The sequence below is a fragment of the Zingiber officinale genome, unplaced genomic scaffold (genome assembly GCF_018446385.1).
Source record: "Zingiber officinale cultivar Zhangliang unplaced genomic scaffold, Zo_v1.1 ctg246, whole genome shotgun sequence".
In the NCBI taxonomy this organism is placed as follows: domain Eukaryota; kingdom Viridiplantae; phylum Streptophyta; class Magnoliopsida; order Zingiberales; family Zingiberaceae; genus Zingiber; species Zingiber officinale.
The window spans coordinates 477,293-549,381 of NW_024589918.1; the positions used below are offsets into that span (position 1 = coordinate 477,293).

The 72,089-nt window shown below is 38.1% G+C and overlaps 1 protein-coding gene and 1 long non-coding RNA gene across 4 annotated transcripts; one reads left to right on the plus strand and one right to left on the minus strand.

Moving 5' to 3' along the window:
* The first annotated feature begins 25,015 nt into the window (after positions 1 to 25,015).
* Positions 25,016 to 43,534, plus strand: LOC122037231. Of its 3 annotated transcripts, XR_006127584.1 has the most exons (6): positions 25,016 to 25,515; positions 28,073 to 28,138; positions 41,424 to 41,547; positions 41,653 to 41,692; positions 42,166 to 42,319; positions 43,156 to 43,534. It is a non-coding gene; the product is annotated as an uncharacterized LOC122037231 (long non-coding RNA). The 3 variants fall into 3 exon arrangements; XR_006127585.1 differs by lacking the exon at positions 41,653 to 41,692 and having other exon boundaries at positions 25,017 to 25,515; XR_006127586.1 differs by lacking the exons at positions 41,653 to 41,692; positions 42,166 to 42,319; positions 43,156 to 43,534 and adding an exon at positions 41,887 to 42,132 and having other exon boundaries at positions 25,019 to 25,515.
* A 5,708-nt stretch (positions 43,535 to 49,242) lies between these two features.
* LOC122037221 (basic leucine zipper and W2 domain-containing protein 1-like) lies at positions 49,243 to 56,999 on the minus strand. Its single transcript, XM_042596667.1, has 6 exons — positions 56,851 to 56,999; positions 56,573 to 56,596; positions 54,575 to 54,680; positions 52,030 to 52,098; positions 49,936 to 50,429; positions 49,243 to 49,555 (listed from the first exon to the last, which is right to left on the minus strand). The coding sequence occupies exons 1-6, from the start codon at positions 56,853 to 56,855 to the stop codon at positions 49,258 to 49,260; spliced, it is 996 nt and encodes a 331-aa protein (XP_042452601.1). The 5' UTR covers positions 56,856 to 56,999; the 3' UTR covers positions 49,243 to 49,257.
* Positions 57,000 to 72,089: the final 15,090 nt, after the last annotated feature.

Genomic DNA, 72,089 nt, shown 5'->3' on the forward strand with positions numbered 1-72,089 from the left:
GTAAGTGTTGGAACACCAAAATTGGACTTTGGAAGGCTTCTAGAGTGTTGCGGAGATCGGTTTTGATGCATTTAGGCTCACGTCTTTGTGACTGCTAGAGCGACAGCGCTTGCCGGGGTTAGCTTCTTAGTTGAGAGAAAAATATTCTCTTTTGACCTCTTAAGTGTTGTTTCTAGGACAGTGAGTGGTCACCTTTTGAGAAGTTTTAGGAGTGTCGCACTTCCAAATTGCTTAGATCGGTAGATCAGTTCATTGATTCATGTAGTGTTGGCTTAGGAGGTGAGCATGTTGTATTATTGTGCACCGTTCTTTGTTGTGCTTCCATATTGACTGAGGCTATTTAGTGATGGCAGGTTTACTCCAACTTTAAGAACATCAGGTTTGCTTGGGTTATTTGTGGAGAACTTCTTTCCCACCCCCTAACACCCTCCCGTCCCGGCCCCACATTTATTGTTTTACCTTTATACCCTTCTGCTTATTCTCTCATCCATGTTGTGTGTTTTTTTGTTTTTTTAAGTTTTGCGTTTTTTTATTGTTTTATTTTTTTTATTAATTTTTTTTATCAGTTTTATTCTTTTTAATAATTTTTTATTATATATTTGTAATCGTTTATTTAAGGATAGGTAATTTAAGGGGAAGGGAGGTTCTGACATGTGTCAAGAGTTAGAAGAAATAATTTAAAGGGATGTAGTTGTTGACATGCGTTAATTGGAGGGTGAATAATTTAAATAGAGTGAGAGGTTGTGACATATGTCAAGGGTTGGAAGGAAGGTAATTTAAAGGGAGGAGAGGTTCTGATATGTGTCAAGGGTTGGAAGGGAAGTAATTTAAAGGAAGAGGGGTATTTTGACATATGTCAAAGGTTGGAGGATGAATAATTTAAAGGGAGGGGATGTTTTGACATATGTCAAGAGTTGAACAAAGGTAGTTTAAAGGGAAGGGGTATTTTGACAGATGCCAAGGATTGGATGATGAATAATTTAAGGAGAAAGAAGTTCTGACATGTGTCATGTGTCAAAATTCTGACATATATTAAAAATTATATAAAATAAAAAAATTTGATAAAAAAATAATACATAAAATTGATTTTAAAAATAAAACTAAATAAAAATTAAATAAAATTAAAAAAATACAAGTATAAAATAAAAAAAATTGATGAAAAAATTATTAAAAATTATTAAAAATAAAATTAAATAAAATTGAAATAATATAAGTATAAAATAAAAAATTGATGAAAAAATAATTAAAAAAATTAATAAAAAAAATAAAATTAAATAAAAAATATAAATAAAGGAGTTAGGGGGTATAAAAGTCATTTATATAGGGGACAAAAACTTAAAAAGGGGGGAAAAGGGGGGTGTCAGGGATTGTGGTGGTGACTCACAGTGAAATTATTGAAGATGACCTGAAATTGGAAATGGTTGTGGGAACATGTTGCAGCAGCAAAGCTGTTAGTTAGAGCCCTAGAGCCAATCATATAATGATTGTTGTATGGACTCGATGTATCATATTCCTATATATTAATAAAGGCATTTCTTTATGGTTATTATACTTACTTGTATTGGTGCCAAATAACTAAGTATAATAATGTCCCTGAGTAGAAGGTTCATATCTATATCAATCGATTGGTTGAATCGAAAGTGAGATGATATAGAGAACACTACTCTTAACCATTCCTAGTCAAGTATTAACATTCAGGGATAATGTTAATGCGCTGAGACTAGCATGTAGGTCAACTCGATGACTTGATCTCACAAGTCATGGATATAGAGATATCAAGTTGACACATGAGTATGCATTGGAGATACTGAATGACCCGCCATGAAAAAGTATCATGGATCGTTATATAAGTGTCATATACTTTCTCATGTGACTATTAGTATGACTATCAGTCCTTGGACCTGAAGTCACCATGGTTCCCTACATAAGGAGTTATGTACTTTGGCTTCGTCAAACGTCACCCGTAATTGGGTGGACTATAAAGGTGATTACTGGGTATGTAACAAATTATGTGGAGAGATGTGAGTGATGTAGATGGGATCTATCCCTCCTATATGACGGGAGTGACATCATCATTCTTGATAGAGTGAGACCACTAAGTGCATGGTCATGCCCAAATGAGTCAATATGAGATATTGAGCTCATTTGTTTAGAGTGAGTCTACTTGGAGTTCAAGATATAGATTGATTAGAGGATGACACGGTCTATGCCTCAATTTAATCAATCTAGATGTCAAGGATAGAAGGGCATTATCATATATTGTGAAGGGTCGCAATTAGTAGTCACAAGGTGATATTGGATCTCAACATTCTTGTAACTTGGGTAGTAATGATGTGTTGCTAGATATCGTTCATTACTTATGCTTCTAAATAGGTTTAGGAGCATTGCCAACGATACAAGAACCTATAGGGTCACACACAAAGGGCAATTAGATGGAGAATGGGTTCATATGATGAACCAAGAGGATTAGGTTCATATGATGAACCAAATTGGATTAAGAGTAATCCAAATTAGACTAATTGAATTGGAGTCAATTTGATTCATGTATTGAATGAGTCTAATTTAGATTATGACTCATTGAATCAATTTAATTTAATGGATAGAGATTCATTAAATCAAATTAGCTTGAATCAATTGTTAGATTTGATCAACTATGGGAGAATTTAAGTTAAGTTTGACTTGACTTGAGAGAGAAGATGAAGAGCCAAGTTTGACTTGACCTTGACTTGACCAAATGCCATGTCATTGTGACTTGGCATAGGGCCGGCCAATGATGGTGTTCCACATCATCAAGGCTTCTTTACTTGGTCAAGATTGACTTGACCAAGTGCCCCCTCATGAGTGAGACCAAGAGCCATGACTCTTGGTATCCCATGGAGGTTTAAAACCCTCTAATGTGGCCGGCCACATGATGGTGCTTGAATAGCATTGTGTGCTTATTCAATCTATCTTCTTCCTCCTCTCTTCTTTCTTGCTCTCCCTCATCATTGCCGAGACTCCTTGGGGTGCTAGCACACTCTGAGGTTTCCTCTCCATCTCTTGTTCATGTGGATACTTCTAGAGGTGTGTACACTTGAATACACTTGAGATCCGACGGACCTTGGACAAGCAGGATTTGCGAAGGGCTTCACTTCAAAGGTATATTCACTTTCTTGTAGTTCTAATGTAGATTTAGGATAGGAAACATGTACATGTAAATTTTTATATCTTCGCACGGATCCGTGGCGAGACTTCGGGGTTTCCACAACGCAAAAAGCGGTTTTTGCGGCCTGAAAGTCCCAACAGTGGTATCAGAGCCACGTGCGAAGCATGTACTTGTTTCATTTTGTATTTTTATGAAAAATATCAGATCTGTAAGTTTCTATAAATTTGCTATTTTTATGTATTTTATGTGTATTTTTCTCGTAGAGGCGAAGCAACAAGTGTTTGGACACTTGTAGGTTTCGACTACCGAGAAAAACCTTCCGAATCGGCAAGGTCTCGCCCAAATTGTTTTGGGACAGCGGCTCAAGACGCTGTAAGATTATAAATGGACATTCTTGTGACTCATTTCGCGAGAAGGGGCGCTGCCCCTAACCCCGCAAGGGGCATTGTCTAGCGTTCGCGCCCGAAAATCGCTAAATGAGACCGCCGGGAAGTTGCGACTCATAAAATCAAAAAATTAGTAGTAAAATTATAGAAATTTATGAAAATTACATAATTTAGAATTATGTATAATTTTTGTGATGGTCATGGACCAAGAACCCATTTTGATTGGACAAATGTGTTGTAATTCATAATATGGCCTCGTGACATTTTTGGATTGTACGTGTTGTATATATTATGCGACCTGCGTGTCATACCTCCCTCATTTTTATATTCATGTTGTAAAATAGTTTTAGACTCGAATGTAACTCGAGTTTCATATTTGTAATGTACAAAAATTAGAGCGGTGGAAGGTCCACTCGAGAAGGAACGACGAGGAGGGTGCGAGCAACACATGATGGTCAAAGGGAGGAGCTTGGAGAAGCTGTTGACCCTAGGTTGACCGTCCGATCTTCTCATTGGCTTGAAAAGATCGTAGTAGGGTCATAACCTATCAAAATTTAATTAATTGTTTGTGTATGTGATGCATGATAATGTAGAGTAATTAATTAGTGCCTTGATGCGTATAAGATAGGAATCCACGATTAGATTAGATCTAAATCAACTCAACTCGAAATGCCTACCAAGTTTTGATACCCATCACTACCTCGATCACATATTGTTGTTGAATCTGTCAAAGCAGAGCAACGCATATTATCTTGGTAGGGTGTGGAGGGACAATCTTGGTCCCGCCTTTCAAAGCTTGGGTGAGTACAAACTTAATTGGATTAAGTATAACTAGTTAACTCAATTGGATCGAGTATAACTATAGACATTTTTCCAACGGTTGGAAAATATGACAAAATCACATTTATATTAAATTTTGGGCGATTTAGCCAAAGTTAACTCAAGTTCTAATATAAATGAGGATCTTGATCCTATAAACAAGAGTTGCATAGAGATGTAATTGATAATTAGTTATCTACCGATCATACTAAGTCTTGGGCGATTTAGCCAAAGCTAACTCAAGGCGTAGTATAATGTGGATCGTGTCCCGCAAGAATTATAGCTAATCGGATAGAATCTAGTAAGTGTGGTTTGACCACATACATTACTTGATTCTACAAAAATTCTATAATTTAGTGGGAGCATCATTTAATTAAAGGTCTAATTAAATTATGAGTGGAATATGATATTTATTTTCTGCATTATTTTTGTTGTAGATTGCCATGTTGACAAACACGAACATCTTCTCTCTGCGTTCTGTCCTTGATAAGGACAAGCTCAATGGAGCTAATTTCCTGGACTGGTACAGGAATATGAGAATCGTTCTCACACAAGAACGAAAACTGTACGTCCTGGAGCAGCCCATTCCCGAGGCACCTCCTGCCACTGCCACACGAGCTGACCGAGATGCTTATAAGAAGCATCAAGACGACGCATTAGATGTGTCATGCCTCATGCTCACAACCATGAACTCTGAGCTTCATAAGCAACACGAGTTGATGGGTGCTTATGATATGGTTCGTCAAATATATCAAGGACAAGCGAGGCACGAGAGATTCGAGATCTCCAAGGCACTGTTTCAGTGCAAGATGTAAGATTGGACTCCCGTATGACCCTATGTGCTCAAGATGATTGGGTACATAGAAAACCTACAGAGGTTGGGATTCCCACTTGACCAAGAGCTGGCCACTGACTTGGTCTTGCAATCCTTGCCAAAGAGCTACAGTCAATTCGTCATGAACTACAACATGAACGAAATTGATAAACTCCTGCCCGAGCTACTGAGCATGTTAAGAACTACTGATCTCAACCTTAAGAAGGTAAAGCCCAACTCCATTTTGATGGTACAAAAGGGCAAAGGCAAGGGCAAGCCTAAAGGTAACGAAAAGTATCAAGCCAAGGGAAAAAGCAAGGCACTGAAACCCAAAGGAGGGGTTGCCAAGGATGCTACCTGCTTCCACTACGGTCAGACCGGGCACTGGAAGAGAAACTGCAAAGTATATCTGGAAGATCTTAAGAAGAAAAGAAGTGAGACTTCTACTTTAGGTATATATGTTATAGAAGTCAATCTATCTATTTCTACATCATGGGTATTGGATACCGGATGTGCTTCTCACATTTGTACTAATGTGCAGGCACTGAGAAATAGCAGAGCATTGACGAAGGGTGAGGTGGACCTACGAGTAGGCAATGGAGCACGGGTTGTTGCTGTTGCTGTAGGGACTTACTATCTATCTCTGCCCTCTGGGCTTGTACTAGAATTAGATGAATGTTGTTATGTGTCTGCTCTTACTAAGAACATTATATCAGTTTCTTGTTTGGACAAGAAAGGTTTTTCATTTATCATAAAGAACAAATGTTGTACCGTCTATTTAAACGATATGTTCTATTGTAGTGCACCTCTGATGAACGGACTCTATATTCTAGACTTAGAAACCTCATCTATAACATAAGTACCAAAAGGTTCAAATCAAATGAAATGAACCAAACCTATCTCTGTATTGTCGCTTAGGTCATATAAATGACAAATGCTTATCCCAGCTCCATAAAGATAGTTTGCTGGACTCATTTGATTTTGAATCATATGAGACATGCGAGTCATGCCTACTAGGCAAGATGACCAAGACTCCCTTTAGTGGACACAGCGAGAGAGCGACTGACTTGCTAGGACTTATACATAGTAATGTATGTGGCCCTTTCAATGTTGCTGCTAGAGGTGGTTATAGGTACTTCATTACCTTTACTGATGACTTCAGTAGATATGGTTATATGTATTTGATGACACATAAGTCAGAATCCTTTGAAAAGTTCAAAGCATTCAAGAATGAAGTACAAAACCAGCTTGGCAAGAGTATTAAGGTACTTCGATCAGATCGAGATGAAAAATACCTTAGCCATGAGTTTCGTGACTCTCTAGCTGAGTGTGGGATTCTATCCCAACTTACTCCTCTTAGAACACCACAATGGAATAGTGTATCTGAAAGGAGGAATCGTACCCTATTAGATATAGTGCGATCTATGATGAGTCACACAGATCTTCCTATATCTCTTTAGGGCTATGCGCTAGACACAGCAGCGTTCATACTTAACCGTGTTCCATCCAAGGCTGTGATAAAGACACCATATAGGATATGGACTGGGAGAGATGCCCAGGTATCTTTTATGAGGATTTGGGGTTATGAGGCTTACGTTCGATGACAAGTCTTGGATAAATTGGGACCCAAATCTGATAAGTATTATTTTATAGGATATCCCAAGGAAACGAAGGGATATTACTTCTACATTCCCAGTCAACACAAAGTAGTTGTGGCTAAGATTGGGGTATTTCTAGAAATGGACTTTGTTTTTAGAAAAACTAGTGGGAGTACGTTCAATCTTTAAAAAGTTCAGGATATAGACCATAGCACTGAAGCCTTGATGGAAATTGAACTGGAACCACAAAGTGTTGTGGATGATAAGATTGTTTCACAAGGAGTTGAGGAACAATACCCAGTTCAAGTAGACATATCTCTTCGCAGGTCTGATAGGGTATGTCGTCAGCCTGAGAGATACTCATTTCTCTTGTCTGACCATAATGACATTATGCTCGTTGAGAATGAGCCTACCTCCTATCAGGAAGCTGTGATGAGCCCAGATTCTGAGAAATGGCTAAAGGCCATGAGATCTGAGATGGAATTCATGTACACCAACCAAGTATGGACTTTGGTTGATCCACCTGAAGGGGTCGAACCCATTGGGTGTAAGTGGGTCTTTAAAAGAAAGAATGACATGGATGGACTTATATATAAAGGTCGTCTGGTAGCTAAAGGTTTCAAACAAATTCATGGTATTGACTATGATGAAACTTTTACTCCAGTAGCGATGTTTAAGTCCATTTGGATCATGCTTGCTATTGCAGCATACCACCATTATGAGATCTAGCAGATGGATGTCAAAACCACGTTTCTGAATGGAAACTTGCTCGAGGATGTGTACATGACACAACCTGAGGGTTTTGTAGATCCACAGCATACTGGTAGAGTATGCAAGCTGCATAAGTCCATTTATGGACTAAAGCAAGCTTCTCGGAGCTGGAATCTTCAATTCGATGATGTAATCAAACAGTTTGATTTCATCAAGAATGAAGATGAACCCTGTGTCTACAAGAAGGTTGTTGGGAGCACAGTTGTCTTCCTTGTATTGTATATGGATGACATACTACTCATTGGGAATAACATCCCTTTGTTGTAGTCTTTAAAGACTTGACTGGGGAATTGTTTCTCAATGAAGGGTTTAGGTGAAGCAGCCTGTATTCTAGACATAAAGATCTATAGAGATAGATCTAAGAGATTGCTTGGCCTAAGTCAGAGTACATACATTGACAAGGTATTACTACGGTTTGCCATGCAGAATTCTAAGAAAGGATTTCTGTCGATGCCACATGGTATGAGTCTTTCGAAGACTCAAAGTCCCTCTTCTAGAGAGGAGAGAGATCGCATGGATACGATCCCTTATGCTTCAGCCATAGGATCTATTATGTACGCATGTTATGTACTCGTCCTGATGTTTCGTATGCTTTAAGCATGACGAGCAAATACCAGTTAGATCCAGGTGAGCGTCACTTGATAGCGATCAAAAATATTCTTAAGTACTTAAGAAGGACTAAAAAATATTTCTTGATATATGGAGGCGATCACGAGCTGGCTGTAAAGGGTTACAGTGATTCTAGCTTCTAAACTGACCAGGATGATTATAGATCGCAGTATGGGTTCATGTTTTGCTTGAATGATGGTGCTGTGAGCTGGAAAAGTTCGAAGCAGGACACAGTTGTTGATTCTACAACAGAGACCGAGTGTATTGCTGCATCAGAAGCAGCAAAGGAGGCAGTTTGGATCCGCAAGTTCATTACTGAGCTTAGGGTGGTTCCTAGCATAGCAGATCCTATAGAGCTCTATTGTGACAATAATGGAGCAATTGCGCAGGCTAAGGAACCTCACTCACACCAGCGGACCAAACACATACTACGACGCTTCCATCTCATTCGAGAGATTATCGATAGAGGAAATGTGAAGATTTGCAGAGTACCCACAGAAGCTAACGTCGCTGATCCCTTGACCAAGGCTTTGGCACAGAGAAAGCATGATGGTCACACTAAGTTATTGGGCCTTAGAGCCTACATTGATTGGCACTAGTGTTAGAGCCAATCATATGATGATTGTTGTATGGACTCGATGTATCATATTCCTATATATTAATAAAGGTATTTCTTTATGGTTATTATACTTGTATTTGTGTCAAATAACTGTTGGATTTTTCGGGCCGCAAAAACCACTTTTTGCATTGCGGAAACCCCGAAACCCCCATGCCACGGATCCGTGCGAAGAAATAAAATTACGAAAAACTTTCACGTACGAGTTTTCTATGCCTAGATCTACTTTAGATCTACAAGATTAAGAGGTTACCCTTGATGCGAAGCCCTTCGCGTAATCCCGCTCGTCCAAGGTTCACCGGATCTCGAAAGTATCAAAGTATATACTTCTCTATGTGTATCCACACGAACGGAAGATGGAGAAAATAACTAAAAGGTGTGCTAGCACCCTTAGATGGTTCGGCCAAGGAGGTGGAGGAGAGGGAGAAGAAAGAGGCTTAGGAAGAAGAAGATGGAGTTACCACACAAAAATGAAACTCCTCACACTAAAGTGGCCGACCACACTTAAGAAGGGGTTTTTAAACCCCATGGGATATCAAGAGTCACAACTCTTGATCTCCCTCATGATGTGGCACACACATGTGCTAATCTTGATGATGTGGCACATCATCATTAGCCCACTTAATGCCAACTCACCAATGAGGTGGCAAATGGTCAAGTCAAACTTGACCCTTCATCTTCCTCTCAAGTCAAGTCAAACTTGACCACTTCTCTCCCTTGGTTGATCTAATCTAACCATTGCTTCAAGTCAATTTTAATTTAATAAATCCCTATTCATTAAATTAAATTGATTCAATGAGTCTAAGTCCAAATTAGTCTCATTTAATACATGAACGAAATTGAGTCCAACTCAATTAGCCTAATTTGGATTACTCTTAATCCAATTTGGTTCATCACATGAATCTAATCCTTTTGGTTCATCAAATGAACCTAATCTCCATCTAATTGTCCTTTGTGTGTGACCTTATAGGTTCTTGTAACGTTGGCAATGCTCCTAAACCTATTTAGAAGCATAAGTAATAAGCGGTATCTAGCAACACATCATTACTACCCAAGTTACAAGAATGTTAAGATCCAACATCACCTTGTGACTACTAATTGTGACTCTTCACAATATATGACAAGTGCCCTTCTATCCTTGACATCTAGATTGATCAATGTGAGGCATAAACCGTGTCATCCTCTTCTAATCAATCTAAATCTTGAGCTCCAAGTAGACTCACTCAATCAAATGAGCTCAACATCTCATATTGACTCATTTGGGCATGACCATGCACTTAGTGGTCTCACTCTATCAAGAATATCGATGTTTCTCCCGTCATATAGGAGGGATAGATCCCATCTACATCACTCACATCCCTCCACATAATTTGTTACATACCCAGTAATCGCCTTTATAATCCACCCAATTACGGGTGACGTTTGACGAAGCCAAAGTATGTAACTCCTTATGTAGGGAACCATGGTGACTTCAAGGCCAAGGACTAGTAGTCATACTAATAACCACATGAGAAAGTATATGACACTCATATAACGATCCATGATACTTTCTCATGGCGGGTCATTCAGTATACATTCTCCAATGCATACCCATGTGTCAACTTGATATCTCCATATCCATGACTTGTGAGATCAAGTCATCGAGTTGACCTACATGCTTGTCTCGTCGCATTAACATTGTCCCTGAATGTTAATACTCGACTATGAATGATTAAGAGTAGTGTTCCCTATATCATCTCACTATCGGTTCAACTAACCGATTGATATAGGTAAGAACCCTCTACTCAAGGACACTATTATACTTAGTTATTTGGCACCAATACAAGTAAGTATAATAACCAACACAAATGTCTTTATTTATATACAAGAATATGATACAATAAGTCCATACAACAATCATCAAATGATTGGCTCTAGGGCTCTAACTAACAATCTCCCACTAGCACTAGTGCTAATCAGTGTAGGCTCTAAGGCCTAATGACCTAGTGTGATCATCATATTTTCTCTGTGTCAAAGCCTTGGTCAAGGGATCTGCAATGTTTGCCTCAGTGGGTACTATGCAAATCTTCACATCTCCTCTATCGATGATCTCTCGAATGAGATGGAAGCAATGTAGTATGTGTTTGGTTCGCTGGTGTGAGCGAGGTTCCTTAGCATGCGCAATTGCTCCATTGTTGTCACAATAGAGCTCAATAGGGTCAGCGATGCTAGGAACCACCCCAAGTTCAGTGATGAACTTGCAGATCCAAACTGCCTCCTTTGTTGCTTTTGATGCAGCAATATACTCGGCCTCTGTCGTAGAATCAGCTACTGTGTCCTGCTTCGAACTCTTCCAGCTCACAGCACCACCATTTACACAAAACACGAATCCTGACTGCGATCGATAATCATCCTGGTTGGTCTGGAAGCTAGCATCACTGTAACTCTTTACAGCTAGCTCATCATCATCTTCATATATCAAGAAATATTCTTTAGTCATTCTCAAGTACTTAAGAATATTCTTGACCGCTATCCAGTGACTTTAACCTAGATCTGACTAGTATCTACTCGTCATGCTCAAAGCATACGAGACATCAGGACGAATACATAACATGACATACATGATAGATCCTATGGCTCAGGCATAAGGGATCTGATCCATGTGATCTCTCTCCTCTCTAGAAGAGGGACTTTGAGTCTTCGAAAGACTCACGCCATGTGACATTGGCTGAAATCCCTTCTTGGAGTTCTGCATGGCAAACCGTAGGAGTACCTTGTCAATATATGTACTCTGACTTAGGCCAAGCAATTTTTTAGATCTATCTCTATAGATCTGTATGCCTAGAATGTGGGATGCTTCACCTAAGTCCAAAATTGAGAAACAAGTCCCTAGCCAAGTCTTGACAGACTGTAGCTAAAGGATGTCTTTCCCAATGAGTAGTATGTCATCCACATACAATATGAGGAAGACAACTATGTCCCCTACAACCTTCTTGTAGACACCAGGTTCATCTTCATTCTTGATGAAACCAAACTGTTTGATTGCATCATCGAATCGAAGATTCCATCTAATTGCTTTAGTCCATAAATGGACCTATGCAGCTTGCATACTCTGCCAGTATGTTGTGGATCTACAAAACCCTCAGGTTGTGTCATGTACACACCCTTGAGCAGGTTTCCATTCAGAAACGCAGTTTTGACATCCATCTGCCATATCTCATAGTCATGGTATGCTGCAATAGCAAGCATGATCCGAATGGACTTAAACATCGCTACTGGAGAAAAGGTTTCATCATAGTCAATATCATGAATCTGTTTGAAACCTTTAGCTACCAAGCAACCCTTATAGATAAGTTCATCCATGTCAGTCTTTCTCTTAAAGACTCACTTACACCCAATGGGTTTGACCCCTTCAGGTGGATCAACCAAAGTCCTTACTTGGTTAGTGTACATGGATTCCATCTCGGATCTCATGGCCTCTAGCCATTTCTCGGAATCTGGTTTCATCACAGCTTCCTGATAGGAGGTGGGCTCATCCTCTATGAGCACAACGTCATCATGGTCAGACAAAAGAAATGAGTATCTCTCAGGCTGACGACGTACCCTATCAGACCAGCGAAGAGGTATGTCTACTTGAACTGGTTGTTGTTCCTCAACTCCTTGTGGAACAACATCATCCACAACACTTTGTGGTTCCAGTTCAACTTCCATCGAGGCTTCAGTGCTATTATTTGCATCTTGAACTTCTTCAAGATCTAACGTACTCCCACTAGTCTTTCTAGAAACAAAATCCCTTTCTAGAAAAACCCCAGTCTTAGCCACAACTATCTTGTGTTAACTGGGAATGTAAAGTAATATCCCTTCGTTTCCTTGGGATATCCAATAAAATAGCACTTGTCGGATTTGGGTCCCAATTTGTCTGAGACTTGACGTCTAACGTAAGCCTCACAACCCAAAATCCTCATAAAAGACACCTGGGCATCTCTCCCAGTCCATATCCTATATGGTGTCTTTATTACAGCCTTGGATGGAATTCGGTTGAGTATAAAGGCTGTCGTGTCTAGAGCATAGCCCCAAAGAAATATAGGAAGATCTGTGTGACTCATCATAGACCATACCATATCTAATAGGGTATGATTCCTCCTTTCAGATACACCATTCCACTATGGTGTTCCAGGATGAGTAAGTTAGGATAGAATCCCACACTCAGCTAGATAGTCACGAAACTCATGGCTAAGGTATTCCCCACCTCGATCTGATCGAAGTATCTTAATACTCTTGACAAGCTGGTTTTGTACTTCATTCTTGAATTCTTTGAACTTTTCAAAGGATTCAGACTTATATGTCATCAAGTACACATAACCATATCTACTGAAGTCATCAGTAAATGTAATGAAGTACCTATAACCACCTCTAGCAGTGACATTGAAAGGACCATATACATCGCTATGTATAAGACCTAACAAGTCAGTCGCTCTCTCACTGTGTCCACTAAAGGGAGTCTTGGTCATCTTGCCTAGTAGGCATGACTCGCATTCTCATATGATTCAAAATCAAATGAGTCCAGCAAACCATCTTTATGGAGCTGGGATAAGCGTTTGTCATTAATATGACCTAAGCGATAGTGCCAGATATAGGTTTTGTTCAAGTCATTTGACTTGAACCTCTTGGTATTTTTGTTATAGATAGGGTTTTCAAGGTCTAGAATATAGAGTCCGTTCATCAGAGGTGCACTAAAATAGAACATATCATTTAAATAAACTGAACAACATTTGTTCTTTATTATAAATGAAAAACCTTTCTTGTCCAAATAAGAAACTGAAATTATGTTCTTAGTTAAAGCAGGCACATAACAACAATCATCCAACTCTAATACAAGCCCAGAGGGCAGAGATAGAAAATAAGTCTCTACAGCAACAGCAGCAACCCATGCTCCATTGCCTACGCGTAGGTCCACCTCGCCCTTCGTCAATGCCCTGCTATTTCTCAGCGCCTGCACATTAGTACAAATGTGAGAAACACATCCGGTATCTAATACCCATGATGAAGAAATAGATAGATTGACTTCTATAACATATATACCTGAAGTGGAAGTCTCACTTCTCTTCTTCTTAAGATCTTCCAGGTACACCTTGCAGTTCCTCTTCCAGTGCCCGGTCTGACCGCAGTGGAAGCAGGTAGCATCCTTGGCGACCCCTCGTTTAGGCTTCAGTGCTTTGCCTTTGCCCTTGGCTTAGGACTTTCCCTTGCCTTTAGGCTTGCCCTTGCCCTTGTGTTTCTGAACCATCAGAATAGAGTTGGGCTTAACCTTCTTAAGGTTGACCTCAGCAGTTCGTAACATACTAAGCAGTTCGGGCAGTGGCTTGTCAATTTTGTTCATGTTGTAGTTCATGACAAACTGATTGTAGCTCTCTGGCAAAGACTACAAGATCAGGTCAGTGGCTAGCTCTTGGCCAAGTGGGAATCCCAACCTCTGTAGATTCTCTATGTACCCAATCATTTTGAGTACATATGGACTTACGGGAGCCCCATCTGACATCTTGCACTGAAATAATGCCCTAGAGATCTCAAATCTCTCGTGTCGCTCTTGTCCTTGATATAGTTGATGAAGATGTTCAACCATATCATAAGCACCCATTAACTCATGTTGCTTCTGAAGCTCAGAGTTCATGGTGACGAGCATTAGACATGATACATCTAATGCGTCATCTTGATGCTTCTTGTAAGCATCTTTGTCTGCTCGCGTGACATTGGCAGGAGGAGCCTCCGGAATGGCCTGCTCTAGAACATACAGTTTACGTTCTTGGGTGAGAACTATTCTCAGATTCCTATACCAGTCCAGGAAATTTGCTTCGTTGAGCTTGTCCTTGTCAAGGACAAAACGCAGAGAAAAGGTGTTCGTGTTTGACGTCATGGTAATCTTACAATAGGAAAAAAAATACAGAAAAATAAATATCATATTCCAATTAATCATCTAATTAGGCCTTTAATTAAATGATGCTCCCACTGAATTCTATAATTCATGTGGGACAAGATCCACATCATACTATGCCCTGAGTTAGCTTTGGCTAGATCGCCCAAGACTTAGTATGATCGGTAGGTAACTTATTAGCAATTACATCTCTATGCAACTCTTGTTTATAAGATCAAGATCCGCATTTATATTAAAACTCGAGTTAGTTTTGGCTAATACGCCCAAGAGTTAATATAAACGTGAGTTTGTCCTATCTACCAACAATTGGAAAATGCCTATAGTTAAACTCGATCCAATTGAGTTAACTAGTTACTCAATCTAATTGAGTTGTACTCACCCATGCATTGATAGGCGGGACCAAGATTGTCCCTCCGCACCCTACCAAGATAGTATGCGTTGCTCTACTTTGGCAGATTCAACAACAACATGCGATCGAGGTAGTGATGGGTATCACGGCATGGTAGGCATTTCGAGTTGACGCGATTGAGATCTAATCTAATCGACGAGGTGTATCATATACGCGATTTAGATCTAATCTAATCGTTAGGGCGCATCATGTACGCAATTTAGATCTAATCTAATCGTCAAGGCGCTAATTAATTACTATTCTAGCATGCATCACATATACACACACACAAGTAATTAATTAAATATTTTGTGATTAGTCATGGCCCTACTACAATCTTCTCAAGCCAATGAGAAGATCGGATGATCAACCTAAGGTCAACAGCTTCTCAAGCTCCTTCATTTGACCACCTTGTGTTGCTCGCACCCTCCTCGTAACTCCATCTCGAGTGGACCTTCCACCGCTCCATTTTGTACATTACAAAAGTGAAACTTGAGTTACATTCGAGTCTAAACTAATTTACAACAAGAAATAAAAATAGGAAAGGCACAATGCGCAGGTCGCGTATCACATACAACACGCACATCACAGAAAATGGCACGCAAGCCATAATATGAATTACAACACAGAATTTCCAATCTAATTAGGTATTTTGGGTCATGACCATCACAAAATAATACATAATTCTAAATTATATAATTTCTATAAATTTCTGTAATTTTTCTTACAATTTTTATAATTTTTATGAGTAAAAATTCTCGGCGGTCCCGTTTAGCGATTTTCGGGCACAATCGCGGAACGAAGCCCCTTGCGGGGTCAGGGGCAGCGCCCCTACCCGCGATATAACCATCGCGAGTGTTCCTAAGCGATCCTATAGCGCCTTAGTCCGCTGTCCCAAAAGGATTTGGGGTGAAACATTGCCATTTCGGAAATATCTTCTCGGTAGTCGAAACCTACAAGTGTTTAAACACTTGTGCGTCGCTTCTACGAGAAAATTACCCATTAAATCAATAAAAATCATAAAAATACAGAAACTTACAGATCTGTAGAATTTCATAAAATTCAAATTAAAACTCATACGAGCTTCGCACGTGGCTCTGATACCACTGTTGGATTTTTCGGGCCACAAAAATCGCTTTTTGCGTTGCGGAAACCCTGAAACCCCCATGCCACGGATCCGTGCGAAGAAATAAAATTACGAAAAACTTTCATGTACGAGTTTTCTATGCCTCTAGATCTACTTTAGATCTACAAGATTAAGAGGTACCCTTGATGCGAAGCCCTTCGCATAATTCCGCTCGTCCAAGGTTCGCCGGATCTTGAAAGTATCAAAGTAGATACTTCTCTATGTGTATCCACACGAACGAAAGATGGAGAAAACAACTAAAAGGTGTGCTAGCACCCTTAGATGTTTCGGCCAAGGAGGTGGAGGAGAGGGAGAAGAAATAGCTTTAGAAAGAAGAAGATGGAGTTACCACACAAAAATGAAACTCCTCAAACTAAAGTGGTCGGCAACATTCAAGAAGGGGTTTTAAACCCCATGGGATATCAAGAGTCACAACTCTTGATCTCCCTCATGATGTGGCATACACATGTGCTAATCTTGATGATGTGGCACATCATCATTAGCCCACTTAATGTCAACTCACCAATGAGGTGGCAAATGGTCAAGTCAAACTTGACCCTTCATCTTCCTCTCAAGTCAAGTCAAACTTGACCACTTCTCTCCCTTGGTTGATCTAATCTAACTATTGGTTCAAGTCAATTTTAATTTAATGAATCCCTATTCATTGAATTAAATTGATTCAATGAGTCTAAACCCAAATTAGACTCATTTAATACATGAACCAAATTGAGTCCAACTCAATTAGCCTAATTTGGATTACTCTTAATCCAATTTGGTTCATCACATGAATCTAATCCTTTAGGTTCATCAAATGAACCTAATCTCCATCTAATTGTCCTTTGTGTGTGACCCTATAGGTTCTTGTAACGTTGGCAATGCTCCTAAACCTATTTAGAAGCATAAGTAATGAGCGGTATCTAGCAACACATCATTACTACCCAAGTTACAAGAATGTTGAGATCCAACATCACCTTGTGACTACTAATTGTGACTCTTCACAATATATGACAAGTGTCCTTCTATCCTAGACATCTAGATTGATCAATGTGAGGCATAGACCGTGTCATCCTCTAATCAATCTAAATCTTGAGCTCCAAGTAGACTCACTCAATCAAATGAGCTCAACATCTCATATTGACCCATTTGGACATGGTCATTCACTTAGTGGTCTCACTCTATCAAGAATATCGATGTCTCTCCCGTCATATAGGAGGGATAGATCTCATCTACATCACTCACATCCCTCCGCATAATTTGTTACATACCCAGTAATCGCCTTTATAGTCCACCCAGTTACGGGTAATGTTTGACGAAGCCAAAGTATGTAACTCCTTATGTAGGAAACCATGGTGACTTCAGGTCCAAGGACTAGTAGTCATACTAATAGCCACATAAGAAAGTATATGACACTTGATATGGGTTAGGTTTCATGGGTCCCCGATAAGAGGGGGAAAGAAATAACCAAACGGAGAAGGTAGGCTAATATCGGTCGGGATATACCTCGAAGGAAGATAGGTTTGTATCGACCGAGATATGCCTCCAAAGAGGAAGACCTATATCAATTGGCATATACCTAAAAGGATGTAGGCTAATATCGGCCGGGATATACCTCAAAAGGAGATAGGTTTGTATTGACCGAAATATGCCTCCAAGTAGGAAGACACATATCAATTGGCATATAACTCAAAGGAAGTAGTCCAATATCGGTCGGGATATACCTTAAAAAAGGTAGGACAATATCAATCAAAACATGCCTCCAAGGAGGAAGACTCATATCGAGTGGCATATATCTCAAAAGAAGTAGACCATTATCGGCCGGGAGATATTTCCATGTGAGTAAACCAGTATCGGCCGGGAGATACTTCTAAGCGAGTAGACTAGTATCGGCCGGGATATCCTTCCAAAGCGAGTAGACCAGTATCGACCGGGAGATACTCCCAAGCAAGAAGACTAGTATCGGCCGGGATATACTTTCGAGGCGTGTAGACTAGTATTGACCGAGACATGCCCTCAAGAAGGAAGATTAATATCAGCTCGGTTGACCAATACCTTGGAAAGATGCTTGATAAAATATAGCCTAGTGCTAGTTAGGATAATTAACATAGAAGGGCGCCGGCAGAAGCCTCATGAGGAATAATAATCATTAACTAAACCTAGTCATGATTAACTTCGACCGATACAAGGAACATTGAGCTATCCATGATATAATAGAAGCAGGAGGGGCGGGAAGAAACGATAGAAATACTTTAAAGGGACTCATGAGATAGGTAAATATTTCAAATAAGATAATTAATGAAGATATCTGTAATATGTGACTATATGACAGGTATTATATATTTTGGCGGGAAATGTGTTTTTAGATTATTTTGCAGGTGCTAAACGACAAAAAAGGTATATCTGGGGTACAAGAAAGATTCCTTAAAAGTCATTCATCACAAGTACACAGCTTACGTCATCTCATAACAAACTCTAACAAACCGGGGTCCACTTCATGACTACGGAGGTTATATGAAGTGGTATAAAAAGGGGAATCCTCTCCGTTGGCTAGGTAAGTTCACATCACTGCGCACATTCAGAACCCTAATTTTTCAACCATTGTTCATCTTCTTTCTCCTTCTTTCACACCAAGAGAGATTACTGACTTGAGCGTCGAAGGGCCAAGCCAGGGATTCCCACCCCGGTCTTAGGTCACTGACGGTAGTTTCGGTTGGTCTCTTGTGCGCAGGTTGCCTTGGGAGTTCCGAAGCCGGTGTTCTTCGATTGGATCTTCTCATCGCCATTGGAATCTTTGTCACGCCCCCAGAAGAGTCCCTGTCCGAGAAAATTTCGGCAGCATCTCCCCTGTACGGCGGACAATCAAAAATTTTCTACAAGCACTAAATACTCAGCCACAGGCGGCTGGAATCATAACAATAATAAAAATCAATCACCACGCAGTTTATATATATATTCAGCCTCTGGCTGACACAACTACGCAGTAATAATACTCTGACTCAAAAACCACCCTACTCAACTACACTCGTAAAGCTCAAAACCGACGAACTCACCTCTTCTGCCATCCAGGCAGGCATGTAGTAGAATAAAAACCAAATCCAAATCCATCAATATAATAAAATCTATATCATGTCCATAAGCAAATAAATCCAGAACATAACGAGTTCAAACAGTCTAGAACAGAAAGAAACCAAAGAAAACCAAACATATCACGGAGGTGCGGGACCCGACTATGTGCAGTGAGGACTAGCGATGGAACTCCCTCCCGACGGCATCAACACGAAAATATCAACAATGGAGGCGGGGTGAGTCCAACACTCAGTGCAGTTGATATGCAAAGTAAAGAAATAACACCTAGCACTAATCATGCGTCGGTCTCGATAAAGATAAAGGTAACTACAAATCGAAGAAGGCGGAGAGAATGCATACTAACCAGACCGGTAAAAGGACAAACAGTCAGAAGGTATAGAAGACACATATGCATGTCAATCAAGGTATCCAAGCAATATGCAACATATAAGTGCAACAAACACAAACACAAGCGATAAATGCATCATGCATATGATGCCAATGTCATGGTCACCCCTCGCCAACTCACATCACGGTGGGACCGAGTGGGTAGGGCTGTGACAACCGTGCACTCTGCAACACTACTCCCGATGAGTGACCGAGTGGGGGATGCTGTCGGAGTACATACGTACTCTACCCCAAATCATAAATGGGGGCGAATGCTCTCATCTCCCGGTACACTATGACGGGAGGAATCTCTAACGTGCTACATGCGTCACACTACCCATGGCGGATCAGCGAGCACGGAAGAGTCAGTGACGTGCTACCACGTGTCCCGCTACCATGGCGTCTGGCGGAGCACGAGCGGTGATGAAACTGGCAAAGTGCTCGACAATAAAGGAGCAATCAATCACTCAGCATGCAATCATGCGAATGGTGCATGTCACTAAACATGGTAATATACTAAATCAATCTCTGGACATATCATAATGTGCACCAAAGCGAATGAATCATATCAAGGTATCTGATCATGTAAGGTATCACACCTAGGTCCTGACATGGTAAAATATGGTTATATCACTACCCATGAGCATGTGGAATCAGGTACATATCCATACAAAATATAAACAAACAATCAATCAACAGGTAGCATGTATTGGGCAGTGATTAATCGAAACAAGTAAGAAACACAATTAATGCATCTTGTTAATTTAATTACTAAGCATATCAAAGACAATAAGTCAAAAGTACCCGCCTCCGAAAATAGAATGGTCCAATCCGGTCCGAACACGACGTCGAGATACCCGTCTCGCGTCAAAGTCCTGTGTTAAATCACACAGTTTAGCTAATTTAATTATAAACAAATAGCTAAACTAATTTCTAATCCAATTAAATAATAAGTTCATCCTTAATTCCAATATCAACCCATAAACCTATTTCATATCCATCATCATAATAATCCAATTCCAACCTAATTCAATGTATTTACCAATCTAACCATCCTCTACATCATGCATCAAATCCCTAAATCTTACCTCAATTCACAGTCAAAGCTGATTGCTACAGGATGAAGTAGCTGCTGGAAACCCTCCACTGAGGTGATCAAACACCTAACAAAATGTATAAAAAAAAATCAGATCCCAATTTCACACTAGCAGCTTACCCTTGACCGGAAATGGAAGAAACCCACCGTATAGGGGTGAACCAGGGTATCAACAACGACTTTGGGTCGAATCTGATGGCCCACGACAGTGCTAGGGCTCGGCTGTACTGGCTTCGTGCGGAAAGTGGGAACTCGGCCGGCGGCAGATTAGGGCAGAGAGGAACAGCCGGCGCTAAACTCGGTTGCTGGCACAAAGCTCCAAAGAGGGAAAGAGCCTCGGCACTGGGTGGTCGGCGCTGAGAACTCCGCAGCAAGAGGCGACGGCGACGACTGTGGCGGCGGCGGCGCGTCGCTCAGTGAGGAGGAAACGAAGGGGGTCTCGGCGAAGAGGAAGAAGAAAGGCAGAGGAGGAGAAAAAAGGGAATCGGCGAGGAAGAAACCGCCGGCTTCGGTTAGGGCAGGGGATCGCGACAGGGAAGAAAAGGGCGCGCGAGGGATTTCGGCGTCGGGTGCACGGGAAAGAAATAAGAGAAAAAGAAAAAGAAAATGGAAAAGAAAAATAAATTTTTTCCTCATTAAAACAGGGTAACCTAAACAGACTTTTCCGGACCCCGTTTTTATCCCCGTCAACTCGTCCGTACGAGCTGCGAAAAATTCCCGAAAAATGTCCAAAAATTCCGGAAAATTCCTTTATTAATATTCGCCTATTTTCGGTATTTTACAATCTTGCCTCGAGAGGACATTCTGGGGCTTCATCTTCTTAGATCCACTTTGGGTTTCTCGGATCAGCATTCTCCAGGCATTATTCTCCATCAACAGTGGGTTTCTTCTTCCAGGTCTCCGTCTTGTCCAGCTTCTTAGACAGGATCAACACTCATATAACGATCCATGATACTTTCTCATGGCGGGTCATTCAGTATACATTCTCCAATGCATACCCATGTGTCAACTTGATATCTCCATATCCATGACTTGTGAGATCAAGTCATCGAGTTGACCTACATGCTAGTCCCGTCACATTAACATTGTCCCTGAATGTTAATACTTGACTATGAATGATTAAGAGTAGTGTTCCCTATATCATCTCACTATCGATTCAACTAACCGATTGATATAGGTAAGAACCCTCTACTCAAGGACGCTATTATACTTAGTTATTTGATACTAATACAAGTAAATATAATAACCAAAACAAATGCCTTTATTTATATAAAAGAATATGATACAATAAGTCCATACAACAATCATCAAATGATTGGCTCTAGGACTCTAACTAACAATAACTAAGTATAATAACGTCCCTGAGTAGAAGGTTCATATCTATATCAATCGATTGGTTGAATCGATAGTGAGATGATATAGAGAACACTACTCTTAACCATTCCTAGTCAAGTATTAACATTCAGGGACAATGTTAATGCGCTGAGACTAGCATGTAGGTCAACTCAATGACTTGATCTCACAAGTAATGGATATAGAGATATCAAGTTGACATATGGGTATGCATTAGAGAATGTATACTGAATGACCCGCTATGAGAAAATATCATGAATCGTTATATGAGTGTCATATACTTTTTCTCATGTGACTATTATTAGTATGACTATCAGTCCTTGGACCTGAAGTCACCATGGTTCCCTACATAAGGAGTTGCATACTTTGGCTTTGTCAAACGTCACCCGTAACTGGGTGGACTATAAAGGCGATTACTGTGTATGTAACAAATTATGTAGAGGGATGTGAGTGATGTAGATTAGGGGTGTCAATTCGGGTGGGTCGAGTCGGGTCGGGTCAGGTTGAGTTTTTTTTTTTTAACCCAACCCGAACCCGACCCGAACCCGACTTCAACCCAAAACACCTCAACCCGAACCCGAACCTGACCAACCCGATCAACCCAAACCCGACCCATATAACCCGAAAATCCGATTAAAAATGACTTTTTTAGGTTATTTTCCCTATAATTCTTCACTTTTATCTCAATACTCCATCATTATCATACAAATATGATATTAATATACATAAAAACATCTAAATTTTTAAAATAAAATTTGATTTCACCCTAAAAAAACCCACAAAACCCTATATTTAAGTCAACCCGGGTCAACCCGAACCCGACCCAACCCGAAATTCTTTTACTCTCCAACCCTCCAACCCGAACCCAACCCGAACCCGAAAATGTCCAACCCGAACCTGATTTTTTTCGGGTCGACTCGGGTTGGGTCGTCAGGTCGGGTTCATTTTTGACACCCCTAATGTAGATGAGATCTATCCCTGTTATATGACGGGAGTGACATCATCATTCTTGATAGAGTGAGATCACTAAGTGCATGGCAATGCCCAAATGAGTCAATATGAGATATTGAGCTCATTTGTTTAAAGTGAGTCTACTTGGAGTTCAAGATATAGATTGATTAGAGGATGACACGGTCTATGCCTCAATTTAATCAATCAAGATGTCAAGGATAGAAGGACATTATCATATATTGTGAAGGGTCACAATTAGTAGTCAGAAGGTGATGTTGGATCTCAATATTCTTGTAACTTGGGTAGTAATGATGTGTTGCTAGATACCGCTCATTACTTATGCTTCTAAATGGGTTTAGGAGCATTGCCAACGTTACTAGAACCTATAGGGTCACACACAAAGGGCAATTAAATGGAGAATGAGTTCATATGATGAACCAAGAGGATTAGGTTCATATGATGAACCAAATTGGATTAAGAGTAATCCAAATTAGACTAATTGAGTTGGACTCAATTTGATTCATGTATTGAATGAGTCTAATTTAGATTATGACTCATTAAATCAATTTAATTTAATGGATAGAGATTCATTAAATCAAATTAGCTTGAATCAATGGTTAAATTTGATCAACCATGGGAGAATTCAAGTTAAGTTTGACTTGACTTGAGAGGGAAGATGAAGAGTTAAGTTTGACTTGACCTTGACTTGACTAAATGTCATGTCATTGTGACTTGGCATAGGGCCGGCCAATGATGATGTTCCACATCATCAAGGCTTCTTTACTTGGTCAAGATTAACTTGACCAAGTGCCACCTCATGAGGGAGACCAAGAGCCATGACTCTTGGTATCCCATGGAGGTTTAAAACCCTCTAAATGTGGTCGGCCACATGATGGTGCTTGAATAGCATTGTGTGCTCGTTCAATCTATCTTCTTCCTCCTCTCTTCTTTCTTGCTCTCCCTCTCATCCTTGCTGAGACTCCTTGGGGTGCTAGCACACTCTAAGGTTTCCTCTTCATCTCTTGTTCGTGTGGATACTTCTAGAGGTGTGTACACTTGAATACACTTGAGATCCGACGGACCTTGGACGAACGGGATTTGCGAAGGGTTTCGCTTCAAAGATATACTCACTTTCTTGTAAATCTAGTGTAGATCTAGGATAGGAAACATGTACATGTAAATTTTTTATATCTTCGCACGGATCCGTGGCGAGACTTCGGGATTTCCGCAATGCAAAAAGCGATTTTTGCGGCCTGAAAGTCCCAACAAGAGCATGGGTGGCTCTCTATTCCTTTCTGGAGCAGTCGTATTGGATACTAAGTTTTGTAGCCGATCCAGGTTCACCATGTAATGTCTCGGTGCACGCCATTTTCTCTAACAGGATATGTAACGAAGACGAATGGCCACTTAGGCTCACTATCCGAGGGCCTCTTTTTTCACTTAGTTAAAGTACTTATCAATTTTGTCTCTATTATGCATATGTAAAATCTGGCCAAATTTAAAATTTTAATACAATTAATTTAGCTTTTAATTTTTCTTAAAAAAAATAGTTTAATTTTCAGTTAATTTAGTTTAGTTTTAGTTTTAAATTTTATAATTCGATTAAATTAAATAAGAATATTAATTTAATTATTTTTATTTAAATATAATTAATTAAATAAAATATTAATTTTTAAAAATTAAAATCAAATAAGATTTTAAAATTTTAATTAATTCGATAAAAATAGAATTAACTAATATTTCATCAATTCAATTAGTTTAATTTTTATAGAAAAATTTGATAAGTTCGGTTGATTAAAAAAAATTTATTTATTTAATTTTTAGTCTAAACCTTGACTAGTTAATTTATGAACTATCAGGATAGTTATTATGTCTAATCAGAAAATCATAGTGTTTTAGACTTTTAGGTGATACATGATAGTTTTATGACACGAAACAAGCGTTCAGGGGCTGCTTTGTTTTTTCTTTAGATTAATTAAGCCTAAGTATAAATAAGGAAACTTAGGTTTGTGCTCATTCGCACCCGATCCCTTTCCCCTCTCCCGTGCGGCGCGGTCTCGCCCGATTCGTCGCCGTCACCGGCTGCCACCAGGCGATGGTCGCATGATCTGTCGCCATCGTCAGCTGCCGCTAAGCTCCATCACCGGCGTAGCATGTCCTCCTCTCACCACCGCACATCCCCTCTTCTCTTGTTCTGGCCTCTTCCGTGCCCTAGTTTCTCTACTGCCACCGCCGCCTCCCTCGTCGCCATTGCCCGTTGTCGTCGCTCCGTTGGGGACACCTCCCGATTCTGAGCCATCGCCGTCATGTCGCGGGAGCCCAGCGCTGTGACACCGGCGCTACCTCACTTTCACCGTCGCCCTGTCGTCGCCCCTCCCCTCCTCACTGGTCAGACGTGGCCACCTTACTAGCCCGTAGCCGCGGCTCCGCAGCTACCACGATCGCCACCACCATTGAGGTCGGCCACTGCCGGAGTATTAAGGTAAAGATTAAGTGAGTATTAGTCTAATTGAATTATGAATTTTCAGTTAAGAGATTGGTTAATTAAGTTAATTATGGATTGGTTACATTTTGTGATGGATTTAGGAAGGATAAAATATGGAGGAATTCGAACAGTAATAGTGATGTTAACCTCAGGTATTAAAAGATTGGTGGGTTGTGTTGATTAATTGTTATTAGGAGTTGATTAAACTGTGATTAATGAATTGGTAATCGGTTAGTACATTAATTGAATTCTGGATTTCTGACTAGGGGATTTGTTAATCAGGTTAGTTGTTAGATTATTTCATTCTGTTAATGAATTGACGAATGAATAACCATATTGTTAGAAGTTGATTAGTAAAGCTATAGTTGTTGGGTTCTTCGGACCGCGAAAACCGTTTTTTCACGTCGCGGAAACCCCGAAGGACCCAAAGCCGTAGATCCGTGCAAAGATTCGTATACAAAATTCGAAAAACTATTTCTTGTACGAGTTCAAAAAACCAATTTACTACTTAGATCTACGAGAAAAAGTGTTTACCCTTGAAGCGTGCCCTTCGTTATCCCGCAAGGTCCAAAAATCGTCGGATCTCAAGATTGTCAACGTAGACAATCCTCTCTCGGTATCCACACGAACAAGGAGGGTTCTCTAACTCTCAAGGATGGAAGAGAGAGCACCACAAGTGTGCTAGCACTCTCTAGATGCTCTCGGATGGGATTGGAAAGAAGAGAAAAGAAGAGAAAACAAGAAGAATCTCACCACTCCTCTAGTAGTCTTCTCCTTTGTGACCTTCACACTCTCTTATTGTCTTGGACTTAACTCACACCTCTCCTCCCAATGAAGTGCACAGCAACCATCAGCCATGGAGAGCAAAGCAAGAAGGAAGATGATACAATAAAACCACATCAATACACACAAATGAAAAAACTCCACACCATTAAGTGTGGCCGGCCACATAACTCCTCTCATTAATGTGGCCGGCCACATTAAATGGAATGGAGTGTAACCTCCATGAGGTGGCACACCATGATGAGGTGGAGATGATGTGGCAAGGTTAGTCATGCCATGTAGGATGAGTCAACCTTCATGATGTGGCAATACATCAAGTCAAATTTGATGTTTCAACTTCCATTTGGTCAAGTCAAAATTGACCAATTCTCTTCCTTGTTGAGTTAAAACCAACATTTGGTTCAAGTCAATTTTAATTTAATGAATCTCAATTCATTAATATAAATTGACTCAATGAATCAAATGTAAATTACACTCATTCAACAATTGAATCTAATTGAGTCTAACTCAATAAGTCTAATTTGAATTAATCCGAATCCAATCTTTGGTTCATCATATGAACCTAATCTCCATCCACTTGTTCTTTGTGTGTGACCCAATAGGTTCTTGTAACGTTGGCAATGTTTCTAAACTCCTTTAGAAACATAAGCAATGAGCGGCATCTAGCAATACATCATTGCTACCCAAGTTACAAGAAATGTTGAGATCCAACATCACCTTGTGACTACTAATTGTGACTCCTCACAATATATGACAAGTGTCCTTCTATCCTAGACATCTAGATTGATCAATATGAGGCATAGACCGTGTCATCCTCTAATCAATCTAAATCTTGAACTCCAAGTAGACTCACTCGATCAAATGAGCTCAACATCTAATGTTGACTCATTTGGGCATGACCATACACTTAGTGGTCTCACTCTATCAAGAATAGCGATGTCGCTCCGTCATATGGGAGGAATAGATCATCTACATCACTCCGTCTCTGCGTAATCGTTATATACCCGATGTCGCTTTATAGTCCACCCGATTCACGGTGACGTTTGTGAAACAAAGCTCCTTATGTAGGGATCCGTGGTGACTTGGTCTAAGGACTAATAGTCGTACTAATAGCCATGAGAAAGTATATGACACTCATATAACGATCCATGATACTTTCTCGTGGCGGGTCATTCAAGATACATTCTCCAATATATACCCATGTGTCGACTTGATATCTCCATATCCATGACTTGTGAGATCAAGTCATCGAGTTGACCTACATGCTAGTCTTATTGCATTAACATCGTCCCTGAATGTTAATACTCGACTAGGAATGATTAAGAGTAGTGTTCCCTATATCATCTCACTATCGATTCAACCAATCGATTGATATAGGTAAGAACGCTCTACTCAAGGACGTTACTATACTTAGTTTATTTGGCACTAAAATAAATAAGCATAATAACCAAACTATTGCCTTTATTAATATAAGAATATGATATACATGAGTCCATACAATCATCAAATGATTGGCTCTAGGGCTCTAACTAACAATAGTTAATTGGAACCATTGCAGATTTGGGTTGAGTAATAAATAAGAAGAAATCAAGGTGGGCTAATGACAGATTCATTAGAGTTGATGGAAGCTCGACCTAATTCAATCATAGAGTTGGGTTAGTTGAAGTTAATCAATGATTGTGCTCGATTAGGATTACCCTAATTAGTTTTGGGGATTTGATTTAGATATTTATTTCATATGTAATTGGCTAAATAACATATGGTGATACAGGACTTTTGACACGAGACAGGCATTTCGATGTGGAGACAGTTCAGGACAATCTTCAATTGAAGGCGGGTACTTCCTGCCTTATTCCTTTAGTACTTTGATCTTAGTGCATAATCTATGTTTAGATAATTGTTATATTTACCTTGACTCTATTCGTTCTTATTTCTTGAGCTTGATCTTTTATTTCTTGATTTTGTATGTTGATCTATTTTGATTTTCATGCAGTCTCATTGTTATCCATACTATTTATGATTATTTATACTTGTACTATTATGCTAACGATACTATACCGTAGCATAGTTGTAGAATATTGAACTAAGTTATCGGCTTGATATTTATTCATGCTTATGTATTTGTAAAATCATACTATAGTGTAAGATATTGAGTATCTTACTTGACCTTGTATGTTATTTAAGCTCATGCCTAAATACTAATGAGGTTAGATCCTTCTACGTATTGTTACATTGATATATCCTGTCGATCATTGTCTCTCACTCTTGGTTGAGAGAGTTGTAAGTGACCGTTGGTATATTCTGTCGATCATTGTTTCCCACTCGTGATTGATCAGTGATCATAATATAGATACGACTGCCCACGAGACCATTCGTAGTAGCGAGTTTATATGCAGTCCGTAGTTAAACAGCTACGTATATACCTTGTCTACCCACGAGATCATTCGTGGTAGCGAGTTCGCCCACAGATTGTGATTGTTTACTTACCCTCTGCCTACGAGACCATTCGTGTAAACAGTGACTATTTATTTACCCTGACTGACCATAGGATCATCCATGATAGAGCGTTCTTCTGCAGTTAGTGCTTGTTATATACTTGCTATATGTCGGTCATGTATTTGTTCATGCAGGTAGGTATGTACTTTATGTATTCCTGATTTATTGTTCACACCTGGTTGAGTAGGTTAGTGGAGGATTATTATTGTTGGTTATGTTTTAGTTAGCAGATGATTATAGTGACACACTTGCTTTTGTAGTAAATATTTTTCTGGGACTATACAGCTTTGCTCTCCTTATATTATTATCATTCACTACCTTTTATTACCCGCAGTCATTTTGGACTCACTACTTGTATTTTTCTTTCTTCAGATAGCAGGTAAATGATATATATATATATATATGGAGTTGCTTGGAGAATCCTGCCTGCTAGTCCCACGTCGCATTGAGAGTTTTGTTTTTGCTGTCTTTTACTTATATTTTGGTTTTCCGAACATGTTCATCTAATAATTAATTTGAGTGCGGATTTTTATCTTATGTTGGTCTTTTGTTCGGTTTGATGGTTGTTGTGTCAAGCCGTGTCAGTTCGCAGTCCGCTGTTTTGTTCATGTAGTTTACTTTATGTCTTTCGCTGTGTTTTTCTCCCAGGCGTGTGGGCTGCTATTTATCTTACGTGGTTGTGGTTGTTTCCAGTCATATGGGCTGAGTTCTTATTTTTGTTTAACCACGTGGCTATGTATTCAGGTTTCATATATTATCATAAAAGAGGGAAAATGTTGTTCGTTTATTGGGCAGGGACTTCTTCGGGGCATGACAAATGGAACCAGAATAGGTAGAAGTATAGGATATGATTATATCTCTATTTCTTCAATTCTTGCATTACTTCCCTTTGCTGCTACTAATGCTTTGATTAGTGCATATCCTTTGCCTCTCTCTTTCCTTGTATTGTTTCATCTCCTTCCCATTATCAGTAGCTGAAATGGAAGACGAGTCATGGAAGAGAATCTTTTGCTTTGACGGCGGTCCATTGGTGTTTATCCGCTTCCCCTTCTCTCTTTCTAGTATTTCATTTTCTCATCATTACTGGTAGATGGAATCCAAGGATGAGTCATGGAGAGATGCAAGCACTGCCCTATGTTGTCTTATCACATACTTTCAGTTTGGATGACTTCAAAATTTTGACAGTTCAACAATTAATGTTGGATGGCATTTTGCTTCATGAATAAAAAAAGGGGATATTTTGGAAAACTTAATCGATCTTAAATTTTACAAAATTGATTTCCTCATTATATATTGTACCTTTCACATGTTTCAAGTCCTTCACCTATTTTAGAGTTTGTCCTCGAGCTTATTTCATGATATTTCCAATTTCTATGACCACAGTTGTTGTATGATACTTTAATTTTGATGTTAACCGACCATAGAGGCTTTCTGTCAGCAATGGTGGTTTAATTTATAAAGTTTATTTTACCTAATTTTTTAGTTTTTACTAAGATATATACATAAATCAATTACAACTTATAGCTAGAAATCGATTCGAGGCTCTCCCTTCCATTGTAGTATATTGGAGGGAACTTGATAATAGAGTTTAAGGTTGCCATAGCAAAAGGCTTGTTACAATATTAAGTGCTGGACATTATGTAGCCATACCTGTATTATTTGTCACATTTTATTTTCCAACTGAAAAAAAAAAATCTTGATTTGGTAGTTCTTGAAAGCTTAGTCTGTGAATGAAATTGTTAAAAGAACGGCTAATAGAAGTTGGTAGTGTCACGCCCCCAGAAGAGTCCTTGTCCGAGAAAATTTCGACAGCATCTCCCCTGTACGGCGGACAATCAAAAATTTTCTACAAGCACTAAATACTCAGTCACAGGCGGCTGGAATCATAACAATAAATAAATCAATCACCACGCAGTTTATATATATATTCAGCCTCTGGCTGACACAACCACGCAGTAATAATACTCTGACTCAAAAACCACCCTACTCAACTACACTCGTAAACCTCAAAACCGACGAACTCACCTCTTCTGCCGTCCAGGCATGCACGTAGTAAAAAAAAAAAACACATCGAATAGAAATCCATCATCATCACAAAAATCCATACAACAACCAAATATCCAAACAAACCAAGTCCACACATAATCAATAAATGCAAAACAAAACTAAACGATATATAAACCATCGAGGTCTGCAGAGATCTAGCACTACGTGCTGTGGGGACTAGCGACTGGAACTCCCTCCTGACAGCAACATTCTGAAATATATCAACAATGGAGGCGAGGTGAGTCTAACACTCAGCAGGTACAATTGATATGCAAAGTAAAGAAATAACACCTAGCACTAATCATGCGTACAGTCTCCTGATAAAAATAAAGGTAAATGCAAACCGAAGAAGACAGGAGAGAATGCATCTAACCAGGACCCGGTATAAGGACAAACAATCAAAGGTATAGAAGACACATGCATGTCAAACATAGGTATCCAAAAATGCAGCATATAAATGTAACAATCACAATCACAAACAATAAATGCATCATCATATGATGCCAATGACCTGACGCCAGTCGACCAACTCACAACAAAAGTGGGACCAAGTGGGTAGGTGACCATGCACTCAGCAACACTACTCCTGATGAGTGATCGAGTGGACGGGATGTTGTCGGAGTACATACATACTCCTACCCCAAATCATAAATGGGGGAGCGCAATGCTCTCATCTCCCGGTACGCTATGACAGGGAGGAATCTCTAACGTGCTACACGCTGCGTCACACTACCCTTGAGCGGATCAACGGAGCACCGGAAGAGTCAAACTGACGTGCTACTACGCTGTGTCACGCTACCCATGAGCGTCACAACGGAGCACCGAACAGTGATGAAAACTGGCAAAGTGCTCAACAATAATGGAGCAATCTATCGCACAGCATGCGATCTTGCAAATGGTGCATGTCACTAAGCATGGTAATATACTAAACCAACCTCTGGACATATAACAATGGGCATCATAGTGAATAAATCATATCAAGGTATACTGATCAAATAAGGTATCAAACCTAGGTCCTGACATGGTAAAACATGGTTATATCACTACCCATGAGCATGATAGATCGGTACAAGATCAATACGAAATGAAATCAAACAATCAATCAAACAGGTAACATGTATTGGGCAGTGATTAACCGAAACAGATAGGAAACACAATTAATGCAACATATTATTTTCATTACTAAGCATATCAAAGACAATAAGTCAAAAGTACCCGCCTCCGAAAATAGAAAGGTCCAATCTAGCAAATCCAAGTCGAGACGCCCGTCTCGAATCAGAGTCCTGCGTCAAAACAGTATATATATTTTATTTAGCTAAATCCAAATGAAATAGCTAAATAAAATTCCCAAAACTGAATTAGGACCAAAACCCTAATCACCACAATCCAACTTATCTAATTAAACCTTTAATCAAACCTGCACATGATCATCCATCTAAAATAATCAAATCCAATCATGATCTACATAAAGGATTAATTATCTAATTCAATTTAAACATAACCCTAATTCAATGCTACACATGATCATGTAATCAAAAACCTACATATGATCATGAATTCAAAATGATACTATGATCCACAACCAAGATCAAATACCTACACATAAGCCTAATTCAACTTAACCAATTGGTATCAAACTTACTACACATCAGGTATCAATCACCCTACACATACCTCAATCTCCAATCCTCTGTTCTTGATCCAAAGCCACTGATGATGCTGATTTGAAGGCTGCCGGCAATTAGAAACACCCCTCAAAGCACAAAAACCCCACCAAATCCGTGACCTAGAGTGGCAACAAGGAGAGGGTCGGCTGTAGGCAGTGGCTACTGATCACCGTGATAAGGCCGAGAGCAAGGGTGTCCGGCGGTGGCTTGTCGGACCAGAGGAGAAGAGAGGGAGTCTCGGTGGCTGGCAGCGCTGCAAATCTAGGGCACAGCGAACTTCTGCGTCGGCAGTGCTCGGGCCCGAGGGCAGAGGAAAGGAGAAGAGAAGAAGGTGGTCGGGCGGCGTCGGGTGGCTAGGGCACCGAGTGGTCCACGGTGGTGCCGGCACTGGGGCACAGACGCGCTTGCGGTGTGTCGGCAGTGGCGTCGATGTGCTCGGCTAGGGCACCGCAAGAGGTAGTGAGAAGAAGAAACTAGAAGGAGATGAAGAAGAAGTGGGTGGCCGGCGAGGAAGAAACCGCCGGACCTGCGGTTAGGGCAAGGAGAGGCACGGCGACGTCGGGGAGAAAAGGAAGAAGAGGCTCGGGTTCGTGCGGCAAAAGCAAAGGAAAAGAAATAAAGAAATAAAAAGGAAAAAATGATATATATATCAATATAATCTTTTCCTCGCTTAAATCGGGTAGCCTAAACAGGCTTTTCCGGGCCCCGTTTTTATCCCCGTTAACTCGTCCATACGAGCTCCGAAAAATTCCCGAAAAATGCCCAAAAATTCTGGAAAATTCCTTTATTAATAATCGTCATTTTTCTAGTATTTTACATTCTCTCCCACTAATAAAAATTTGGTCCCCAAATTTCGTTATCTACCATCAGCAAGTACAGACAACAGATATAGAGTATAAATGTTGAACGGTACATAAATCACATACCTCAAGTGAAAAGATGGGGATATCGAGCTCGGATCGTATCCTCGAGCTCCCAAGTAGCCTCCTCATCCGAATGATGCTGCCATCCGACTTTAATCAGCCGGATAGTCTTGTTCCGCAACTGACGCTCTTTCCGATCGAGAATCCGTACCGGAACCTCCTCATAGGTAGCATCAGGCTGAAGGGGAACTGGAATATCTGTCAGCACATGCGTCGGATCGGGCACGTATCTCCTCAGCATCGATACGTGGAATACATCGTGCACGCCTGACAGGGACGGTGGTAGTGCCAGTCTGTAAGCTACCGCTCCGATCCTCTCCAAGATCTCGAAAGGACCAATGTACCGCGGAGCTAGCTTACCTCTGAGGCCAAATCTCTTCACCCCTTTCGTAGGTGAAACTCGTAGAAATACATGGTCGCCAACAGAGAACTCTAGTGGTCTGCGTCTCCGATCAGCATAACTCTTCTGGCGGTCCTGCGCCTCTGACATCTTTCGTCTGATAGTACGGACTAACTCTGCGTCCTGCTGAGCTCTATGAGGTCCCAACAGCTGGGCCTCTCCAACCTCATCCCAGAGAGTGGGTGTCCGACAAGGTCTACCATACAACGCTTCAAACGGTGCCATCTGGATAGCCGAATGAAAGCTGTTGTTGTAGGCAAACTCAACCAACGGCAGATGGTCCTCCCAACTGCCTCCAAAATCCATAACACAAGACCTCAGCAGATCCTCAAGAGTCTGAATAGTCCGCTCTGACTGTCCATCAGTCTGAGGATGGAAAGCTGTACTGAAACGTAGTTGTGTGCCCAAGGCCTGCTGCAGACTCTACCAGAAACGAGACGTAAACCGTGGATCTCTATCTGAAATGATACTCAAAGGAACACCATGTAATCTGATGATCTCTCGGCAGTACAAATCTGCCAATCGATCCAGGGAATCAATCCTCCGGATCGCTAAGAAATGCGCGGATTTGATTAATCGATCAACGATTACCCAAATCGTGTCATGGCCTCGTCGTGTCCTCGGCAAACCTACCACAAAATCCATGGTAATGTGATCCCACTTCCACTCAGGAATAGGAATCCGCTGAAGTAAACCTGCAGGTCTGGTGCTTAGCCTTCACCTACTGACAGACAAGACATTTAGCTACGAAATCCGCGATGTCTTTCTTCATGCCGTTCCACCAGTAGGAACGTCTCAAGTCTCGATAAATACGGGTCCCACCTGGATGAATCGCAAATCGAGAGCGATGAGCCTCCTGAAGTAGCTCCTGTAGGACCGGAGGAGACTGAGGTAAGCATAATCTGCCTCGGCAGTGTATAACACCCTCCTCGTCTCGTGTAAACTCGGTCTGCTGCCCGGAAGCTATCTGGCTGCAAATAAATTGCAAATATTGATCAGCAGCCTAGGGCTCTCGTATCCTCGTCCTGATCAACGACTGAGCACCCATGGTAACCAGAGTACCCTGATCTGTCTATCCTTACCCCTCAAGGCCCAAATCGGAGGAACCTTAAATCAAGTCTGTGACCACAACTCGGTGGCAAGCTAAAGTCCCTCCGGACTTCCTGCTAAGCGCATCGACAACCACATTAGCTCTCCCCGGGTGATAGCTAATGGTACAATCATAATCCTTCAGGAACTCCATCCATCTTCTCCGTCGGAGATTAAGTTCCTTCCAAGTAAACAGATATTTGAGACTCTTATGGTCAGTGAGAATCTCAAATGTAACGCCATATAAATAATATCGCCAAATCTTCATGGCAAAAATAATGACGACTTGCCCCAGATCATGTGCAGGGTAGTTCTTCTCATGTTCCTTCAATCGACGAGAAGGATAGGAGACTACCATATCGTGCTGCATCAGAACAGTGCTCAAACCCTGAATAGATGCGTCGGTGCAGAGGACATATCCGTCCTCTCCAGAAGATAAAACCAAAATCGGAGCCGACACTAGTCTCCGCTTCAACTCCTAGAAGTTGGTCTTGTCATCCTTAGTCCAAGTGAACTTCACGCCTTTCCAGGTCAGACGTGTCAGTGACATAGCTATCCAAGAGAAACCCTCAACGCATCTCCGGAAATATCGAGCCAAACAAAGGAAGTTGCGAGCCTCTTCTATAGACTCCGTCTACTTCCAACGGTAACAACCTCAATCACCTGTGAAACCACGGTATACTCCTACTGGTGACCATGTGTCTCAAACATCTCACAGAAGACAACCAAAATACACACTACTGAACTTCACATATAGACGTTTTCATCGAAACATCTCCAGAACTATGCAAAAATAAAGTGCGTAACTCACCGTGGATCCGAAATAGATCACAACACCGTCAACAAAGACAATGGAAACCGATCCAAACATCTTGGGAATACCAAAATCATCAAGTCTCTGAAAACATCTAAGGTTTCCCAAACCCTAGTGGTAAAATCATGACCCATAATGTCCATATCACAGACATTTCTAACCATAAGATCCCTGACAATAAGTCTGAAAATGATCACCAACGATATAAAACATCTAAGCATAGATCCTCCAGTGTGAGAGCAACGCTCCATCACAGAAAATACCACATATGTGGGAGCAACGCTCTACCACAGAAATCCTCAATATGTAGGAGTAACACTCCACTACAAATAATCTGAAATATGTATCGCAATAAATATAGGGACAATGCTTCGCTACAAGCAATCCGCAATATGTGGGAGCAACTCTCCACCACAAAATAATACATAAGTACCCCAAGGAACCTAACTATCCAGCTAGAGAATGTATAAGATCTCTCTACCACAAATCACTGTGGTTAGCCTAGGCTATAACAACCTAGTAAACTAATCAAATCCATCATCAACTCTATCAGCATCCTAGTGGGTCATCCACTGATAGGAGAATTAGTTAATGAGTTAATCCAACAAATGATATAATGTAGACACTCCACATCCTACATTTAACATAGGTAGAATCATCATGATGCTACCCACTATACATCTGTCACAGAAGCACACACAACATATGTATGATCGACATAATCCTCCAATTAGTAACACCAAACATACTCACAACATAGGTATAAATCATCGTGATACCTCCAACAATGCATACCGAACCCGTGTGCATATATCAACATAAGTAAAATCAACAATACTCCTCAACAACACTCACATGACATATATACACCTATGCCCAGAGTATAATCAATGTATTACTTCCAACAAATCATAATCGACACGAGTATACACTCAGAACAATCATATATTAAACAAGATACCTCAAATATTACACCGAACACATCCGCACATATCATAACTCAGATTAATCGATAAGATACATCCAATAAAACACTCAAACATATGTGCACATTCCACAACATAGTTTTTAATTGACAAATACCTCCAATAAATAATCAGACATGTATGTCTAACCACTCAGGTATAATCTACTAGAAACCCATAATAATCATATGTATAAATGTGTACGACCCAAAAGATAAAATCAGATTTCAAGAACATCAAGACACTCTCATTTTTATCCTCAAAAATATCAGCCCACATAATATCAGATGAATCAGTCTCTATTCCCCATGAAAGCAAGTTAACATTCAAAACATCAAATCATTATTTATCCACATAGTCCAATATCAGAGGAAGCAAATATCAATTTTATCATCCTGTTATCTAACCACAACTAACCAGATTTATTAAAATTCATAGGTACACTAAACCATAAACTCTCTAACACCCGATTTATAATCTGATCACCAACTATAAACATCAAACCTGTGAATATCATACATGACACTCACTATGTCACCATCAACAACAACCCAAATAATAGATCATCAAAATAGTTATCCACATAACATTTACTCTCATAATTCATTAAAAATCAACACATCACAATATCTGATCTCCCAATATCCCTCAACCTCAAATCATTCTCAACAATGATCAAACATGATAACTCTCCAATGACCAATTTTCATCGTATCGGATACCCTAATATCCAAAAGATACGAGTATAAAAACTCTACTGGCTAAGTCCACAGGAATATATAGGTATCATCCATTACCCAGCTAACAATAGCAGAGGCTGATATGTGCCTCCATCTCCTAATAGTAGTAACAGAAGCTAAAACTACTGGTGTTAAGATATATAAAATCACCAGAGACTATAATCTTTGATCTTTATTAGGGTCGACCAAGATCAGTGGTTAACCCATCATATGTAATATGGGCTACAACAACCAGACAGGTACTAAAGATAAAGTGCTAATACATGTCATAACTATCAAATTAAACATCATACCTATATGTCGTCTGGAGATGTTCCGTCGTTGTCCAGTCCCCAACATCTGACCTCAAAATTCCGAACGAGAAAATCGTCGAAAATCCAAATAAATCCGAAACGGAAATCCGAATATAACCACAACAGAAATCCGTATAAATCCAGAATAAATGCCCAGTTTGACTCGCAAACCTGGCTAACCAAATACCCAGAATATCAACAACAGGTATCCGATAAATCTCCAGAACACCAAAAGCAGGTATCCATAACCTGCTCTGATACCAATAAATTGGTATCAGATAAATCTCGAAAATCTAAAATACAAAAATCCAACAAGTATCGCCAAACTTGGCGCTCTGATACCAAGTAAATAAATTGGTATCAGGTTATCCCAAACATCAAAAATATGAAAACAAAAGATCGTATACCTGTGCTCTGATACCACTAAATTGTCACGCCCCCAGAAGAGTCCCTGTCCGAGAAAATTTCGGCAGCATCTCCCCTGTACGGCGGACAATCAAAAATTTTCTACAAGTACTAAATACTCAGCCACAGGCGGCTGGAATCATAACAATAAATAAATCAATCACCACGCAGTTTATATATATATTCAGCCTCTGGCTGACACAACCACGCAGTAATAATACTCTGACTCAAAAACCACCCTACTCAACTACACTCGTAAAACTCAAAACCGACGAACTCACCTCTTCTGCCGTCCATGCATGCACGTAGTAAAAAAAAAAAAACACATCGAATAGAAATCCATCATCATCACAAAAATCCATACAACAACCAAGTATCCAAACAAACCAAGTCCACACATAATCAATAAATGCAAAACAAAACTAAACGATATATAAACCATCGAGGTCTGCAGAGATCTAGCACTACGTGCTGTGGGGACTAGCGACTGGAACTCCCTCCTGACAGCAACATTCTGAAATATATCAACAATGGAGGCGGGGTGAGTCCAACACTCAGCAGGTACAATTGATATGCAAAGTAAAGAAATAACACCTAGCACTAATCATGCGTCTGATAAAAATAAAGGTAAATGCAAACCAAGAAGGCGGGAGAGAATCATACTAACCGGACCTATAAGGACAAACGATCAGAAGGTATAGAAGACACATGTATCAAACATAGGTATCCAAACAATACGTATAAATGCAACAATCACAATCACAAACAATAAATCATGCATATGATGCGAATGATGCACCCCGACGCCATCAACCAACTCACAACAAAAGTGGGACCAAGTGGGTAGGGCTGTGACAGCCGTGCACTCAGCCACTACTCCGATGAGTGATCGAGTGGACGGGATGCTGGGAGTACATACATACTCCTACCCCAAATCATAAATGGGGGCCGATGCTCTCATCTCGACGCGCTATGACGGGAGGAATCTCTAACGTCTACTGCACACACTACCTGAGCGGATCAACGGAGCACGGAAGAGTCAATGGCGTCTACTCTGTTGTGTCACGCTACCGCAGGCGTCGGAGCAGAGCGATGATGGCGGCAAAGTGCTCAACAATAATGGAGCAATCTATCGCACAGCATGCGATCTTGCAAATGGTGCATGTCACTAAGCATGGTAATATACTAAACCAACCTCTGGACATATAACAATGGGCATCATAGTGAATAAATCATATCAAGGTATACTGATCAAATAAGGTATCAAACCTAGGTCCTGACATGGTAAAACATGGTTATATCACTACCCATGAGCATGATAGATCGGTACAAGATCAATACGAAATGAAATCAAACAATCAATCAAACAGGTAACATGTGTTGGGCAGTGATTAACCGAAACAGATAGGAAACACAATTAATGCAACATATTATTTTCATTACTAAGCATATCAAAGACAATAAGTCAAAAGTACCCGCCTCCGAAAATAGAAAGGTCCAATCTAGCAAATCCAAGTCGAGACGCCCGTCTCGAATCAGAGTCCTGCGTCAAAACAGTATATATATTTTATTTAGCTAAATCCAAATGAAATAGCTAAATAAAATTCCCAAAACTGAATTAGGACCAAAACCCTAATCACCACAATCCAACTTATCTAATTAAACCTTTAATCAAACCTGCACATGATCATCCATCTAAAATAATCAAATCCAATCATGATCTACATAAAGGATTAATTATCTAATTCAATTTAAACATAACCCTAATTCAATGCTACACATGATCATGTAATCAAAAACCTACATATGATCATGAATTCAAAATGATACTATGATCCACAACCAAGATCAAATACCTACACATAAGCCTAATTCAACTTAACCAATTGGTATCAAACTTACTACACATCAGGTATCAATCACCCTACACATACCTCAATCTCCAATCCTCTGTTCTTGATCCAAAGCCACTGATGATCCTGATCTGAAGGCTGCCGATAATTAGAAACACCCCTCAAAGCACAAAAACCCCACCAAATCCGTGACCTAGAGTGGCAACAAGGAGAGGGTCGGCTGTAGGCAGTGGCTACTGATCACCGTGTAAGGCCGAGAGCAAGGGTGTCCGGCGGTGGCTTGTCGGACTAGAGGAGAAGAGAGGGAGTCTCGGTGGCTGGCAGCGCTGCAAATCTAGGGCACAGCGAACTTCTGCGTCGGCAGTGCTCAGGCCCGAGGGCAGAGGAAAGGAGAAGAGAAGAAGGTGGTCGGGCGGCGCCGGGTGGCTAGGGCACCGAGTGGTCCACGGTGGCGCCGGCACTGGGGCACAGACGCGCTTGCGGTGTGTCGGCAGTGGCGTCGATGTGCTCGGCTAGGGCACCGCAAGAGGTAGTGAGAAGAAGAAACTAGAAGGAGATGAAGAAGAAGTGGGTGGCCGGCGAGGAAGAAACCGCCGGACCTGCGGTTAGGGCAAGGAGAGGCACGGCGACGTCGGGGAGAAAAGGAAGATGAGGCTCGGGTTCGTGCGGCAAAAGCAAAGGAAAAGAAATAAAGAAATAAAAAGGAAAAAATGATATATATATCAATATAATTTTTCCTCACTTAAATCGGGTAGCCTAAATAGGCTTTTCCGGGCCCCGTTTTTATCCCCGTTAACTCGTCCATACGAGCTCCGAAAAATTCCCGAAAAATGTCCAAAAATTCCGGAAAATTCCTTTATTAATAATCGTCATTTTTCTAGTATTTTACAGGTAGAATCTTAAGACTGCTGTCAAATTTTATTTCAAATCACATCTTTACAATGTTGTTATAGAAGTCTCATTTGATCACTTGGTAAATAGTTACCTAAATATATGCCACATTTTGTTGCCGATTGTTTATTTAGAAGCAAGCATGCACAATATAGGACTCCCCTTAGTCAAGGATGTCATTTGTAAGTTGCTAGTAAAAAAAACTGGTCCACAAACTTCTATAAATCCCTACATATATCTGGTGGTTTAAACATGCTTTAAGTTTATTGAATATATGTTAGTTGCTGGGTCCAAAATAAACAATGACCATTTTTTGATATATGGAACGTTTTGAATGTAGTATAATTTTGGCATTGCAGAAAATGAACCAAAGTTATTCATGTGGTTACATATTAATTTGTGCTTTGCTGATAGTTTCTTTTTAGTCGAGGATGCTGATTTTGGAGAACTTCAGGGACAGTTGTAGTTATCTTCTGTTTCTAATTCATCTATCTAGATCAAACAATTTACTGCTTTCTTGTGAACACACAATTGTGGCAGTTGCATAATTGTGAGCAAATGATTCTGGATCATGAAGAGAAAAATCCTGATAAATTTAAGGAAAAACACTGTTCAATATACACAAGCATACTATAAGGAAGCTTTGCTAGCTAAAGTAATTCTGGTGAGTGGCTACTTTCATGTTGTTTTAAGATAATTTTTGATTGATTGTTGGCTTATTATGAAGAGGAAGTTGATGTATCTTCTCGATGTTTTTTTTCCTTATCAGAATACAAATATCAAAGAACTAGATCTTACTGCTGCCCTAGGTAATCTCATGAGATGTAGATCCTCTCTTCTCTTTTATGCTTTAGTATCATGTTGCTGGATTAAGAGATGTTGAAACTTTTATTATTGGCATTTTTTTATCCATCAAGGGGAAACATAAAACATAATATAAAATGTATCTTCAACTTTTTGGCCCAACAATTTTGGGTCTCTCAAGTTCGCAATGCTTTATCAGGGTAGTTGCTTCCAGGAGTTTCGTTTTTACTGTTTGAAGACATCTGTTGTTTTTATTGGACAATCAAGAAACTTGGGGGAGAATGACAATTTGTGTATGTATGTAGGAAACAAAAAATACATTTTCTTTTCTCTGATATATTGGATTTGCTAGTCAAATATTGCAGGGAGCGAGCAGTTGTTTGATGCTATTTGTCTTTTTTTTTTCCTTCTGAGAAATAAGAACTATATTTTCATGATTCATGCTAGTGCAAATGAGACATTGATTTGTTGCATCCAGCTTAACAACAAATTGAAGAAAGAAGCAGCAGCAGCTAGAGGAGAAGAGTACGAGTATCCAAAGCTGAGACGAAAAAGTGGAGATGGATGAGTATGATTTTATGCTGGCGTAGATCATTAGAAGAATGTGAAGCCCTTATCAAAGATATCAGTTGGTATGCTCTTTCATCTCTGAATAACACTCCATTAGGATGACCATTAGGTTTTGCTGGTTAAATATCAGGTTATCATCCAGGGATCTGCGATTGCTATGACGAATTTGTAGGGATTTTTTCTTCAAATGTGGCACGCAATCAAAAGATATTGGGCTTCTTGGCCGCTTGTCACGAGCGTTTTTCGATTTATCTTGATGATTAATAGAAAAATTCTGTTGGACAGGACCAATTACTCGGTTTATTATTTTTTATTAGTTTTTTCTTTACTTGAATCATTTCAAGATTTAGAATTTCAGTACCTATGGTGGTTTCAGTTTCGTCGTCCTAAAACACTACAATCTTGGTGCCCAGCTGTTCCAACATAGGCATGATTAGACCTTGCTGAGATGATTTTTTGACTAACCTTGCCCTTTTAATCTCCTCCTACTCGGTATATTCCACAAACAAGAATAAATTTATTTCATAGTCAAATTAGAATTTCATAGAAATAATTGGGGGAAAAAATTGTGCCAAACATTTATTATAAAGTAGCTTATCACTAGTAAGAAAATTTAAAAAAAAAAAACAACCTTGTACGAAGTTCCATTAAGGTCAATTTAATGACTTTTTTCCAAATTAACTGTCATCCCATTATAGTTTTGATTTATATGAATTATATTTATTCTATTTAATATATTTTTTTACTACACGTTTTTAATACCAGCAACTAGGTATTATACTAGTTCGATTTTCAAAGCATTGTTGTAAACTTCAGTTGATTTTAATTTTACGGATCTTTTAAATTATTTTGCTCCACCAGTGATCATATTCTTTTGGTTTGTTTACGTCATTGGCAGCAGGAAAGCTCTTCGCCTTCCGGTGGAGCCTGGAAGATACCTAGATGGCGACTTAAGAACTCCAAGAAGAGCAAGGAGAGGATGGTAGAACATAACAAATCTATTGTTGGAAGAGGTACTGTCGGGTATATGTAGCCATTGAACAAAGGATGCGCCTCCCAGCACAGAGCAAGGCCACAGCCAAAAATGTGAAGGAGAAAGAACCTGAGGAAGACTAGTCATTCATTTTCTGCAAACAGCCTATTGTAAATGGTACCAATCTCCCGGTCAGACGAAGGCATGTTTTTTTGAATTTAAGATATTTATGTTTATTTTTCTGAAAAATAAATATCATGGCCTTACCTACCAGCCCGAACACAGGCTGAATCAGGCCAAATCACATGGTCGGATCTAACTTGAAGAGTATTTTAAAAATTACCCCAAGACCTATTCATGCGTAACATCAAAGAGCTTGCCAAGTCTAGCCAATCCAATTATTAAACTTAGCACCCCGTCCATCTCACCTATCCCTGAGTTTTTAAATCCACCCACCACAACAGGCGCTCAATTCATCCAACTTAATAGTCTTACCATTTCGACTCAACTTTGCTTGACTCACTCAATTCTCAACCCCCTCTAACCTAGCTAAGAAGCATTTAATAGTTTCTGTCAAAACGTATCACAAACAAGTTGGAATACATTCTTAGATCATAATATTCCACAAGTCACATAAATTCAAAATAGCTCTTGCAATAGGACTATAGGTTTTGCAAACACAATCAAATGTAAATCGTGGTTTGTTTCAAGCATCATAATGCAGCCAGCAGACAAAACTAGTAATGAACTGAAGACCCATAAGCTAATAGTCCGTTTAAAGCATCACTGTTAATCATTCTTCCTCTTCAGCTTCCTCGAGCCAGTTCACAAATGGCTCCAGAGCTTTCACAAAAGTTTGCCTGCAAAAATTGTAAGGCCATCCAAAGAATGATAAAAAATGATTTGCAAGGCGATACATAAATAAAAGCAGAATTACTATATTACAATTTAGTAATATTAAACAAAATTTAATATTAAAATCTCTATCTTCCCAATTCTTTCTTTCCTGGTAGACAACATGAAAGAAAAAAAAAACATTCCTAATTATTTATGCTCTGTCTCTAGCTTGTTAGCTTTCTATTTTCTCTAGTAGATGAAAGATAAGAGGAAGTCATCCTAAGGAGAAGAGAAGCAGCGGGCAAAGTGTAAAAGCATTGAAAAGAGTATTATGAAAAAAAAACTCCCCATTTATATGTTCATCAATAACCAAAAACTCATCACAATCTCCTAGTTTTAATCATGCCAAATAAACTAGATTAGGATTTTTCATATTAATTTTAATTTCTCGTCTCTCATTTACCATCTCTATTGGTTTCTCAGTCACCACCTTATTTTTTTCTTCCATACTAAATAAGACCTAAATGACATCAGCCAAAGAACCCACCTCGCATCCACTCGCACAAGTAGCATTTACATCCAAACAAATGAATGGGAAGAGAGGTTAGAGATGCACCTGCCCTTTGGGTTTGCACCCCTCCGGAACCAAAGAAGAATAGTATCTTCAGCAAGCACATCCTGGTCGTAAAGGGACCTTATAATTTCTGGGAATAACTTCATCAGTTTGGCATCCTCGTAGCACTGGATCTGAACTTTGTACATCAGTTCCAATTCCAGCTTGCCACTAGTACAAAAAGCATTCAGAAGTCCTGACCATATTCACCTGATGAAGAAACAAATCTTTATCGCTAGATTGATTAACACATGAAATCAATACCCGAAAAAAAAATTGAAAACATAGAGCAAACAACATAACTTAAATAGTAAGCATAAAGAAATGAAATCATGAAGTAAATCATTAACTTTATATTCTCCTTGGGAAAAAGTTTCAAAGACCCCTACCAGGCACAAGCTAAAATAGGATTTATCAAGGTTCCATGATTTTGAGTCTGATTTAATGATTCAATAGATAGACCGGTCACCTTGCTAAGTTCTATTAATGTTAGATTCTGTAGCATTGTTTATCCTTCAAGACCTTATTTAACCTAACTGCACACCCAAATGTATGATGAATTAACGTTGACATAAAATGCATCACACTATTTTCAAGTAGTTGTATGGAAACCCACATGCAATGAAGAATGAAGAAGAAACTTAACTAAGATATATATCACTTGCATAATGACTTCAAATAATTAACTCAGGAGTTAGAAATTATAGCCATGAGAAATCAAAGGGATTCAACAAATGATTTTCAAGGGTTAAAATAATTTTAATTTTTAACATGGTATCAAAGCACCAACCTTAGTTGTCTCTCTTGTTGTGGGCATTTAACGACTGCTATCCCTAGCCATCTCTTCCACTGTCTTCCAATCGCAGTATGTACAATATCTCTCAACCGCCGACTATTCATACAATCCATACCATTTGTATATGGTGAAATTCATAAGGGTCAAAAAAAAAAAGAATCAATTCCTCCACAACATCTACCGTCATGGCGTCACCTCTCATTAAAATTCCATTGACTCTAACCATCAGACAACACTAAAATCCACATTCCCGGACATAAACTCAATGGGAACAATCATCTCCAATGGTCCCAATCGATGATGTTAGTATGTGGCAAAAAAAAACAACAATTATTTATCAGAAAAACCAGCTCCTCCCCAAAGGCAGACGACCAGAAATTCATAAGTTAGAAATCAAAATGTCATGTCATGGTTAATTAATTCCAAGAACAACGAAACAGGAGAAAACTCTCCTATATAAGACAATGAGAAAAATCTAGGTAGCTGCTTATTCAAATAAGGAATTCAAAGTTGTTCGAAATGTGTAGTAGTGATTGAGACCAGAGCAGTAAAAATTTCAAAAGAAAGCATCTTTTAGTGTCTCAATTAAACTGCAATTTACTCACTTGCAATTACAATTATGTCACTAAACTTTTTCTAAATTCTTGTGAATTTCAGGTTTTAGATGGTCTAAGATTCAAGAAAGATGATTGGCAATGACGAAGGATGATTAAGCTCTATCTACTTGAGGCAAATGATTATCCTAAAAGGAAAGGTCATAATACCAATTAATTAGTTAGTCAAAATCCAATTTCTATTTATCCGAAAGAGGACAATGCTGTGTTATGACACTATACGATTGACATCCAAATGTTATATATCTCAAGAATCTTTTTTTATAGCTTTCATTAATAAAACTCCGCGTGAGTTTTAATGTGAAATTTGTCAACTTACAAAACATGAAATTCTTATTCTAACCTACCACCTTATAACAATCACAAACTTTTTCATTAATCCATAATCATCTAGGATTAAAAATATTACTGAACGTTATTGGTCCATAACATGATTACACTAGAAAAATCATATGTAAATCAAATATTTTAAAAATTAAATACCATAGTTTAAACTCAATTCCGAGCCAAAATAAAATTTTGAAAACTGAAAGTGTAAAAGAATATTTTGCATCCATTATTAGTGATTACCTAATTAGTCAAGGATTGTTCATTTAAGCTTTTGTTTTAACACACCTTAACCAAATGGTATAGCCGAAAAGAAACACAATCATCTCCTAATTGTAGCTCAATCTCTCATGTTCTCTAAACATGTATCAAAATAATATTGGAAGAAGTCATACTCACCGCAACCTACCTCATAAATAGATATCCTTCTCAAGTCTTAGAATTCCAAACCCACCCACGTCAGTTCTTCTTAGGACAACCAACCACACATCCCATATCCTCCATAGCTATCAAGTTGTTTAATTGCTCCACTTTTGTCAATATCCATAGCCAAAACCGTAAAAAACCTGATCATAGATTCTTGGATTTCTTCTCATGCAAAAGGGTACAAATGCTATTCTCTAATTACAAGAAAATTCTACAAGTGCATGGATGTTATATTTTTTTAACATCGGCCATATGATCCCAAATCTGACATTCACGGGAAGAATAGTTTCACACAAAAATATCAACTTTAGGATATCAATACCAAGTTTAATGACCTAATATTCCCCACAATTTATCAAATCCGGTCAATACTCACCGAAATGAAGTTATGGTTTCATATGTCGACTCACCTAGAGAAATACCTAAAATTCAAAGTACTCCTTCCCTAACATTTCCTCTTCTCCAACTGTTAGTCTTTAGTCCCTTAAACACTAATTAATCCAAAAGCCACAAAGAATGCATCACCTATTCAAGAAAGATAATAACCAAAGGGAGAAAGAGCACCATGTGCTCCTTGAGCATATCCGAAAATTGGAAACAAACCCCAAATTAAAAGATCCATAAGGTAACTCAAATCCCGAGTCTTTTAAAAATGGTAATCTTCCTATTGCAAAAAATAAAAGGCTGTTAGAGAATGCACAAAACATCCAATTTGTAACTGTGTCATATCAAGGGCTATCTAATAAATAAAGGACTTTTGTGGCAAATCTAAATCAAACACAGATTCCTAAATCTCACAATACTTTAATGGAAGGTTGTTGTTGAAGAAAAGTTTAGCATTAGAGAAGAATGGATCATGGAAGATTATTGAACTACCACCTGAAAAGCATTTTGTAGGTTGTGAATGGATCTTTACAATTAAATATAGAGAAGATGGAAGGATTAATCAATTCAAAACTCGATTCATTGCAAAAAGATTCACACAATCCAATAGAATTGATTACTATCTCCGGCCACAAAGCTATACTGGTTACTTCATCAATTACATGTTATTCTTAATGGAGACTTGTCACATGAGGTTTACATAAGCATCCCTCTTAGATTCGAGTCGCAAGCCACAACAACAAAGTTTATAGTTTGAAATGATATGATCATCATACAGGTTATAGTTTGAAATGATATGATCATCATACGGGCTCAAACAATTCCCAAAAGCTTGGTTTGATAGATTTATTAAGTAATCAAGCAAAATGATTATCTATAATGTCAAGTACATCACATCCTCTTTGTTGAATGTTTGCCTCAAGGGAAAACTACCATCATTTTTCTTTTGCCAGCTCGTGCAAAACTGCCACCATTATTGCATACATAGATAATGTTCACCTCAAGGGAAAATTGCCATTATTATTGTATACATGGATGACATTCAAGAGTCTACTAGCTAAAGAATTCAAAATCAAAGGTTTGGAAAGCCTAGTATTTTTCTGGAATGGAAATAGCTTGGGCGAAGGAATCTCACTCTCTTAACAAAATTACTTTCTAGACCTTCTGAAAGACCGTGGAATGCTCGGATGCAAGCTAGACTCAACAATCAAACTATGAACCATAGAGGATTATGCATTAGTTGATAAATGCAAATGTCATACACTTGTGGCAAACTCATATACTTATCACATTCAAGACCAAACGTGGCTAGTCGGTTAGTAAAGTGAGTCAATTAATGAAAAATCCAAATGAAGAGTATTTGATTTGATCAAACGTTGATCCTACTACATATGTATGGAGAAATTTAGTTGCATGGCATAGCAAGAATTAATCTTTTGTGTCAAGAACCAGTGCAAATGCCAAATTTTGAGCAATGTGGCTACAAAGACTCTTAAAGTAGTTAATGATCGTTGTTGAAGATCCTATGAGGATGTTTTAAGATGATCTATCAGCGACTATCAGCATTCCAAAGAACCTAGTGACTCAACATGATGGAACAAAACACGTGAAGGTTGATCGCCACTTCATAAAATAAGAGATAGAAGAAGGAATAATCAATTATTGCATCTGCAAACTAGTTTTCAAATACCAAACATCCCCAATAAGGATAGGGAAGAACTTTGAAGATTAAGCTTAATCAACATCTACAACCTAACTCGAGGGGAATGTAGAATATATTCCTATTTTAATTACCCTTTTTTAAGGAGATTTGATCAATTTTCTTTCCTTATTTTCTAAATGTTGTATCATGTACCATACAATATGATTTTTGAAAGTTAAAATAATTTTAATTTCAAAAAGTAAAGATGATTGAAAAAAAACAGCCCGGTGCACAAAGCTCCTCCATGTGGGATCCCGGAGAAGAATTCATTGTACACAGCCTTACACTACTTTTTGCAAAAGGTTGTTTCCCAAAACAGTTAAGATGATCAAAGCTCATAAATAAATAACACAAAAAACACTACCTGACGAAGTATAGAATTTGCATTCTGCTGCTGGTTTTTACCAGACCATTGAAAAGTATCCATTAGCATATCCCACAAAATGCGTACAACTTCAACGTCGGGTAATTTAGCGTCCTTTACATGCTGTTTTGCAGTTTGTATGACATCAGAGATATCTGTTTCTTCTGCAATCTGGGTTGTTAGTGTTGTTTTCATTTCCTTAAGTTTCACTTCAAAAATTTTCTTCTCATTATACTCGACAAGAGCTAACAATCCTTCTTTACTGTAGAAGTTACAACAGAGAGAGAAAGTCAACAATTTTATAAATGAAGAAAGATAAAATGTTGAGAGTTGTTGATAAAGTTTTAACATTGATGGCATGCCCTTGTGCTGGAGCATAATACTTATTCTAGTATGATAGTAGCCATGCTATGCCCCTACTATATTAAATTTTGTCAACAGACTTATCCGTAAAACATTAAGCTTTTTCATGTGAACAAAAATAAGAAAATTCCAAATGTCCTTTAGATAGTGCAGTGACCCAATTTTTTGCAACTCTAAACACATGTAAAGCTACTCAAAAATATATCACACAAAAAAATGCTAAAAGATTAAGTAACATATTGAATGTCATAATAGAGATGTTGAAGAAAAAACACTCACGTGAAATGCTCAGAAAAGCATTCAGTAGAGCGCTTGGCAGTGGGAAAACAATCAAGCAGTTTGTCCTCCATTTTACCTCGCTTCAAAAGCAGCATGAGATCATCCAAACTGTTTTCTACCAAATACTCCTTAAAGAAAACAGTAACAAAGGAGAGTACTAGCCCCTTGGCAACGAGATTATCCTTGAGCAATGCTTGGAAGACAGTCTCAGGCGGAAGGCCTGATAATTTCTGAGAGAATGCAAGAGCAGTAAATATGGCAAGCTTCTGTCTTTCATTCTCCTCGAAAAGTTCCAAGGACTGAAGGAACTTTTGCATAACATTTTCAAGGTTTTTAATCAAAAAGGGCCTTCGCCGCAAAATTTTCTGAATGTACAGAACCGAAGGCAAGATGGCTTCACGTTTAGGCTGGCAATCTAGAACTGAGTAAGGGTGTCTCTCTCCCTCATCAGGTTTTATTGTACCTGGTTGTGTCCGGCCACCAGTGAAGATAACCTAAAGCAGTATCAAGGAATCAGTTGCAATAGCTTAGCGAAACAGCACCAGGAAACATTAAACACATGGCTCACAAAGCATCAACTGTTTAAGTGTAAGGTTAGTAATGAAATTCAAAATCCATCGTATAGACCACCCAAAATAGGTTGAGTAGGATTTTAACCCAAAATAACCCTGAGAGAACCTGACAAAGAAAAGAAAAACAGACCTAAATCAAATGAAATCAGTTTGGTTCTGGTTTCATATTCTCTTTTTTCACATCTTTTGGGGCTCTAAAGCATTATACAGAATATAATACAACTATGGGGATTTAATAACCAACATTTTTATATATTATATCAGTATGTATACTAAATAAAATGTCAGGTAAAACTGGGTTGATTTTTTTTTTAAAAAAAAAAAACATTCACCAACTGGAAACCCAAACTTACCATGAAAACCAGATGCTTTGGGTTGGATTTCCAGCTTAGTCAAAGGTGACAAAGTTCAAATGGTAGGTAAAAAACAAAAAAAATAATAAATAGAAAAGGCCAGTGGCATTTTAAAATATTCCAGCTATGGAAACATGCATGCATGTATTAAGAGATTGTATCCATGCAAGAATGACAATATTCCAGCTATGGAAACATGCATGCATGTATTAAGAGATTGTATCCATGCAAGAATGACGTGTTCCACCGAGGAAAGAAGACAACTTCAGGCTCAGATGGAGGGGAAAAGGCCCCAAATCCACCACTTAGAGATGAAGAATGGAGCCTCATGTTTGGAAAGGTCTGCAAGAAACTGTGAAACTGATGCAAGAGTAGCTATTTAGAGAAGGATTTGCAGAAATTCACTATACCAGATTTTTGCAGTTTTAAACTTGGTAGATGAATTCCAAACAAGATAATTGGAGAACATGCGGGGGATGAAAAACAGAAATACTACCAAATGAAGACCTCCAGTTATGAACTGGCATAATAAGCTGTTGATGCTGCTCTAAACCCTCTTTTACTAAAACCTGAATTGGAGGCTTAATTAGAGATGTGGAAAGTGAGTGTAATGGAGGCAACATCCACACAAACTCTACAACGCACCCAATGAAAGTGGGCCTCAATAATAATATTGAGTTAGGACTGGAAGCTACAATAAATTTGGGATTTAGGAAGCTCGAGGTCTAGACAGATTGTGAAGAATCTTTCTTAGTTCTCAAGATCCAGCTATTAGTGTATGCTGGCAAGAAGAACCAATGCTTATGATGATGAGCTGTTGGATTGGAAAACAATTCTTATATACTGTGCAAGGGAGAAGAATGTTCATGTTGATTAGTTAGCAAGGAAGCTTTGTCAACTGTGTTTGCTATGGAAGTTTTATTAACCTTCCAGAAGGTCCAGAAATGCTATTTTATAAGGGTAGCTTTGACTATATGAATAAATAGGTTAGTTCTATGACCTCCTTTTCATAAAAAGACATTTATAGTCATTGCAATCTATGAATAAACATGCAAAAGATTAGGTGCAAGATAGACCAACAGAAACAAGATGACATGTAGACTAAGTCATGAAACAGCACAGAAACAAGAGGGAAATATTTTAGTCAAAGGAAAATACTCATTAATTACCTCAAAAAAGGTGTCACCATATCTTGAGAAGTTAAGTTCTGAAGATTCAATATTCTTCACAACAAGTTCCTGAAGAATTCCAAATAATCTATAGAAGTGCAAGAATGAACGGAATCTACAAGTAGAAAATTAGACAAGCAAAAAAAAGATGATTCTCACTGCCATAAGCAAACTAAATTACAATAGCTAGTGTGGGTTGAACTAAATTTTGTATAGTTATAGGGTTACAAATAATTTGTAATTTATGAATTAACATAGTCACATAGCTCCAGCTGTATATAATAAGCTATGCTTCCTAATCAAACATAAGTTATAAATCATAATTGGCATAGTCATAAAGCTACTCCTGATGCTTTTAAATCAAGTACATATGCAGACTGAAAATTCTTAAATGTAACAAACCTATCTTGTGGAATTGAACATTGATTGTATAACGTCCTTTCAAAGAAATTAAAATGCATGGGTTTATAAGTCATGAACTGTCCTGCAATGTGAAATGCAGTCTCATTCTTGATTGTTTCAAAATGGCTTCTAAAGAATACAATTTTCACAAATAAACTTCTCTTTCTAGATAGATATTTTTTATTGTTACTCTTGAAATTTTATTCCCCAAATCTCTACTTGAGTTCTGTCATTGAATGGCAAGAGGAAATTGTACTTGAATATGTTAGTGTCAACCCTAAGAGTCGATCATAAGTTGATTGACTTTAGACATATTATATCATATTATTTATCAATAAAATGCAATGTTTTGGTTATTATATTTGCTTCATGTTTGTGCTAGCTGAATAAATATAATAATACCCTAGAATCGTAGGTTCTAATTTAAAGCATATCAATTGGATGAATTAATTGTGGGAGGCTGTCAATATATACCTAAGAACACTACTCTTAAATATTCCTACTCACATGTTAATGCGTTGAGACTAGCATGTAGGTCAACTGATGACTTGATCTAATAAGTCATGGATATAAGATATCAAATTGACACATAAGTATATATTAGAAAATATATACTGAATTGACCCGCCATGAGCATGGATCGTTACTATTAATATAAATAGTCCTTAGACCTGAAGTCATTATGGTTCTCTACATAAGGAGTTGAGTACTTTGGCATCGACAAACGTCACCTATAATAAGGTGGACTATAAAGTCATTCAATGGGTATGCAATGAGCTATGCAGAGGGATGTGAATGATGTAGATGAGATTTGCCCCTTGCATATAACGGAAGAGATATTTGTAGACCCCTTGATTGAGTACAACTACTGAAATGCACGACTATGCTCAAATAAGTCAATATGAGATATTAAACTTATTTGGTTAAGTGAATCTACTTAGAGATCAAGAAACACATAGATTGATGTCTCATGAATTAATCTAGATATCAAAGACAAAAGAAATGAGTTATATGAGATAATGGTACAGGTTAGGTTGGATCTCGACATTCTCATCACTTGGGTAGCAATGCTGCATTGTTGTATGTCACTCATTGCTTGTGTATCTAAAATAGTTTTAAAAACACTGTCAACATTACGAGAACTTAATGAGTCACACACAGAGAGCATATTGATTTGGAGATGGGTCTATTTTATAGTTTCAAACCTTAAGCTTATTGGATTAATAAGTTAATCTAATTGGGTTTTGGACTTATTGAATTTATGGGTTAATCCAATTAGATCTTAAAGACTTATTGGTTTAATGAGTTAATCTAATATTTTTGTTCTTTCTTTTAAGCCCAACCCAACTAGAAAGCTCACTAAAAGAAACTTTAATGGTTAGGTTTTCTTTTTAATCTTCACCTTAAATAGCCATCTCTTCAAAAAGGACAAGAAGGTGAAGAGTTTGCAAAAAGGTGAAGAGTTAACTTCTTCTTTGATTGTCACCTTAAATAGTCATCTCTTTACAACCACCTTAAATAGTCATATCTTCAAAGAGGGCAAGAAGGTGAAAAGTTAGGTTCTTCTTAGATTGCCACCTTAAATAGTCATCTCTAGCAGGAAGGAAAAGGTGTGTTAGACTCTCCAAATTTCTAAGTTAGTGGGGCGAACGAAGAACGTGCTCATGTCGATTTCATAGAGGCATAGACATTCTAATCGTACTCAGATCGACCGGACTAGTAGTCTTGTAACGGTTGTTCATGCATCAAAGGTAACAATCCTATTCACTAGAGTAGTTCTGCATTCGCATGAATCTCTAAAGAGATCAATTTTCGCTGCGTTTTTAATTTATTTTTCGCTATAGATCACAACAGAATAATCATAAAATGCTTCTAGCTGTTTCCTTTGTAGTGCGCACAGAATCCTAACTCATTGTTATCAGCTGATTATATCACTAATCAATCAAGCTACAGCTAAATTTTTACAGGTTGTCAGCACGGCACTAACAGAATCTTGATTCCAAAATGACAACATATATAAGCATGAATAAGATCTCTTAATTTTCTTATATCCAACAAGCAACTAAAATCAGTCAAATCTTTATAGCATGATTTGGTGAGAAAATAAGGCAAGATCTTTCCAATTGTTCCTTAATAAACATACCAGATCACCAGCATTATCCAGATATATCTGGACCACTGCATCTGCAAAAGCTGCAGGGTCCAAAGGAGCAGCTATATTCCGTTTGCGGGTCTTTATCCGCGTGCCACTGCATTTAAAAAAGAACCATTTTCATAATTCCTCACATTCCAGTGCTGCCTATAGTCCTATTTATTTAATCAATGCTTTGTCGTATATGGTACAGTGACCTAGTACCATTTACAGCAAAGAAGACGAATTGAATCATCTGAGCATGCACCTTTTTAAGTTCTTGGCATGGGATAGAAAAACTGCTATTGTATTTGAAAGACCACAAGATTGTGAGACAGAAATAGAAGAATGACTGGTTGTACAGCGTTACAAGTGTGAAAATTCCCTCACTAAAACTTAGTTCCATATCACATGCACTTTTTACACTAATATTATAACATTTTTAAGGCTACAAAAAACTAAGAACTCAGCATTGAAGAATTTTAACTTAGTCATAGTGATTAGTCATAGTGATTGAGCAATCAAGTTGGCCAATACACTAGAGACGACAGACAAGGCTTTTGGTTACAGATCTTAAAGCAGTTGCTCTTTGAGCATAAGAAAAGAAAAGTAAATATATTAGACTAGCAAAAGTATGAACAATGTGATATTTAGCTGTACTAAGTCATAAAAAGTACAAAATCAAGGTCCAGATCCTAAAGACCAAAAGATGTATTTCCAGAGGTCAGGAACCTTTATATGATCTGCAATGTAAAACATGTACATCCAGCAACATTATTGTGCCAAAGCTGGAATCTTAAACCATATTAACTCAAACTAGAGAAAACAAGCCATCACAAGTGTGATGCCAAAGCTGGCAACAAAGATTCTTAACCACAATGTTAAATAAAGTCCAAAAAATTAGTTTATCTGATAAGTCATTTACCATTCTATAACTGACAACAGTACACAATGGAAAAAAAAAATCAATGGAATACTAGTTTGGATTTTCATTCTCTTCATTTTTTTAGGTAAACTCCTTGTAGGTTCTCTAGTATAGGATAGCACACCCCTTATAAGCAATAGACATATATAATCCTTCCTTCCTTGATCAGAATTTCTTCAAATCATCTTCGCCTACAAATTAAGCCTGTGGCTGAACCCAAACCATCACTTAAAGCAAAACAATTAACAAGTTATTATAATATAGAATTATTATCCTTTATTATCTCTATAATAAAGGGGAGGCTTGGTGCAACGGTAAAGTTGTTGCTTTGTGACCTAAATGTCACGGGTTCGAATCCTGGAAACAGCATCTTGCAAAAAGCAAAGTAAGGTTGCGTACAATGGATCATTCCCCGGGACCCCACACGGCGAGAGTTTCGTGCACTAGACTGCCCTTTTATTATTATTATTATTATTATTATTATTATTATTACATGTAATTTAATTATAATAAGTAGTAAATTATCATATTTTATTTAAAATAAGACACAATTATTAGATTAATAACATCTCAGATGCCTATAAATAAGCACAACGACCTTTGACAAAAAATCAATCAATAAGTTAATTTATTATGAATTAAAAGTCTTTTGGCTATTGGGACTCTATCTCTTCGATGTGATCCATCTCTTTCCCCTTTCTCTGATTTCAAATGAGATGGGACATGAGCTCTCATCAATTTGATATTAGAGTAAGTTCCTCATCGCCACCTGTCACCCTACACCACAACCACCATCATCCGCACTTTTTCCCCTTCTTACCTCTAATTTTCTATAAGATAAGCGGTGTTCTCATTGCCACCAATCACCCCACACCACAACCTCTCCATAACTACCATCGTCCCACCCTTTCTTTCCTTCTTTTCTCTAATTTTCTATAAGACATGAAGTGGATTCTTATCAAAATATGTTTTTTTTTTACTTTATCCTTCAAATGCCACAATATTGTGCGACGTAGTTTAAATCAGGCAGCAGCATATTTAAGAAAATTAAAGAAGTCTGAATGAAGGGGAGCAGATCAACATACCCTAGAGTGGGTTTCTCCTTCGAGCTGCGAAGTAATAAATCAATAAGTTAGCCAGATACATAAGAAAAATCGAAACGTCGTGCTCATGTCGTATGTAAAAGCAGATCTACAACAAAGATTTACAGATCTACCACAAAAAGAACAAAAGAACCCGATTTAGCATTCAACGATCATGAATTTATTCTTCTGGCATACATCTCGAGAGGAAAGCAAAGCAACCTTCGAAGGCGCCAAATCGAAAGGAAAAGAGAAACATAAGCACGAAGAAGGATAGATACCTCATAAACCAAGACAGAGATCCTCGATAAAAACCAAGATGGAGATCCCTCGATAAGGCTTCGAACGGCTAGCGGAACTGGACGGGGCGAAAAAATTCACCTTTTCTGCCCTCAATAACACGAATAAATACCCTAATCGAGACCCGACCTTGGTTCGGTGACGGGTCGAGGGTTCGAAATTACGGGTTCGATCGGCTCCGACCATTAAAAAAAATTCTGGATTGTTAATTTTAATACCGTTTACGAAACTTGATTATGATTCGAATCACGATTCAATGATTCAAAATTATTATTTAGATTTTATTTTTAAAAAATATTTAAAATGTATTAATATGCATACATTGAAAAAACTTTGAACTTAAATATTATATATCTAGATATTCAACAAAAGTATTTTAACCTACCATTAAGGATAAATTGGAAAGCAATAGGTCCTAAAATTATCTCCTTGTCCACTTAGGATATAAAAAATATTAAAACTACATAATTTGTTAGTTCATTGCATATAAAAATATTTTTTATTTAAAGTAAAAAAATATTGCATTGACTACCAATTTAAGAAGTAGAGAAATATGAAACTTAGGGAGGAGTTTGTATTGGAGATGGTTGTTGTAAAAGATTTACAATATTATGTTGAGGAGATGATTGATTCATCTTCCTCAATGTATATTACGATTAAAAGTTATCAAGACATTAGTTACAAACTGATGCTTTCTTTTTATAAATGTATGTGTCCAAGAGAAATCAAAGGGTGTGCATCGAGGAGGTGATCGTAAGCAAAGTGAAGAACTTTCGAGTTGTAGAGGGTTTTGGTTCGTGAATTCTGCGAAGAGCTTTTCGATATTATTTCGTGATCAATTTTCTGACGTCAAGTGATGACCAAGTTCGTTTCGGGAGATTACTGTAAATTATTTACATGCTTTATCTTGTGTTTCATGCTGTTAGAATCAACATTGGTATCAGAGCTGTACTTTTGTTCTAAAAAATGCATGAAACTAATCTTTTTGTCGAAAAAAATCTTTCTACCATCGTCGCTAGGTAAAATCGCAAAAGGGTCTCGATCTGCTATAGTTGTTAAGCCCCGAGTTACTGACTATCGGCTTCCGTGGGCAGAGAGTACTGGCGACCACATTGGGAGCCCGACGATCGACCGTGTTCGTCATGGCAACTGCGTGCATCGCGACAAAAGAAGTGTCACGCCCGTAGCAGAAAAGAGAAGAAGTTTAATCGATTAAAATAAATTTTAATTGATTCAAAAATCTGTGCAATCGATTAAATTGATGAAACATATTAAATTTGTATAATTTATTGGTGTAATCGATTAAGTACAAGTCAATTAAATGAAGAAAACCGTATATATAATTGTTTCTCAATCCAAAGTGAAAGTGTTTAAAAAATAAAAATAAAAAAATAAATAAATATGAAACGCTCCCATGTTCTCAAGTTCAAACCGTGTTTTCCATGAAAACGTTTAATTAAATTTAATTAAATGCATTTATTAATTAATTATATCCATATGAAATGTTTTGTTAATTAATAAATGTATGTTTAATTAATTTATGATTTAATTGTTAAAAATTGAATTAGACCAACTTAGTCTAATCAAGATTTTAATATGGTTCGAATCATTTGTTGATTTTACTAGATCAGTTTAATTCAATAATACCTAGATCTAGATTGATTTAATCAAATCAATTTATTATTGAATTAATCTGGTCTATTATTAATTAATTCAGTTGAATTGAACAAATCTGGTAGTTTGATTACATGGGTCGAGCTAACCAAATTAGACCAGATTTGTTCTAATAGGCAAGATTTGATTATATAAGTCAAATTGCCTAACGGGTCAAAATTTGATAAAATGGGTTAAAAATAAACTAAAACAAACATAGATAAGACATCCATTTCCAATTAGATTTGTTCTGATTGGAAAATAGACTGAACATCAGTGTTGATCAACAGATCCAATGTGTTAGTCAACTGAGACTCCCCAAATAAATAAAAAATTTTTTTTTATTTGTTATGTATTCTGTATATATTTGTTCCATGTATATGTACGAATTGAATTTGACCAGTTTTGTTATTGATTTGTCGATTTTGTACTGATATCATTATTTTCAATTCTAGATACCACGAACAATATACACGATGATTGGTTGCTATGAACGACAACATGAGGTTTGGGAGGAGATCAAGGAGCTAGAATATGACCCTTATCATGGAGTCAGATGGCTAATTGTCGGCTCGATAGGATATTTTAGAAACTTGAGCGAGAAGGGTATCTAGTCCAAGATAAAGACAGAAGATGGGCTCTTGTTCAGTCACTGCCAGAACATCTCAATGGTATAGCACACCAACTATGGGATTATTCTGAAGGGCGCATCTCATATTCGGAGATGTGCCAATAGTTATTTTAATTTAAATGGAATCCTAAAGAATCTGAAGAGGATCTAGATCATGAAGAAATGGATTCTACAGAATTTGATGAGGATCCATATCTCGTAGAAATGGACCTCGAAGAATTTGAAGATGATTCAGAAATGGACCTCGAAAATTTTGTGGAGGATCCAGAAATAAATCCCACAGAGGATCTAGAGATGGATCCTTAAGAATCAGAGGAGGATCCAGAAGAGTGTGCAGAAGATCCAGAAATGAATCTAAACATGGATCTAAAGGATGATTCTGAGACTGATCATGACATCGTCGAGTTTGGGATGAACGGGATAAAATTACCCACTGCACTAGTATTTATCGTAATGGGAGTAGTGCTAGCTTATCTAAGTTACTAGTGTTATGTTTACTATCGTTATATACGAACAATTTTAGCTCATTTTGTTTTTCATAAAATAATATAGTGGAAACTGTTGTTTTGTACAAACAGTGTTATATTCTATGAAAAAGAAAAATAGTTATGTTATGTGTTAACTAACTTGCTTATGATTGGTTCATATTTTTATGATTCATTCATATTCATGATTAGTTTGTATATATGATTAGTTCATATGAAAATAATTAGTTCATTTGATAGAATGTGTGTAATATAATTAATTAATGTTAATTGAATTGACACATACAAATGATGAGTGAAAATATAATTATCACTTGATTTTGTAAACCAATTATAATTTACATTGAGTCAATAATTAATTGCATGCATATGAATTACACTGAAATAATAAATAATATATTTATTTATGTAGATTATGACAACTAAAAACATCATAGCTGAACTAAATAAAGGAGAAAAATTATATGGGGATAATTACAAAATCTGGCACCTCAAGATACAATACATTCTTGAGGAACAAGAAGTTCTAGGGGCTGTAAATCAATTCATGGACGAACCGGTTGATGGTTTTACAACACAGCATAGATGTGACATTGATGCCTATAAGACATGAAAAAGGAAGGACTCCACTAATAAAAGAATATTGATTAGTTCTATGGTGGATGACATAGTATTTGAGTATGAGTCATTACCATCAACTCATGTTGTCTAGGTAGCCCTTAGAGAAAAGTACAGTGGAGTAAATCTTAGTAACCTCCATCAAGTAACAATTAAGTTTAATAGCTATAAAAATGTTCAAATGTTACCATGGCCCAACATCTAAGGAAGATGAGTAACATGATTCGAGAGCTTAAGACTGCTGGTCATGTGTTGATCGATGAATAATAGGTTCAGACAATTATCCATTCCTTCTTGATTTTTGGGAAATGATGAAGCAAAACCTTACCTACAGTGAGAGTATCAAGACTTTCACTGATATCTCACGTCATGTTGAACTTGAGGCGGAGAGGATTGAATCTGTAAGGATTTCTGGTCAAACTTTTGTAGCCGAAGGTTTTGGTTCTAAAAATAAGAAAAAATGATTTAAGAAAAAGAATGAAAAAGGAAAGGAGGTTAATGTTGTTGCAGTGAAAAACCAAATCAAGAAGAAAAGAAAAAAATATAGACAAAAAACTAAGAATAAGTTAATTTGCTATAACTGTAGCAAGAAAAATCATTTTGCTCGGAATTGTACTGAGCCTAAAAAGGTATATCCATCTTTATCTTCTTTCCATGAGCATCATATTGTAAGTACAGTGTTGTTAGTTGATTCATATCCTTTGTAGATTGTAGATTTAGGAGCAAAGAACCATGTAGCTCGTGATGGAGCTATATATGTAGAGTATCATCAGGTACCAGTTAGCAATAAATAGATATATGTGGGAAACAATACAAGGATTGAAGTCAAAGGAATTGACACTTACAAGTTCAACCTACGTGGTGGACGAACCTTGTTTCTACATGATGTCCTTGTTAGAGTGTATATTAAAAGCCTAACTTTTTATAAACATTTATTTTGAAATAAAGAATCACATTGGTCAAATGCCTACATTTATATGCTAAGTGTAGTTGTTCAATTAATTTATATTGTAGATAACATGGCGTGTGATGTCACAACAGAAGATCATGTTATCAGTTCCTTATAAATTATAAATAATAGCTCACGACTAAGATGGATAGGAACAAACCATTGGAATAAGTCGTAGTGTAATTTGATATTAGTTTATCTTGACTATAAAATTACACTAGTACACTCTGAGTGTATTAAGCAGGACCATTTGAGGTAGTATCTTTTTATACTCACTATATAAAAGAACAATACCTCTGTTATTATGGAAGTGTGTACTCTTAATCATGATATAATAACAAGCACATATACTTAATAATTATTTCTTTAATTTATCAAAGGGTGTGATTTAACTCGTTAAATCAATATGCCCGATAAGTTGAGAAATGATATTATTTATATGGTGTGTTGTTGATTATAGAATGAAACTGTGTCCTAATAATCTAGGTTGATGATGTCCCCTTGAGGAGCTCATAAGGATTATCATGTAAACCCTACAGGTGGACTTAGTCTGACATGATGATAAGGTTGAGTGGTACTACTCTTGGAGCTAGATATTAATTAAGTGAGTTGTCAGTAACTCATTTAATTAGTGGGCATTCAATATTTTAAACACAGGGAGATTAACACACTCATGATAAGAAGGAGTCATATAGTAATATGAGATTGGTGCGGTAGTTCAATAATAACTCTTTAGTGGTATGAGTTATTATTGATGAACTCGAGTTGGGTGTTCAAGGCGAACACGGGAAGCTCAAGTTCATCGGGAGACCAAAACCAATTCCTCCTCTCGGTCCCTGTCGTAGCCTCTTATTTATAAAGTCTTATACCCACCTAAACCCAACTTCTTACCCACCTTAAGGTGGCCGACCAAGCCTAGCTTGGTGCCCAAGCTAGGGTCAGCCAAACCAAGGAGAGATGGGTTCAAGTGGTGGCCGACCCTAGCTTGGAGCCCAAGTAGGTGGCCGACCATAATAAAAAAAATAAAAGAGATTTTAATTTTAAAATCTTTCCTTATATGGAAGTCATAATTTAAAAGAGAGTTTTAAAATTAAAATTTTCCTTTTATAGTTTCTACAAAAGGATTAAGAGAAAGATTTGATATCTTTCCTTATTTGTAGTTAAAAGGAAGATTTTAATTTTGGAGAAAACTTTTCTTTTTATAACCATCTACATGTTTTAATAGAGTAATTTTAATTTATAAAAGTTTTTTTTATAACCAACCATGAAGAGAATTTTTAAAAGAGAAACTTTTATTTAAAAAAAAAATTCGGAAACAAATTAGGAAGTTTTAATTTTGTGTTTAAAACTTTCCTTGTTTGGAGGACTTGTAGGGGCTGGCCATAAGATGGGTTAAGAGGAAATTTTAATTAAATTTTTCTTATTAGCCATTGGCAAGGAAAATAAGGAAGTTTTAATTATGTTTAAAACTTTCCTTATTTGCCAAGACCAAGGAATATAAAAGAGACGGTAGAGGTGCCTCACCTTACAACCTAATCTATTATTTCCTCTCCTCTCTTCCTTGGTGTGGCTGACCCTCATCCTTCCTCTCCTCCTTTTCTTCTTCTTTGGTGGCCGGCGGCATCAACTCTTGGGGAGATTGTTGGTGGCCGAATTTAGCTTAGAGAAGAAGTGGAGAAAGGAGGCTTGGTTTCTTAGCATCCCTTGGAGCTTGGTTGGTGGCCAAAGTTCTTTATCTCAAGGAGATTGTTGGTGGTTGAAACTTGCAAGGAGAAGAAGGAGGCTTGGGTGGATTCTCGTCTCGGTAGATCGTCGCCCACACGACGTCCGAGATAAGAAGAGGAATACGATAGAAAATCGTGAGGTCTATAAGCTACAAAAGGTATAACTAGTTATTAGTTTCCGCATCATAACTAGTTTATTTTTTTGTTTAGATCTTGAAATACCAAACACAAGAGGCTAACGATTCTAGGTTATCAAAATTATATTTCGATTTTGTGTTTCTTTTATTTTTCGATCTTGTGATTCGATTGTTCTTAATGGTTAAACCTAGGGTTACTATAAGGAGATTAAATATTGAATTTCGTTGAAAGGCTTTGTCTAGGAAGTGGTGGATGATCCCATACCCAAGAAGGCCTAGTGTCTCACCATGTTTAACCTGGAAGCCAATCTCTGAAATAAATATTTAATCAAATTTGTAACATAGGTGGATTTGGATTAATAATGTTAAGCATCGTTTGCAATCCAAGTCTAAACCTCTAAGAACAGATAAGTTGAATTTGGAATCAGTAATGTTAAGTTCTATTTGTGATTCCAAATTTAATTTCTAAAGAACACAATAGGTTGTTAGGAAATGTTCAGGACTTGTACAAAATTTTTGTACAGGGGAACCGATACGATATTCCAAGTAGCAACCAACAATTGGTATCAGAGCTAGGGTTTGTCTCTGAATGTTTGGTTTTCAGTTTAATTATGCGCATGTCATACATATTTTAGGTAGGATAATAGTAGGATGTGCAAATAGATTTAACTCTGTGGTTGCAAGCATCCTAGATCCAACTATTATGGCCCTAATGTGATTGTGTGTGATTGGACCTTCGGACATGTTGAGGGCATTTTATGTGTGTGCATGATTGTATGTATTAAATACAGCAGGAGCTGTATTAATTTTAGAATTTTACATTTTTATTTTGATCTAGATTACATGTACATTCTTTCATGGAATATAGGATCGATAAATGTAAAATTCTATTTTTTTGTCGCGAATCGTATTCTTGCGAGGTGTGGTGTTGTTTAAGGACCAGAGACGCAGCGAAAAAAGAAGCAAGATAGATGTGGCGACTAGACCCGATTGCGGTGGCTAAAGATGACAGCAGTTAGGGTTGGCAGCACATGGAGGACAATGATGGAAAAAGCCATAATAGTTGGAAAATTATTTTTCCATATTTATTGCTTTTATTTGCTGTGATGTGTGTGTGCATGATAAAATCCTCATCTTAAATAACTAAGTGGGAGAAAGATTAGTAAATAAATTCCACGGTCTCCATTACTGGTTTATAAGTGATGCAAACAAACTTGTGTATTGACTCTGAGTGTCTTCCTCCACAACGGATGAGTTTGTTTACAGATCACTAGATCAAACTTCCTAAATGGATGATTATAGGAAATTATTCAGGAGCGTGTGATCTTCTCCAACTGAAGGGGCACAATCCTATTTAATGGACTAAGTATCAAGTAATGGTACACACTTAGACACATTTAATAGTATCCTCCCCAATAGAGTCACTGCTATTATTTGTGTGACCAAAGGAATACCAACTATTAATTTTATTTGTCATAAAGTTAGGATGACAAGAATAAAATTAATGGGTAAAACCTCCTCTTACAAATGTTTGATTTTGTATACGTTCACACTAACGTGACATGCAAAATTCATGGTGTTTTTGAGGTGTTGGTAAATTTAAATAATATTATTTGAGGAATCAATATTATTCTAAATTTAAAGTCTTGACAAAATTTTTTTTTGTGATTCTTAGGATGACTTTCAACTCACTGGCTATTATACTGAAAGAGAACAAACTTACTGGTCCCAATTACATAGATTAGAAAAGAAACCTGGACGTTGTCCTAACTACTGAAGGCTATAAGTTTGTACTATTAGAGATCTACCCTAATGTGCCTAACAACGATTCTAGTGAAGAGGAGATTAAGCATCATAGGAAATGGGTCAAGGCAGATGAGATGACGTGGTGTTACATTTTGGCTTCAATGTCAAATGTACTACAACATCAGCATCAGGACTTGCCAACTGCCACAATCTCAAGGAACTCTTTGGACACCAGAATCGGGCTGCTAGACAAGAGGCAATAAGAAAATTAATGACAGCCACCATGTCAAAGGGGACACCCGTAAGGGATCATATCCTAAAGATGATGTCTTATTTGAACAAAATACAAATCCTTGGAGCTAAAATCGATAGGGAAACCCAGATCGATATTATTCTCCAAATGCTACCCAGAAGTTTTGAGCAGTTCCGCCTGAACTATAACATGAACAAAAGGGCTTATATATTGGCGGAATTTCTGACAGAACTTTAGGCAGCAGAAGGTATATTTTGTCATAGTTCTCAGATTCACTTTGCTGAAAATGTTTCTACTTCTAAGTTGAAAGGCAAGAAGAAGAAGAAACAGGCTGGCTCAGCAAAAAAGGTGAATAGATCTCTAGGTACTGGACCAAAAGCTGGAGTGAAGAAGTCAAAGGGCAAGTGCTTCATCTGTAAGCAGTTTGGACATTGGAAGGCGGACTGTCCTTGTAGGAGAGAGAATAATAAAGGTATATCTTATTCTCTAGTAGTTGAAACATGTTTAGCGGTGTTATCTACCAGCACATGGTGTGTAAATACAGGAGCCACTGATCATGTCTGCAATACATTACAGGAGTTCCAGGAAACTCGATGATTATATGAGGGAGAGATAACCGTTTACATGAGCAATGCTACGAAAGTGGCTGCTGTTGCAGTGGGAGACGTTTACTTATCATTCAATAGGAATAGAACTTTGGTTTTGAGAAATTATCTTTATGTACCAACTTTTAGAAAGAATTTAATTTTAGTTTCTAAACTGTTTGAGGATGGATATACTGTTTCTTTTGATGACAAAGTGGCTGTCAAGAAAAATAGGAAAATTATCTATTCTGGTACATTAGTTGGCAATTTGTATACTCTAAATCCAATAACTCACTTAAAGCAACAAATGAAAATTAATAGCACATCTTCTAATTCTAATAAGAGAAAGGAACCTTCAGAAATGAATCAAACATATCTTTGACATCTAAGGCTTGGTCATATTAACTTGAGTAGGATTCAAAGGCTAATAGCCGATGGACTCTTAGGTTCATTAGTGTTGGACAACTTTCCAACTTGCGAATCTTGCTTGGAAGGTAAAATGACCAAGAGACATTTTAAGGCCAAGGGGGTATAGAGCCAAAGATGTGTTGGAATTGGTTTATTCTGATTTGTGTGGTCCTATGTCTATTCAGGCAAGAGGTGGTTTCGAATATTTTGTCTATTTTATAGATGACTATTCGAGATATGAGTATATTTACTTGATGCGCCGCAAGTCTGAATGCTTTGATAAGTTCAAAGAGTACAAGGCTGATGTGGAGAAACGTCATGGTAAAAGTATCAAGACACTATGGTCTGATCATGGTGGAGAATACCTCTTTGGAGAGTTTAGGAATTACTTATCAGAGGCTGGGATTCAATCCCAATTGTTTGCACCTAGTACACCCCAACAGAATGGTGTAGTAGAACGAAGGAATATGACTTTTAAAGAAATAGTTAGATCGATGATGAGTTATTCAGAATTACCAAATACGTTTTAGGGATATGCTCTGGAAACAGTAGTGTACAATCTGAATATGGTACCTTCTAAATTAGTACCCTTTACTCCCATAGAATTGTGGAATGGGCGTAAGCCTAGTCTGAAACACATTCGGATATGGGGTAGTCCAGCACATGTGCTGAAGGGAGACACTAACAAGTTGGAATCACATACAGAAGTTTGTCTGTTTGTGGGATATCCTAAAGGAACAAAAGGTGGTTTGTTTTATAATCTTAAAAATCAGAAAATCATTTGTTAGCACCAATGCTCGATTTTTAGAGGAAGATTATGTAATGAACCATAAGCCCATGAGTGAAATTGTTCTAGAAGAAATGAGAGAGGATATGCCTACTTTAGTACCAACAATGCAAGATGAAATATCATAAGAAACTGCAACACGTATCACAAATGATACACAACAATAGACAGTACCTCATCGTAGTAGGAGGGTTGTTAGGCAACCTGAAAGATTCATGTTTATGGGAGAGTCGTCGGACTTGATCCTAGGTAAACATGAACCTGATCCCCGAACATACCTTCAAAGCAAGGCTTGTTACGAAGGGGTATACTCAGGAAGAGGGAATCGATTATGAGGAAACCTTTTCGCCAGTAGCTATGCTTAAGTCTATTCGAATACTCTTATCTATTGCTGCTCATATGGATTGTGAGGTCTGACAAATGGATGTCAAGACAGCTTTCCTTAACGGAAGTCTTGAAGAAAACATCCATATGAAGCAACCAGAAGGGTTTATTACAAAGGGTAAAGAGCATCTAGTATATAAGCTCAATCGGTCTATTTATGGACTGAAGCAAGCTTCAAGGTCTTGAAACACCCGGTTTAATGAAGTAATCCAGTTGTATGGATTTATTCAGTGTCCAGATGAGTCTTGTGTATACAAGAAGTGTGATAGAAACGTGGTGGTATTTCTTGCACTATACGTAGATGACATTTTATTAGTTGGAAATAATATCAAAGTGTTGTCGGAAGTAAGAGTATGGTTAGGGATGTAAATGAACCAAACTGTTCGCGAGCCATTCGGAGCTCGATTTGATAAAAAGCTCGTTCGAGTTCATTCGTTTATCTTATCGAGTCGAGCTCGAGCTCGATTTCGAGCTCGACAGTTTTATCGAGACAAGCTCGAGCTTAAGGATATTCGGCTCATAAGCTCGCGAACATGTTCGTTTATAGGCTCGCGAGTCAAAAAAATGAGCCTTAAAATGAGCCTTAAACCGAGCCAAAAAATGAGCTCTAAAACGAGCCAAAAAATGAGCTCTAAAACGAGCCTTAAAATGAGCTTTAAAATGAGCCAAAAAATGAGCTCTAAAATGAGCCAAAAATGAGCTCTAAACGAGCCCGAAAACGAGCCCGAGCTCGCTTAACGAGTTAGGCTCGTTAACTTTGATAATCGAGCTAATAACGAGCCAAGCTCGAACTGTTCGTGAGCTTGATAATTCTAAAACGAGCCGAGCTCGAGCCTTGTGATAAAAGCTCGATTTGAGCTCAAGCCGAGCTCGAGCCCAAATATAACTTAAACGAGCCGAGCTCGAGCCTAATATTGTTCGGCTCGGTTCGGCTCATTTACATCCCTAGGTATGGTTGTCCAAGCAATTCGATATGAAGGACTTGGGAGAATGTGCACATATTCTTGGGATCAATATAATAAGGGATCACAAAAAAAAAATGTTGTGCTTATCACAAGCTTCATATATCGATACGATCCTAGCTCATTTTAGCATGCAAGACTCCAAGAAAGGTTTTCTACCCTTCAGGCATGGAGTATCTTTTATCTAAAGAGATGTCTCTGAAGACATCAAAAGAGATAGAAGAGATGAAGGCAGTTCCTTATGCTTCAGCTGTAGGAGGCCTAATGTATGATATGTTATGTATGAGACCGGATATCTGTTTTACCTGTTAGCTAGAGCCCTAGAGCCAATCATTTGATGATTGTATTTTGGACTTGTTGTATCATATTCTATATAAATAAAGGCATTTAGTTTTTGGTTATTATACTTACTTGTATTGGTGCCAAATAAACTAAGTATAATAACGTCCTTGAGTAGACGGTTCTCACCTATATCAATCGGTTAGTTGAACCGATAGTGAGATGATATAGGGAACACTACTCTTAATCATTCCTAGTCGAGTATTAACATTCAGGGACAATGTTAATGCAATAAGACTAGCATGTAGGTCAACTCGATGACTTGATCTCACAAGTCATGGATATAGAGATATTAAGTTGACACATGGGTATGCATTGGAGAATGTATACTGAATGACCCGCCATGAGAAAGTATCATGGATCGTTATATGAGTGTCATATACTTTCTCATGTGACTATTAGTATGACTATTGGTCCTTAGACCTGAAGTCACCATGGTTCCCTACATAAGGAGTTATGTACTTTGGTTTCGTCAAACGTCACCCGTAACTGGGTGGACTATAAAGGCGATTACTGGGTATATAACGAATTATGCAGAGGGATGTGAGTGATGTAGATGAGATCTATCCCTCCCATATGACGGGAGCGACATCGATATTCTTGATAGAGTTAGACCACGAAGTGCATGACCATGCCCAAATGAGTCAACATGAGATGTTGAGCTCATTTGATCGAGTGAGTCTACTTGGAGTTCAAGATTTAGATTGATTAGAGGATGACACAGTCTATGCCTCACATTGATCAATCTAGATGTCTAGGATAGAAGGACAATGTCACATATTGTGAGGAGTCACAATTAGTAGTCACAAGGTGATGTTGGATCTCAACATTTCTTGTAACTTGGGTAGCAATGATGTATTGCTAGATGTCGCTCATTGTTTATGTTTCTAAAGGAGTTTAGAAACATTGCCAACGTTACAAGAACCTATTGGGTCACACACAAAGAACAAGTGGATGGAGATTGAGTTCATATGATGAACCAATTGGATTAGGTTCATATGATGCACCAAGGATTGGATTCGGATTAATTCAAATTAGACTTATTGAGTTAGACTCAATTAGATTCAATTGTTGAATGAGTCTAATTTAAATTTGATTTATTGAGTCAATTTATATTAATGAATTGAGATTCATTAAATTAAAATTGACTTGAACCAAATGTTGGATTTAACTCAACAAGGAAGAAAAATTGGTTAATTTTGACTTGACCAAATGGGAAGTTAAAACATCAAGTTTGACTTGATGTATTGCCACTTCATGGAGGATGACTCATCCTACATGGCAGCCACATCATCTCCAAGTTGTCAAGGAGGTTACAAATCCCATTCTCATTTAATGTGGCCGGCCACATTAAATGGAATGGAAGTTACATGTGTGGCCGGCCACATTTTGTGATGGGGGGTTTCATTTTCCATTGCAATCAAGTGTGGTAATTGCTTCTCCTTCTTCCTAGCTTCTTTCTCCTTGCTGTTGTTGCCGTGAGCTTTCATGGAAGGAGAAGGTGTGTGAGTTGTGTTCCAAGGGAATAAGGGAAAGTGAAGGTCACAAAGGAGAATACTACTAGTGAGTGTATAAGATTCCTTTTTGCTTTCTCTCTTTTCTCTCTTTTAAATCCTACTCGAGAGCCCAAGAAGTGCTAGCACACTTGTGGTGCTCTCTTCTCCATCCTTGAGTGTTAGAGAACACTTCTTGTTTCTGTGGATATCACTAGAGAGTTGTCTACGTTGACAACTTCGAGATCCGTCGTACCGTTGGACGAGCGGGATTTGCGAGGGCACGCTTCAAAGGTATAAAAATGTTTTTCCTTTGTAGATCTATTGTAGATCATAGTTTGAAACTCGTACTCGTATTTTCGAAAGTTTTCTTCGCTCGGATCCAATGGCTAGGGGGTTTCGAGGTTTCCACGATGCGAAAAAGCAGTTTTCGTGGTCCGAAAAACCTAACATTACCGTGGGCATGGTTAGCAGATATCAAAGTAACCATAGACAAGGACATTGGACTGCTGTAAAACATATATTGAAGTACCTGAGAAAGACTAGAGATTATATACTGGTTTACCAAGCAGATGATTTGCTCCTTGTGGGTTACATGGATTCAGACTTCCAATCAGATAGGGACAACAGTAAGTCTACATCAGGCTATGTGTTTACTTTAGGAGGTGGAGCCATTGCATGGAGGAGTGTTCAGTAGAAATGTGTTTCAGACTCAACCATGGAAGCTGAGTATGTGGCAGCCTCTTAGGCAGCCAAAGAAGTTGTATGGCTTAGGAACTTCCTAATGGACTTAGATGTGATTCCTGGTTTGCCCAAAATCATCACAACTTATTGTGATAATAGTGGTGCAGTAGCAAACTCGAAGGAACTATGAGCCCATAAGGCGAGTAAACATATAGAGCGCAAGTACCACCTGATACGAGACATCGTAAAGTAAGGAGAAGTTGTTGTCGCCAATATTGCATCAGCAGATAACCTAGCAGATCCTTTCACTAAGGCCCTTCCGGCGAAAGCTTTTGATCGACATGTTAAAGGAATGGAAATCAGATATATAACATCGTTTATGGCAGCATAATCTTTTAGTATAAGTGGGAGATTGTTAGAATGTATACTAAAAGCCTAGCTTTTTGTAAACATTTATTTTGAAATAAAGAATCACATTGGTCAAATGTCTATATTTATATGCTAAGTGTAGTTGTTCAATTAATTTATATTGTAGATAACATGATGTGTGGTGTCACACACAGAAGATCATGTTATAAGTTTCTTATAAATTATAAATAGTAGCTCACGACTAAGATGGATAGGAACAAACCATTGGAATAAGTCGTAGTATAATTTGATATTAGTTTATCTTGACTATAAAATTACACTAGTACACTCTGAGTGTATTGAGCAAAACCATTTGAGGTAGTATATTTTTATACTGACAATATAAAAGAATAATACCTCTGTTATTATGGATGTGTGTACTCTTAATCATGATATAATAACAATCAGATATACTTAATACTTATTTCATTAATTTATCAAAGGGTGCGATTTAACTCATTAAATCAATAGGCCTGATAAGTTGGGAAATGATATTATTTATATGGTGTATTGTTGATTATAGAATGAAACTATGTCTTAGTAATCTAGGTTGATGATGTCCCCTTGAGAAGCTCATAAGGGTTGTTATGTAAACCCTGCATGTAGACTTAGTCCGCCATGACGATAAGGTTGAGTGGTACTACTCTTGGAGCTAGATATTAATTAACTGAGTTATTAGTAACTCATTTAATTAGTGGGCATTCAATATCTTAAACACAGGGAGACTAACACACTCATGATAAGAAGGAGCCCATATAGTAATATGGGATTGGTGCAGTAGTTCAATAATAACTCTTTAGTGGTATGAGTTATTATTGATGAACTCGAGTTGGGTGTTCAGGGCGAACACGGGAAGCTCAAGTTCATCGGGAGACCAAAACCAATTCCTCCTCTCGGTCCCTGTCGTATCCTCTTATTTATAAAGTCTTATATCCACCTAAACTCAACTTCTTACCCACCTTAAGGTGGCCGACC

What these genes read in the sequence shown, in the direction of transcription:
- LOC122037221 (XM_042596667.1), bottom strand. An exon ending in AAGGAGAAACCCACTCTAGG is followed by an intron (nt 54,681 to 56,572) that starts GTATGTTGATCT and finishes TTTTAAATGCAG; the next exon opens with TGGCACGCGGATAAAGACCC. An exon ending in TGCTTTTCTGAGCATTTCAC is followed by an intron (nt 49,556 to 49,935) that starts GTGAGTGTTTTT and finishes TAACTTCTACAG; the next exon opens with TAAAGAAGGATTGTTAGCTC.